Source organism: Chelonoidis abingdonii, chromosome 1 (genome assembly GCF_003597395.2).
Source record: "Chelonoidis abingdonii isolate Lonesome George chromosome 1, CheloAbing_2.0, whole genome shotgun sequence".
In the NCBI taxonomy this organism is placed as follows: domain Eukaryota; kingdom Metazoa; phylum Chordata; order Testudines; family Testudinidae; genus Chelonoidis; species Chelonoidis abingdonii.
In genome coordinates this window covers 44246752-44307004 of record NC_133769.1, presented here as the reverse complement: position 1 = coordinate 44307004, position 60253 = coordinate 44246752, and the positions used below count along the sequence as shown (strand labels likewise).

Sequence of the window (60253 nt, the reverse complement as noted above, 5' to 3'; positions counted from 1 at the left end):
TTTTTTTGCTGCGGATGCCCACCTTAAGGTCTTGCTATTAAGTGTTGGCCAGGGAGGCTTAAAGGCTTCTCCTACGGTAGTTTTTTTGTATATTGCCCATGTCCTGATATCTGTTTTGTGTCCATTTATCTTTTTCCGTTTAGTGACCTGTCCAGTTTTGGCCGATTTCTTCTGTACATAGCAGAGGGGCATTGCGTGCATATGATGGCGTATATTTACATTGGTGGAATGTTTGCCAGACGTGGAATGAACCAGTGATGTGTGGCTGATCTGGTTAGGTCCTGTGATCGGTGTCGTGGTGTAGATATGTGGGCAGCAAAGTTGGCATCGAGGTTATGTTGCATGGATTGCGTCTTCCTTTAGCTTGAGCAGCTGGAGTACTATTGGTGCGCTGTGTTGCGATAAGTTTAGGCTGTGAGAATAACGTTTCAGGTTGGCAGGTTGTCTGGGCGCTGCAGGACTGGCCTGCCCACCCAAGACCTGTGAAAGTATTACATAAGTGCTGTTGTTAACATTATGTTGGGTCATTGGCTGAAAAACTAGTTTTCAAAGCCTCACGGGAAACACAGAAGCCCCCTCAGTGTGCTTTTCTGAATTGCCTCTGGTGGCTGGCTTGCTCAAAATGTGGTGCTCCCGAGTTCTGCATCAGACCCCTCTAATCTTTGCCAATGAAACGTTTTGTCGCTTTGTTTCAGAGAATGATTACGGGAGCACAAAGTAGGCAGCAACAACAACAGGGAATATGCATTCACTGAGGTCGAAACCTAGTATAAGCAAACAACACCAGCCACCCTTTTAAAATATCCAATAAGCATGTTCCACACCATTCTGCTACTTTGTCAGTCTATGTTGAACCGCTCCTTACCATATGCAGCGGAAGTTGGGTTATATACATTTGCTGTGGCGCCTTGCTTCGGGCTCCAGGAAATATCATGGGCCCTGGTGCCCTGCCTACCAGCAATGATGGAGCTTAGGTCTCTCCCTGGGCCCTTGCCTGGGATCAGGCCCCGCGCCCCCCACGGCCCTCCCCCTCACCCCGCCGCATCCCTGCCTGAGAGCAGGTTTCCCAGCCCCCCGCACATGTGTCATCCCCCCCCGCCGCATCCCTGCCTGACAGATATTCAGTCGTGGGTCCCCTGCCCTTGCCTGCTTGCGCTTGCCAGAGATCGTGCTCCTCTGCAAGAACTGCTGTCCTGCTTGCCCCAGGGCGTCCTGTGGCCCTGCCCTCCACTAATGGCCAAAGGCACGGCCATCCCCTTCCTTGCCCTAGCCCTGAGCCTCTCCAAGGCCCCCAAACCCTCAAGTCGGCCAGCCAAGCCCTCATCCCCCCGCACCCTAATCCTCAGCCCCAGCCAGAGCCCCTAATCCTTGCTCCCCAGCTCTGAGCCCCCCACAGCATGAAAATCCCCTTCATCCTCATCCTCACCCCAACTCCTCATCCCTCTGCTCCTGATGCCTCTGCCCCGCCTTGTGACCCCCCGCAGCATGAACTCTCATCTCCTCAGCACCCACAGCCCTCCACCCACACCCCAACTCCTCTGCCTTAGCCTGAGCCCCTCCTGCATCATGAGCCCACTCATCCCGTTCAGCCCCAGCCAGAACCTCATCCCCTCGCACTCCTAATACCTCTGCCCAGCCCTGAGCCACCCCATCCGATCGCGTGAACCCTTTCATTCTTAGCCCCCACAGCCTTTCACCCTACACCCAACCGCTCTGCCCTGACATCCTCCTCATCATGAACCCCTCAGCACAGCAGAGAGCCTCATCCCCCCCGACATCCTAATCCTCAGCCCCAGCTAATCCTGAGCCCCCCACTCATCATTGAATCCCTCATCCTCAGCTCCCATAGCCCCACCCCTGCACTCCCTCATCCCCAAACTCCTCCCAGGGAGTGCACCCCCTCCTCCTTCCCACACACCCTTCCACCCCCAAAACTCCCCCCAGGAGCCTTCACCTCTCACCCCTTCCTATGCCCCCACCGCCCAGCCCAAGAGCCTGCACCAACTCATGTCCCAAAGCCTGCACCCCACACCCCACCCGTGCACCAGCACCCAACGCCATCCCAAAGCCTGCTATCCTACGCACCCTCCTGAACCCTAATCCCAGCACAGGATTGCACCCAGACTCCCACCCGCCAAAAGCCCCCTCCCAGAGCCTTGGGCAGGTGGGGCGGGAGTTTGAGGACGGAGTTGGGGCAAGGTTCTGGGCCCCAACCACCAAAATTTCTAGAAACTTTGCCACCATGTTGTCCAGAGCTGCTTTGTAGCAGCTTCATAGCCATGGGAAGCAAGGTTGTAGCTGGTCGTCTCCCAGGATCCATGATTGCATTTCAACATCACCAATTTTTTTTTTTTTTTTTGCAGTCTGGAAAGAAAGTACCTGTTTGCAGCTTTCTGAAAGAATTGAGTTCCTAAAGATGCGCACGTCATGCACCTTTCCTGACCATACCATGTTGATGTCCGTGAAATGGCCCCTATGATTCACCAGCACTTGCAACATGATGGAAAATACTCCTTTCAGTTTATGTATTCTTTGGCAAGGTGGTCTGGTGCCAAAATATCCGTCTATAGCCCCACTGCAGTTAGGGAACCCCATTGCAGCAAAGCCATCCACTATGTCCTGCATGTTCCCCAAAGTCAATACTCTTCTTAGCAGAAGTCTATTCATTGTCCTGGCAACTTGGATCACAACAGATCTCACGGTAAATTTACCCACTCTGAATAGATTCCCCACTGACCAGTAGCAGTCTGGCATTGCAATCGTCGGCATAGCTATCGCCACTCACTTCTAAACTGTCAGAGCAGCTCTCGTTTGACTATTGCTGTACTTCAGGACTGGGGAAAGCTCTTCACACAGTTCCATAAAAGTGGTCTTATGCATTCAGAAGTTCTGCAGCCACTGCTCATCATCTCATAGCTACAGAACTATGTGGTCCCACCAGTCACTGCTTGTTTCTCTTGCTCAAAAGTAGCGTTCCACCATGTCAAGTGATGCACATCTGTCGCCAGCATCTGCAAATTGCTCCGGTCCATAGCTTCCAGCAGGGCTGTTTGTGTGGCATCACATTGTTCTGCAGGTTGGCTCCTGCTTCAACTGAGTAATACTACAGGATAAGGTGTGAGGTATTTGTAATGCTCACAACAACAGTGTACAGCTGAGCGAGGTCCATGCTTGCCATGCTATGGCATCTGTGTGGGTAACCCAGGCTTAGGAAAAAAAGGTGCAAAAAAAGGCTTGGTTTCTTTGCTGTTGATTTCATGGAGGGAGGGAGGTAAGTGCATCATGGGAGACTAACACCATGTTCCCATAACCACCCAGGCAAATGTTTTGGTCCCATGAGGCATTGCAAGCCCAACCCAAAATTCCACTTGGCTACAAGCACTGTGGGATAGCTACCCACAGTGCAGTGCTTTGTGCATCGATGCAAGCCCTACTAGTGAGGTTGCACTCTGCTGACACAATAAGCATAGTGGAGACATGCAAGATTGACTTGCTTAAATCAGAGGTTCAGTGTTGACTTACATAAAATCGACTTAACTTTGTAGTGTAGAAATGCCCTAAATTACACTACTCCCAGCTACATGAATAACATAGCTGGAGTCGATGTAGCTTAGTTTGACTTACCCTGGTGTCTTCATTGTGCTGTGTCAATGGGAGACAATCTCCAGTCAACTTACTTTACCATTTTTGCGGAGCTGGAGTACTGGAGTCGACCAGAGAGCACTCTGCCATTGATTTAGTGGGTCTTCACTAGACCCACTAAATCGACACTCGCTGCATTGATTACAGCAGCATCGATCTCCCCAGTAGTGAAGACAAGCCCATGGTCTTATCAACCACTCTGAGACTTGGCAATCTTGACGTGAGGATTGGACTGCTTGGGCACTGCTTTTAGATTCCTCTTTCTGGTCATAAGCTCACAGCAGTATTGCGAAATATGCAGTCTTGCCTGGCTAAGCCAGACTTACTAAACGGGTGGAAAAAGGAGACAGGTAGGAAAGAAAAGAAATAAAGATGGGGAAGGAAAGAACACATGGTGGGAAGAGAGATGAAGTGCAGATGGTGTTTGGGATTTAGCCAGAGCTGGTGGTGTCTAGGTTCCTCTTTCTCTGGCCTGGTCATCTATCAGCATTAGGATAAAGAAGGCCCTAGGTCCCAGGAGATGGTGAAGGTGACAGCCATAATGATGAAACTTGCTCCTTCCCCTTCTCTCATCTTGCAGCCAGCATCACAGTAGCCAGCTTCCCCACTTCCCCAAATCCCTTTTTGAGGACCCCAAAAGTGCAATGATGGGTAGACTAGCCTGTTCTCTCATTATCTTGTCCACCAGTTAGGCCTGGTTTCCAACACACCAATTTTGGTTCACCGATCTCTGGTTCCATACTCTTCTTGTTTACCAAGCATGATCTTAACAGCTGAACTCACAATTAGGTCAAATTTGTAGGGCCAATTACTATAACAGAGCATAATAAACATAATAAACCAGCTAAATCCTAAGAGTGCTTAGAGGACCCAGCTGTGCTAGGTGCTGTACAGACACATAAATCCCAGCCCAGGACAGCTTACAATCTAAATAGACAAGATGGGCAAAGGGTAGGAGAAAAGAAGTATAATTTTACTCATAGGCAACTAAATCGCAGAGAGATTGACCTTCCCAAAGTCACACCAGATACTGAATGCAGATCTTCTGATTCCCAGTCCAGTACCGCAAACCATGAGAACAGTATTCTTCTGAGCTGCAGTTATAAAGAGGTATATTCTCCCAGTATTACATGCAATACTTTGTTATACTGCCTGCAAACTAAAAGCTAAAGAATTTTATAGCAAGAAAGGTTGTCTCAAAATTAGGACTTTATAATAAACTTAAGAATGTGGACAAATCACGTACAGGTTTTTCATAACACATTAGTCACACATTACACTATGATCCCCTGGGCTTCATAACAAGAGACATACATACGTCAGCCACTTTCTGGAAGTCTGATATTCCAATGTTAATATTTATTATTTGTATGACAGAAACATAGTCCCTCCAGTACTCATTGCTAAGGTATACTGTATCTGTGTATCTGTACAGATTGTTTTAAGCCTCCATCACCATAGTATATCAGGTACATGCCAGATCGACGGGCAGCAACCGATCCAGCAGGATCTAGTCTAGACGCGATAAATCGACCCCCAAGCCATCTCCTTTCAACTCCTGTACTCCGGCGTCATGAGAGGCGCAAGCAGAGTCAACAGAGGAGCAGCAGCAGTCGACTCACTGTGGTGAAGACACCATGGTAAGTTGATCTAAGTACATTGACTTCAGTTACGTTATTCATGTAGCTGAAGTTGTGTAACTTAGATCGATCTCTCGCCCCCCCGCCCCCACAGTGTAGACGAGGGCTTAGTCACGCAAGTATTTAAAAAGCCTTGCACAAACAACGTTTTTCACAACACTTTCCTACTTGATGTGAATTCAGATGGCTTCATTTTACATCACCTCTTTGAACCAAAATGGTTGTTTTTCAAACGAGCCCACCTGCAAACTGAAACCACTGCACTTTGCAGGTTGTCCACTACATCCATGAATCATAACCTCTGCATTCCACACAAACCAGTCCTGTAAACTGGATTGGCTGTATTTCATATGACCTGTCTCTGCTGTGAATAGGAAAAGATGTAGTAGTGGTAGTATTAATTATTGTTGCAGTATGTAAAGCCTGCTAGGTGATACATACTACAAAGGTCTCTGCCCCTGGGGGCGTACAATGTAAATGTAGACACAACATGATGAGTGATAGTCTCAGTGAGTCGGGAGGTGATGGGTGTCATAGATTCAGCAAGACGATCACACAGATAGTCAATCTGATCATGTGCACATCTTGGTGAGGCAATTACATTTCATAAATAGAAATTCTATAAAGAAAACTTTGTTGAAAAGGGATTAGCAGCGATCATTTGAAACTGATCCCATCAGAGTTTTTCTCCAATTTTGACAGGACATTTTCTGCCATATGTGACTGGCTGTTTGTTTCCCTCCCACCGCCTTGTGCCACTGCTCTCCATCTTTTCACCACAGCTGCACATCATACTTGCCCTTCATACCCTCAGCCACTTCCCTTCAATGTCCTCTTTCCATTTAGCTTACCCTTAACTAAATTCCATCTTTAACATTGTTTTTTAAAGAAAACTCATGGAACAATTAAAATATGACATTTGCAGGCCATTATGCTGTTCACTCTGCTGGCATGCTATATCCTCTTTCCCTATTTTGTCTGTTTAGATATTGAGCTCTGTAGGGTAAAGACTACCTACTACTCTGTTTCCCACTGTGCCAGGCACTGTCCACCTTGTTTTTTTATTGTCATCCCCTATGCTTTATGGTGATAAACATAATTAAGAACGTGTGACATATTCCCAAACCCTAAAAAGCAAGGAAATGCCAAATTATGGGACATTTCAACCATATCATAATGCCACACAATGTTTCTACTGTCAGCAACAGATGCATTGTCAAAAGGAATTTTATTCTGCATCTAACAAGCGAGGAAATGACACACAACCCCATAATGTCCCTCGGTATAATGCAGAACTTTAATTATAACTTCAGCGATGTTAACAAATAATTTCAGGTTGACATATGCGCTCAGATTCAGTGTGTGCTAGGTCTTGTATATATAGGGGAAGTATAAGGTTTTGTGCAATACTATGAGTCAAAATAATATGGTGAGTATTAGTGTGCATCCTTATCAGTTGCAATCAAAAGGAAGTACCTTGTGATATTGAAAATCCACTCTATAGGCATTAACATCTGGTTAACTACAGGCTAGCATGCCACTTCAAAAGGGTATCATGAAAACATGAGTCTCAACAAAGATTTTGAATGAGAGGATAGGATCTAGTGACCAGAATTTAACAACTGTCATCTACATAAGGGGTAGTATGGGAAAAGGCATTCAGTTGGCTATAGGAGATGTGGATGAAGGGGGCATGGAGGCTGGCATTATTGACAGAGGGGTGAGGTATTCCAACTGTAAACTGACCCCAACACCTAAAGATGATGCCCCCTGCATGGACCCGAGGCCATCATCTGTCACATCACACCTCCCTTCCTCGCACTGCACCAGCCTTGTCTATCTTACGTACTTCTCTGGCCCCTATCACTATAATATCTGAGTGCTTTATAATGTTAATGTATTGATTCTCCCACTATTTTGTGAGGCTATGTCTACACTACGGGATAATTTCGAATTAGCATAAACCGGTTTTATAAAACAGATATTGTAAAGTTGATTGCATGCGGCCACACTAGGCACGTTAATTCGGTGGTGTGCGTCCATGGTCCAAGGCTAGTGTCGATTTCTGGAGCGTTGCACTGTGGGTAGCTATTCCGTAGCTATTCCATAGTTCCCGCAGTCTCCCCCGCCCCTTGAAATTCTGGGTTGAGAGCCCAGTGCCTGATGGGGCAAAAATCATTGTCGCGGGTGGTTCTGGGTACAGCCTCACCCCTCCCTTCGTGAAAGCAGCAGACAACCATTTTGGCGCCTTTTTTCCCTGGGTGAACTGTGCAAACGCCATAGCACAGCAAGCATGGACCCTGCTCAGATCAATAACGCAATCGTGGACGTTGTAACACCTCGCGCGTTCTCGTGCAGTCTATGCTGAACCATGACCTGCAAAGGCAGGCGAGGAGGAGGGCAGCTACGGCAGCGCAGGCGACGAGAGTGATGAGGACATGGACACTGAATTCTCCTAAACCGGGCCCCTGCGCTTTGGAGCTCCTGCTGGTAATGGGGCAGGTTCTACCCATTGAAACGCGATTTGGGCTGCGGGAAACAAGCACAGACTGGTGGGACCCGCATAGTTTTGCAGGTGTGGGACGATTCGCAGTGGCTGCGAAACTTTGTGCATGCGTAAGAGCACTTTCTTTGGAACTTTGTGACTTGCTTTCCCTGCCCTGAAACGCCATAATACCAAGATGAGAGCAGCCCTCACAGTGGAGAAGCGAGTGGCAATAGCCCTCTGGAAGCTTGCAACGCAGACAGCTACCGGTCAGTCGGGAATCAATTTGGAGTGGGAAATCTACTGTGGGGGCTGCTGTGATGCAAGTAGCCAAAGCAATCATTAAGCTGCTGCTACGAAAGGTTGTGACTCTGGGAAACGTGCAGGTCATAGTGGATGGCTTTGCTGCAATGGGATTCCCTAACTGTGGGGGGGCGATAGATGGAACCCATATCCCTATCTTGGCCCGGAGCACCAGGGCACCCAGTACATAAACCGCAAGGGGTACTTTTCAATGGTGCTGCAAGCACTGGTGGATCACAAGGGACGTTTCACCAACATCCATGTGGGATGGCCAGAAGGGTTCATGACGCTCGCGTCTTCAGAAGCACTACTCTGTTTAAAAGGCTGCAGCAAGGGAATTACTTCCCAGACCAGAAAAATAACAGTTGGGGATGTTGAAATGCCTGTCGTTATCCTGGGTGACCCAGCCTACCCTTGATGCCATGGCTCATGAAGCCATACACAGGCAGCCTGGACAGTGTCAGGAGCTGTTCAACTACAGGCTGAGCAAGTGCAGGATGGTGGTAGAATGTGCATTTGGCCGTTTAAAGGCTCGCTGGCGCACATTACTGACTCGCTCAGACCTCAGCCAAACCAATGTCCCCTTTGTTATTGCTGCTTGCTGTGTGCTCCACAATCTCTGTGAGAGTAAGGGGGAGACCTTTATGGCGGGGTGGAGGCTGAGGCAAATCACCTGGCTGCTGATTACGCGCAGCCAGACACCAGGGCGATTAGAAGAGCACACCACGAAGCGGTGCGCATCAGAGAAGCCTTGAAAACGAGTTTCATCACGGGCCAGGGTATGGTGTGACTGCTGTGTTTGTTTCCCTTCATGAACCCCCCCCTTTATTGACTCCTTCCTGTAAACAACCCACCCTCCCCCTTTGATTACAGCTTGCTTAAGGAAATAAAGTCACTATTATTTAAAAATCATGTATTCTTTATTAAAAGTAATTATAAAAGAGGCAGAGAATTAACAAGGTATCCCGGGTGTGGTTTGGGAGGAGGATAGGAGGGAAGGAAAAGGCCATTAAACATTTCAATGTAATGACAGCCTTTTGGTTGGACTGTCCACGGGGGTGGAGTGGGCGGGTGCACAAAGCCTTCCCCCACGCGTTCTTACACGTCTGGGTGAGGAAGATATGGAACATGGTGAGTACTGAGGGTGGTTAACAGGGGCTGCAGTGGCATTCTGTGACCCCGCTGCTCTTCCTGAAGATCCACCAGACGTCAGAGGATATCAGTTTGATCACGCAGCAGCTCCAGCGTTGCATCCCGCCACCGCTGATCTTCCTGCCTACACCTCTCCTTCGAGCGTCTCTCCTATCCTCACGTTGGTCCCTCCTGTCCTCACGTTCACTGGCAACTTCCTGTACTTTGCTACCACGTCCTTCCACTCATTCAGATGAGCTCTTTCATTGCGGGTTACTTCCATGATTTCCGAGAACATTTCATCTCGCGTCTCTTCTTCCTCCGCCTTATCTGAGCTAGCCTTTGGGATGGAGTAGGGAGGCTTGAAAAATGTGCAGCTGCATGAGGGAGGGAAAACAGGGAGAGAAGTATTTAAAAAGATACATTTACAGAACAATGGTTATACTCTTTCACAGTGAACAACACTATTCACCTTACATAGCACATGTGATTTCACTACAAGGTCGCATTTTGCATCTTTTAATATTGAGTGCCTGCGGCTCTGGTGTTACAGATCTCACAGACGCAGGTCCGGGTATCATAATTCAGCTTGCATGCAGCCATGGTAGCATTGTCTTTTGGCTTCTCCAGCCTTCATATACACAGTGCCCTCTGATGCTTTTTTCCTGTTAACATGCAGCAGCAGAAGCCAACCCCCCCCCATCCAATTCTCTAGGATGATTGCTTTACCCCTCCCCCACCACATGGCTGGTATCATGGAAGATCACTGCTAATCACCCCCCTTTCACCCCCCCACCGCGTGGCTGGTAGCTGGGAAGATTCCTGCTGGCCAAACGCAAAAAAGCTCAGCGCTATCCTTCCTCCCCTCCCCCACTGCTTGCTACGTGCAAGGAAGGATTTCTTTTAAGCAACAGCGCAGTAGGAAAATGGCCATCTCTGTCCCCTTAATTAAATTCCCGTATTTCAACCAGGTTACCATGAACGATATCACTCTGCTGAGGATAACAGAGCGAGATAAAGAACGGATTTTCTTGAATGCCAGCAATCACCGGGACCATATGCAGCTATGCTTTGTCATGCAATGATAGCCGATTACTTGCTACATGCATGGTGTGGTAAAGTGTCCTACCATGGTGGACGGAACAAGGCTGCCTTGCCCAGAAACCTTCTGCAAAGGCTTTTGGAGTACCTCCAGGAGCGCTTCATGGAGATGTCCCTGGAGGATTTCCGCTCCATCCCAGACATGTTAACAACTTTTCCAGTAACTTTACTGGCTGCGAATGCATCCCAAGCCCTCATGGCAAATCAATCATTAAAAAAACGCTTGCTTTTAAACCATGTTTTATATTTATAAAGGTACACTCACCAGAGGTCGTTTCCATGGCTTCACTGTCTGGGCTAGTGGCTTGGGAGGGCTGGGAGGGTAATTCTGTCTGGGTCACAAAAAGCTCCTGGCTGTTGGGCTAACGGAGTGCTGTGTGCTCGCTGCAAGGTCGTCCTCCTCTCCTCTCCTCCTCCTCATCCCCTCGCTGAATCCTCAGCCATGGTTGAGATTATAACCCCACCTCGGAATCCTGGCAGCATCTACCCATCCAAGGTCAAAGAAAATCTGTAACCTTGGGAGTTTAACACCAGCCTTGAGTGGCCAGTATTACTTTTTAGAATCCTTGTGGGCCCCCACCTTCTGCATTCAAAGTGCCAGAGTGGGGAATCAGCCTTGAACTGTCAAGGTCGATTCCCCACTAACTTATGTTGCGGTAACACCCATATAGACACTTGAAGAGTCAGTCCCTACCCTGAAAAGGTGGCAGTTTAAGAAGACAAAAAACAGAGGAAGCATGGGAGGAAGGAATACAATATATAAGCAAGTGATTGGGGTGGTGGTAATCACACAACTTTAGTCCCACATTGGTTTTTTGTTTTACTTTATAATATGGGGACCAAGGTGCGATGAAGGGAAATGGCAGCGGGGGAGGAAATGCAATTCAAAAGTTCGCAGGGCTTTTCCTGTCTACCTGGCCAGTGCCTCTGAGTTTAGATTGCTGTCCAGAGCGGTCCCAGTGGTGCACTGTGGGATACTGCCCAGAGGCCAATAACGTTGATTTGCATCCACACTAACCCTAATCCAATATGCTGATATCGATTTTAGCATTACTCCTCTCGTTGGGGAGGAGTACAGAAATCGATTTAAAGAGCCCTTTAAATCGATATAAAGAGCATTGTAGTGTGGACGGGTACAGCGTTAAATCGATTTAACGCTGTTAAAATCGGTTTAACAGTGTAGTGTAGACCAGGCCTGAGGCAGGGCAGGTCTACAATCCCCATTGTACAGAGGGGAAACTGAGGCACAGAGGGGCTAAGTGACTTGCTTAAGGTCACACAGGAAATCAGTGGCAGAGTGGGACCCTGAATCTTGATTCTCCCAAGAACTAGGCTAGTGCCACAAGACCCCAAGCACTAAGCTTTGCACCTTCTGCACAACACTCTATACAGGGCCAGTGCCTTGTCGCTCAGTAAGCCTCCACGAAGACACAATTGTCAACCCTCATGATTCCCCCATCCCCTCAGTCCCCGCTGTGAGGACCCACCCTATCACCCGATCCCACCCTCTCAGTCAGGGCCCATCCTGTAAGGATCCACTCTTTTGCTCCTTATGTGACCCTCCCACCCTTCAGTAATAAACCCCTTGAAGTAGGGTTAACAACCTTTCAGGACTGTCCTGGATTCTCCCGGAATTAAAAATTAATGTTTAATGATTGCCATGTGATGACACCTCCATGAACACCTCACACCAAACGTGGCAAGCCAACCTTGAAGGGACCCAGCCTATCACCCCTCATGTGACCCCCCCCCCTTCTGCCCAGCCCCCCAGCAACACCCACTCCGAGACCCCTAGCCTAATCCTCACGGCTCAACGACTCTCCTCCCCCCAGGACCCAACCTATCAGTCCTCATGTGATCCCTGCCCCTCACGTGACGCCAGGCCCCGCCCCTCACTGACACCCCCGCGGGGACCCAGCCTATTGTCCCCAAGCTCATCCCCCCTTTCCCGCAGCCCACGTGCCGCTGAGACCCGCCCGGCCGCTCCGTCCCGAGCCCCTCCCAGTCTGCGGCGACTCAGCCAGCGGCAGCCTTGGGAGCAGGGCGGTGGCTGGGATCACGTGGGGCTCCCAGCTCAGCTGCTCCGACCCGGCGCTGTCCCCAGCGGAGCCGCCACCGCCGGGACCCGGAGCCAGTCGCTGCCCCGCGCCCGGCGCCTGCCGCCGCTGAGCCCGCAGTGCGCCAGAGCTGGGAAGCGCGTCGGGGGCGCTGGCCGGGATGCTGACGCTGGCCCGGCTGCTGGGAGTGGCTGCGCTCGCTGTTCTGGAAGGAGGAGATGGAGCTCACCCTGGTGGGGCTGCAGAACTCGGGCAAGACCACCCTGCTCACCGTGCTGCGGTACGGCGCCGGCCACGGCCTCCCCGCGGCGGGGTTGTCGGCCCCGGAGAAGGGAGCCATGGCCCGGGCCCTCCTGGTGCAGGGGAGGAGGCTGTGTCTCGTAATGAGGCAGGGGGCCCCTGTCTCTGGGGCGGCGGGAGCTGTCACTAATTGGGGGGGGGGGCTCTGTCTTGGGGCTATGCCTTTAATGAGATGGGGAGGTCTCTGGCAGGCGGGGGAGCTCTGTCTGATGGGTGGGGGGGCAGTGTCTCTGGGGTGGGGGTGGGTCTCTTTAAGGGGACAGGGGATCCTCTCTGCTGAGAGAGGGCCATGTCTGGGATCTGTCTCTCTTTAGGGAGATGGAGGCAGTCAGTCCTTGGTTTGGATGCAACGCTTGCCCCCCCCGCCCTGCCTGCTGGATGAACCTTGCCTGTGGTTGGTTTCCTTTCTGGGATTAAGCCATTAGGGTGGTGTGTAGTAATACAGTGGTTTGGGGTCTGGGGCACCCTGGGGGGCTGTGAGTGGGTTTCAGGTGGTCCGCCAAGCGTGGCTGGCATTAGACTCGCTAGGGCCCAGGACAGAAAGCTGAAGCCTTTTCACATGGGATTGTAGCCCCTACGCCAGGCTGAAGCTGAAGTCTGAGCAACTTAGCTTTGTGGTGCCTCCTGTTGTGGGGGGGCCTAAGGCATTTGCCCTCCCTTCTATCCCCTAGCCTGCAGGCTCTGGCATTTATATGCAGAAAAACAGTTGTGGCACAGCTGGGCCATGGAGTTTTTATAGCATGTTGGGGGAGGAGACCCCAGAAACAAAAAGGTTGAGAACCCTTGTAGTAGTACATGGGGGGGAGGAACGTGGTATGTATTTGAGGTTGGGAAGCAGATGGTTGCTAGAAACTTTGTTAGGATTTCTAGTGCCTTGTAGCTGAATGCCTGGCACCTCTCTTCCCTCCTGCTTACCTCCCCATCCCTTCACAAGAGAGGTTTATTGCCTGTGGTGAAGTCCTCATCCTGTCATAAGATCTCTGTAGCGAGTGGGGGATGGGAAGAACTCTGGGACAGTGACCATTTCGCAAGCGCTTTAATGTCACACCAACAGCAGATGTGAGTTTAAAGTAAGTTAAAGATGAGAAAATAGCTTTTTGAGGTTCATCCATCTCACTGCGAATCCCCCAGGCAAAGGATATTTGTACATTATACAAAGTCACTTTTTCTACAATAAAATAGTGTTTTGTTTATATAAATCCTCACATCAACACCTCCTATCTAGCCAAAATACACCTGATAAAATAATGTTCTAGTCTAGGGTTTCTCAAACAGAGGTCGCCACTTGTGTAGGGAAAGTCCCTAGTGGGCCGGGCTGGTTCATTTACCTGCCCCGTCCGCAGGTCTGGCCGATTGTGGCTCCCAGTGGCCGCAGATCGCTGCTCCGGGCCATGCTGACTGAGTATCAGAGCTGTTTGGAACACGGAATACCTTTTCTGTAGGAAATTTCAGAATGTAAAGTAGAATAGGAATGTAACAATTTTTCAAAATATCCATTGGAGCAAAATTCTGTACGTTCATTTTGGAAGAATCCAAATTACATTTTATTTTGATTGAGTCAAAACATTTTGGTTTGACAAGGTCGAAACATCTAGTTTTGACTTAATAACATTACAATCGACAAGACTTTTGTAATGTAATATAAAGATTGAAAAATTTTTAACTATTGTGTCATGGCAGCCAAGGAGCTAGGTAATAGGCAAGCTGGCCAGCATGTAGTGATCTGAGGAGCTGGCCAGTGTTCCCTCTAATTTTTCCCACGCATGTGCGGAATAAATTTTGATATGTTCACCAATACGAAGGCAGTGTGTGACACATCACCTCCATATTGGTGCACGTAACAAAATTCATATGGTGGGGATGGGGCCGAGGGTTTTGGATAATGGTAGGGGGCTCAGAGCTGGCGCAGAGGGTTGAGGTGCGGAGTGGGTGAGGACTCTGGAGTGGAGCTGAGGATGAGGAGTTCAGGGCTGGGGCAGAGGGCTAGGGTGCGGGGGTGAGGGCTCCAGCTGGGGGTGCAAGTTCTCGGGTGGAGCCAGGAATGAGGAGTTTGGGGTTCAGGCTGCCTCGAGGCTACAGCGGGGAGAGAAGACTCTCCCCAGTTCTCTTTCCCAGTAGCAGCACCTGGGCTGGGGCTGCAGGACAGGCACCTCTCCCCTGGCCGTGGTAGGTCCAGGCTGGGGCTAGGGGAAGGGTGCCTCTCCCCCGGGCTGTGGCAGGGCTGGGGCTGGGCTGGGTTGGGGCCAGCGGGGAGAGGCATTTCTCCCCGCCACAGCCCTGCGCGACGCTTAATAGGCTGCCGCGCAGCTTCGAGGGAAGTTAGGAGCTGACTAGCCGGGCTGCCATTCTGTCTGACTTCTTTCGAAAGTTTCAATGGAATTGACACATTCCCACGGAACATTTTGATTCCGTCAAATCAGCGTTTTCTGATGGAAAATTGTTCTGTCAGAAAACTTTTGACCAGCCCTACTTGTCAGTATGTACTGATCAGCTAAGCTTTCTGTCTGTCTTATCTGTTTATCTATTGTTACTCAAAGTTAATCTTTCCTTTGGGCTTCCCAGTGCATCCCATTGTCTTCATTTTGCCTGTCATTGTTACTGTGATAAATGAAGGGGGATAGCTGCTTTTGCGGACACCCAGCCAGCCAGTTAGCGTAGAATCTCTCTTGGTAGCTGTTCTCCACTTGCTTTATCTGTAAAGGGTTAAAAAGTCTGACTGCATGCATAGGTAAAGGGAAGTGACTAGGCACCTGACCAAGAGAGCCAATGGGAGGCTTAGAACTTTTTAAATTTGGGGAAAAACTTTTCCTTGGTTGGTCTGTCCATTGTTCTCCGTAGAGAAGAGACACATAGCAGCAATGCTATAAGAAGCTTTAAGCCCGGTATGGAAAATCATCAGATCATACCTAGAACTACTTATTTGAACCCCAGATATGTAAGTAAATCAGGGACTATCTAGGAAGATGCGATTAGGGTTATTTCTTTTATTTCTTTATGACTTATGGACTCCTCTGTGCTAACCCCCAAATGCTTTTGTTTTGGTTGTAACCTTTAAGCTGGACCTCAAGAAAACCATTCTTGATGCTTAATTATTATATTTGCTCTTTTAAATTCTAGCAATAGCCCATGTTACAGATGTATTTTCTTTCTTTTTGTTTTTAATAAAATGTACCTTTTTTTTAAGAACAGGATTTTTTTTTTTTTTTTGGTGTGTGTCCTAAGAGGTTAGTGCATATATTGTTTAATTAGCTGTTGGCAACAGCTGATTTCCTTTGTTTTCTTTCTCAGCTCTTCCCTGGAGGGGGAGTGAAAGGGTTGAGAGTACCCCCACAGAAAGAATTCCCAAGTGCGCCTTCCTGGGCTCTCAAAGGGGTTCTGCATTTGTGTGGTGGCAGCATCTACCCATCCAAGGTCAAAGAAAATCTGTAACCTTGGGAGTTTAACACCAGCCTTGAGTGGCCAGTATTACTTTTTAGAATCCTTGTGGGCCCCCACCTTCTGCATTCAAAGTGCCAGAGTGGGGAATCAGCCTTGAACTGTCAAGGTCGATTCCCCACTAACTTATGTTGCGGTAACACCCATATAGACACTTGAAGAGTCAGTCCCTACCCTGAAAAGGTGGCAGTTTAAGAAGACAAAAAACAGAGGAAGCATGGGAGGAAGGAATACAATATATAAGCAAGTGATTGGGGTGGTGGTAATCACACAACTTTAGTCCCACATTGGTTTTTTGTTTTACTTTATAATATGGGGACCAAGGTGCGATGAAGGGAAATGGCAGCGGGGGAGTGTGTGGGGAGTGAGATCAGAGGAGGAAGGAAGCAGGATAGAAGGGAAAAAAGATGGAATAATAAAGAGAAACGTGCAGGTATTGGAGAATGAGGCTAGCAGTGGGCCAATGGGAGGGTATGTTGTGGGGAAGACCATCAATCAGCAAAGGATGTCTGCAGTTCAGATTGTAAAAGGCAGTTTGCTGACATATCTGGCATTCGCGTGATCTGATGATATTGGCCTCAGTGGTACTGCTGTTAATCTAGTCTCCAGCCAAGGAGCATTCAGCTCCCAAGGGCTTGCTCTGCCTTTGGGAGTTCTTGCTTGGCAAACAATAAATCAACTTGCCACTTGCAACCATTGCAAAAATGGAAATAGTCTTACAATAAGAAGACAGCACCAGTGTAATAATAAGTGCGGGTGTTAGTGCTTAATGATTTACGTTGCAAGGAGTTGACTTCCCACTAACAGTGTGCTTATGGTGCTCTTTGCAAGTATACTGGGACTGGTACAAACTCTGAACCAGGGGATGGCAACCTCTGGTACGTGGCTTGCCAAGGTAAGCACCCTGGCGGGCCAGGCCAGTTTGTTTACCTGCCGCATCGGCAGGTTCGGCCGATCGCGGCTTCCACTCTCCGCAATTCGCTGTCCCAGGCTAATGGAGGCAGCAGGAAGCGGCGTGGGCAAGAGATGTGCTGGCCGCAGCTTCCCGCCGCCCCCATTGGCCTGAGAGAGCAAACTGTGACCAGTGGGAGCCATGATCGGCCGAACCTGCTAACGCTGCAGGTAAACAAACTGGCCCGGCCCGCCAGGGTGCTTGCCCGGGCAAGCCGCGTGCCAGAGGTTGCCGACCCCTGCTCTCAACCTGCTTTTGGTTAGAGGAGAATAAGTTAGCTAAGAAATAACACCTTTTGGTTTTGGGCTGCATTTACATTAGCAGACTTTGTGGCTATAAGTCATCACATTACAGCGCAACCAGTGGTAGCAATGTTGGACAGGACGCTCAACTTCTTCTTGTCATGTTATGTAATTCTGCTCCAAATGTGCTAGACAATGTGGTGGTACAAAAAAAAATAAAAAATCTGCACTGTGCACGCTACAGTTTCTGTCATTCCTATAATCAGTGGAGATGCACTAGTGAAAAATTACATCTAATTTCTGCCAGCAGAGATGCAGTCTAAGAAGAATGTTATGAATCACTTTTAACCATGGTTTCTGATTTGGGGAAGGACACAGATTGCAGCTATGGAAAAGCACATGTATTGTGTCCTTCAAGTTGGAGATAAGGTGTCATGATAGAGGAGGGTTGGTTGGGAACTAATTCTGAAATAAACAGTCCAGGATAAGTGGTTCACGGTGGATTATTCTTGAATACACCTCTACCCCGATATAACGTGGTCCTTGGGAGCCAAAAAATCTCACTGCCTTATAGGTGAGACCGCATTATATCGGTTCAGGCTGGTATACCATGCCAGACTGGACCGGCTTCCCCGGCGGTGATTTAAAGGGCCGAGTGCTCCAGCCACTGCAGGGAACCCCGATCCCTTTAAATCACCTCCGGAGCTCTGGCAGCGGGGCTCGGTCGGGAATTTGAAGGGCCCGGGGCTCCCCGCAGCAGCTGGAGCCTTTGGCCCTTTAAATCACAGTCCAAGCCTGGCTGCCAGAGCCCCGGCGGGGATTTAAAGGGCCTAGTGCGCCAGCTGCTGTGGAGAGCCCTGGTCCCTTTAAATTACTGCCGGGGCTTTGGCAGCTGGGCTCGGGCAGGGATTTAAAGGGTCCAGGGCTCTACACGAATTTGGATATAACTCAGTAAAGCAGCGGGGCTCTGGTGGTGTTTTAAAGAGCCCGGGCCTCCCCACTGCTTTACTGCATTATATCCGAATTCATGTTATATCGGGTTGCATTCTGTCAGGATAGAGGTGTATAGTGGACCTGAGGGGAGAGGATTGGAAGTGGGGTGGGGGAGAAGGTTGAACGGGAAAAGAGAAACCATCATGACAAGGGACTGAGTGTATTAAACCTGAACTGTGGTGGACCATAAAACATAGTGGTAGGATATTGTATTGCAGTAGCTTCAGAGATCCTTGTCAGGGTTCCACTGTGCTAAGCCATGTACAAACACATTGTGAGACGGTCCCTGCCCTGAAGAGCTTGGGCAAGATTTTGCCCTGTTTTTTACAATGGAATTTGTCTGGATTTACACTGGTAGAAGTTATTTTGGATTTCAGCTTGTATAACAGAGCAGAATCTGGGCCATTGTTAATGGTAAGAGTGACTTAATGAAAATAGTCCATATAATTATGGTAACTCAATATTTGGAGGCATTTAATTCAGTATCCCAAAGGATTTATAAATCCATATTTGTAAGCATGTGTAACACAGGCATTCAGACTAGATGATTACAATGGTCACTTCTGGCTTTGGAAGCTATGAAAAATTCATTTCAAACCCCTCAAGCATTAAATCTGTTGTTTCCTTCAGATTGTCATTTGTTTGTTTTTATTGAAATGATAGAATAAGGATGTCTGACTTCACCCCCCTGAATATTGCAAAAACAAGATATGTATCTTGTGGGACCTTCCCAGGAAATAGTCTGTTTTATTGGACTTATTCTTGTCACTTCAAGGCTCCTTATAGCGCTTGAAACAAATAATCTTATCACAACAGATTCCTTGATAAGAAACTATATGTTAATTGGGCAATGAATAGTAATCTATCCCCCCAAACCCCTTGTCTTTCAGCTAGAAGTCCAAGATTGTATATGGAGAAGAGAACTATAAAAAGCTTGTAACTGTTTCCTTTCTTCCATAATAGAAACATCTCAGAAAGATAAGACCAAATATTTAAACAGGAGACATGAACTGTTTGAGGACCCCAGTATATACATTGTAGCTCCAATACAGGGCAGTTATGCCTTTTATTTTATTACTTATGTCTTCCTTTTTAACATGTCTGATGTATACTTTACTAATAAAAATGGAAGACTTACTTTCTTAGTATTTACCAAAATCATGACTTTTAATGGATTCCTGGCATGATTATCTCCTCCCCCAAGATTCAGTATTTAAAGAATAATCACATTTCTTCTGGTTTCTTGCTTTGAAAGTCAGTTCAGCATAAAATAAATATTCAGCATAAAATATTGAACAGATTAGACCAATGTGTTTAAAAGAAGATTGAAACTAACTAGACTTTGTCTGATTTTATTCAATTCCAAATTTCTGCTTCTGTTGCTGCTAGGCATGTGGTTTTATATAGGAGCACAGGTACAATTGTGTTTAGTGATGATTTTTGAACATGGAGGCATTTATAGAAAGTGACTGTCAAGGGTTCCTTCCCTACTCTGAACTCTGGGATACAGATGTGGGGACTCGCATGAAAGACCCCCTAAGCTTATTTTTACCAGCTTAGGTTAAAAACTTTGCCAAGGCACAAATTCCACTTTGACTTGAACAGTATGCTGCCACCACCAAGGAAAGGACCACTTGAAGTCCTATTCCTCCCAGAATATTCCTCCAACCACTGCACCTGCCGTCGCTGGGGCTGAGAATAATAGCCTCACCAATTGGTACAGGTGAACACGACCAAAACCCTTGGATCTTAAGAACAATGAAAAATCAATTGGGTTCTTAAAAGAAGAGTTTTAATTAAAAGAAAAGGTAAAAGAATCACCTCTGTAAAATCAGGATGGTAAGTATTTTACAGAATAACAAAAGACTCAAAAACACAGAGGATTTCCCCTCTAGGCAAAACTTTAAAGTTACAAAAGCAGGGATAATTAGCACAGGGAAAATTCATAAGCTAAAACAAAAGGTAATCTTTGTTATTACTTACTATTTTGCAAGACTAGATGCTTAGTTCAGATATGGCTTAGGGAGATGTATTTTTCTCTGCCCTGTTTCCTTGTTGTCTCCTGGAGACACAGACAAAAAACCTTCCCCACAGATCTGAAAGTATCTTCTCCCCTTATTGATCCTTTTGGTCAAGTGCCACCCAGGTTATCAGAGCTTCTTAACTCTTTACAGGTAAAAGAGGAATTAAATACTACCTGTAGCTGTATGTTTATGACAGTGACTGAAACAAAGAATGAGCGAGAGAGATACAGAAACAAAAGATGGGGGCAGAGAATGGGAGAAAATGTATCCATAAGACTGCCTATAGAGAAGTTTAGTATCCTGGGAACAATATACCCTGAACAAACCAAGGAACTAACTAATAGAAATTGTTTTAATCTGAAAGATAGAGAACATTAAAAAAAATCATCAAGTGAGAGTAACAGATCTCTATTGAAAGTTATGTGACTTTTTAAGCCCTAGACCAGGGTTTCTCGAATAGGGGTCGCCGCTTCTGTAGGGAAAGCCCATGGCGGGCCGGGCCGGTGTGTTTACCTGCCCCGTCCGCAGGTCCGGCTGATTGCAGCTCCCACTGGCCACGAATCGCTCCTCCAGGCCAACAGGAGATGGTAGAAGTGGCGGCTAGTACGTCCCTCGCCCCGCGCCGCTTCCAGCAGCTTCCATTGGCCCAGAGCAGCGATCCGCAGCCAGTGGGAGCCGCGGTTGGCCAGACCTGCAGACGGGACAGGTAAACACACCGGCCCGGCCCGCCATGGGCTTTCCCTACAGAAGCGGTGACTCCTGTTTGAGAAACCCTGCCCTAAAGTAAAACTGATTTTACTCTAGTTGGTAGATAAAGGATAGAGTGATGGAATCTTATCCTCTTAACCCCAGTTAATGAAGGGGAAAGATGCAGCAGGTCTGGTGTGACCAGTGATATCATTAGGAATCAGTCAGTTGTCCTGTTGCATAGAAAATAGCTCCAATGTAATGTTGTTCGTGGTACAAAATGCCTACTGTATTTATTAAAGATATATTTTTGGAGGTGATGGATGGAGAGTGCATAGTGAGATCTCTGCTTAAGTTCTCATTTTTCACCTCCTCCTCTTTCATGGTACTATGGTAAAGTGCGCTTTAACAAAAACTAAGTTCCTTTATTGTAGCAATGTTCATTTCAGCTGTGAGGCACTGGACAGGACTTCCCTTAATCTTTTGTATGAGAGTATTTTCCTAAAATTTTCCAAATTATCACTCATTTAGCTCCACTTATTGCAGTAAGAACTTGAGGATAGGTGGTGCTTCCAACACCAAGCTACTCAAAATACCAGTTATTCCCTGCAGCACCACCCCTTTCACCATTGTTACCTTTGGTGGAGCTGAACCCATGGTAACAATGGTGAGGAACTTTAGGAGAAACATCTTAGTGTTGTCAAGGCCTCATAGTAATCCAACAATGCTGCCCCCAGATTAGCTACAGAAACCAGATGAAGCGTGTTGAGAGTTTCTTTGACTGCTCAGGATAATCAGTCTAGGAACAAGAGGCCAGAACTGAGTCAAGTTTTCTCACAGTGGCAGGACAGTGTGTTAATCAAAGCATTTGTTCATGTTATTTTAAATAATTTATATAGTTCTCAATTTGTGTTGTGAAAATGAAAGATTTAGATTACAAATGCTGAATGTATTAGTTCTTAATTAGCTATATTAATTATAACCTTTTTTTTTTTTTCCAGTCAGGGCAGTTCACAGAAGATATGATTCCTACAGTAGGCTTCAATATGAGAAAAATAACAAAAGGAAATGTTACCATAAAGGTAAGTGTTCTTGTCTGAATTATACAAAAGAAGCAATAACTATTAAAACCAATTTTTTTAGCATGGAATATGAGTGTGGTGAAAATGGCTGTACTTAACATAATTGATGACAGCTGTCATTTTTCTCATGAAATAATAGGATGGACTATTCTTTTAAATAATCTTTATCGAGACTTCTTTTAAATATGCACTATGCTCAGTTATTTCAAGAAACCAACAGAAGTATGTTCACTTTTATAAAAACAGACCTACATAGTGAACAACACATTATTAAAGTAATCCAGCAAATGTGAAACTTAATCGATCTAAAAAAGAAAGTTAAAATTATTTTCTACACCTGCCACTGCATCTCTTTGCCAATTCTTGTGACTTTTCAATAACTCTTGTTTGTTTGAACTAATCATCTTCTCTGTGCTCTCCTGCTATATGAAAAACAGGACAAATTTACTTGACAATGCAAGGAAGTAGTGAATCTGACTATATGAAGTGCTGTCCAATGCACAAATTAAACTGACGATGATTTTTTTTCACCTCTAATCTTTTTCAAATATAGTAATCTTACAGTTAAAACATCAGTACAGGGGAAAAGCAGACAGGTGAACTGTCAGGCTGGAAGGAGGTTACTAGTGGAGTTCCTTAGGGATTGGTTTTGGGACCAGTCTTATTTAATCTTTTTATTACTGACCTTGGCACAAAAAGTGGAAATGTGCTAATAAAGTTTGCGGGTGACACAAAGCTGGGAGGTGTTGCTAACACAGAGAAGGACCGGGATGTCATACAGGTAGATCTGGATGACTAGTAAACTGGAGTAATAGTAATAAGATGAAATTTAACAGTGAAAAGTGCAAGGTCATGCATTTAGGGATTAATAACAAGAATTTTAGTTATAAATTGGGGACACATCAGTTGGAAGTAACAGAGGAGGAGAAGGACCTTGGAGTATTGGTTGATCACAGGATGACTATAAGCCGCCAATGTGATATGGGGGTTAAAAAAGCTAATGCGGTTTTAGGATGCATCAGGAGGGGTATTTCCAGTAAAAATAAGGAAGGAGGTGTTAGTACCGTTATACAAGGCACTGGCGAGACCTCCTCTGGAATATTGTGTGCAGTTCTGGTCTCCTGTGTTTAACAAGGATGAATTCAAACTGGAACAGGTACAGAGAAGGGCTACTAGGATGATCCAAGGAATGGAAAACCTTATGAAAGGAGACTGAAGGAGCTTGGCTTGTTTAGCCTAACCAAAAGAAGGCTGAGGGGAGATATGATTGCTCTTTATAAATATATCAGAGGGATAAATATCAGGGAGGGAGAGAATTTATTTAAGCTTAGTACCAATGTGGACACAAGAACAAATGAATATAAACTGGACACTAGGAAGTTTAGACTAGAAATTAGATGAAAGGCTCTAACCATTAGAGGAGTGAAGTTCTGGAACAGCCTTCCAAGGGGAGTAGTGGGGGCAAAAGACATATCTGGCTTCAAGACTAAGCTTGATAAGTTTATGGAGGGGATGTTATGATGGGATAGCTTAATTTTGTCAATTAATTGATCTTCGATTATGAGGAGGTAAATGTGCCCAATGGTCTGTGATGGGCTGTTAGATGGGGTGGGATCTGAATTACTACAGAAAATTCTTTCCTGGGTGCTGGCTGGTGAGTCTTGCCCACATGCTCAGGGCTTAGCTGATAGCCATATTTGGGGTCGGAAGGAATTTTTGTCCAGGGCAGATTGGCAGAGACCCTGGAGGTTTTTCGCCTTCCTCTGCAGCGTGGGGCATGGGTCACTTGCTGGAGGATTCTCTGCGCCTTGAAGTCTTTAAACCATGATTTGAAGACTTCAGTAACTCAGACATAGGTTAGGGGTTTGTTTCAGGAGTGAGTGGTTGACATTCTGTGGCCTGCATTGTGCAGGAGGTCAGACTAGATGATCATAGTCCCTTCTGACCTTAAGTCTATGAGTAAGTGTCTAAGTTGACAATGTTATTTTTTAGATGTTTCAGGTCAAAACATGTCATCTTTTTTCCAGTAAATACATTCTTATTTTATTTGTGTTATTATTACATTCATTTAATTTGTCACTGGAAAGTCCCTGCCAGGCCAAAACCTTCCCTCCATTCTTCTTCAAATGGAAGAAGTTCAAAAATTATAGGATAGGCTGAGGGAATTTTTTTTTGCTCCAACTGATCTAAATTAGAGCAGTATTTCATATATTCAAATTACTATGCTGTCTCATATAAAAAGAGTTATCTGTTACCTCTCCTTTTTTCTTGGATCTGTCTTTTCTGTTCCCATTGCTTCTTTCTCCTCCATTTCTTGGAAATTGTCTCTCTTCCCTCTGGAATTGTGGGCTTCCTGCACCTGGTTGAAGGCCTTGCCTACTCAGGAAAGTTTGTGAGGGTTATTTTTGTTTGTTTGTTTTTTATAGTCTAAGAGATTAATTTAAACTGTAAAACTGCCCAAACCTGTCTGGACATTCTTATTCTGGTATGAGTACCCTTTTTTCCAATTTTAGTTTCTCTCTCCTGGTGGGTTTAATCTAAACCAAAAAAGTCACTCTTCTACAGGAATAGGAGTGTCCACACGAGTGGGCTATACTGGTATAGCTTTATCAGTATAACTGTCAAAACTTTCCCATATAGACAAGCTTTGTGTTTGTATAGCACCTAATACAATGGGTTCCTGGTCTGCAACTAGGACTCTTAAGTATTAAATCTATACAAATAGGAAATAAGACCTTAAACCATTCATTTCAATGTTTTAATCTTTTTTGCATTCAATTTTTAATGTTATTAGCTTGTAGAATAATCATAGGGTGAGCTGTTGGGTATCAATATATTTAGGTTACCTAAACAATTGCATTATAAAAGAGTCTTGCCAACTTTTTTTTGAGAAGATCTAACATCTCAGTTGTTTGCAGAAGGCCTTTGAAATTAGGCCGAATGAAAGCCCTCAAACTATAGAAATGTGCTTTTTCTTTTTTCTCCCCTAAATGGTCCATGAAATTCTGGCTGAGATACAAACTTAAATATCACAATCTTCCTGCTGTGGTTTGCACTTGTGGGGAAAATTTTGACAGCATGCCAAATATACCTCTACCCCAATATAACGCTGTCCTCGGGAGCCAAAAAATCTTACTGCGTTATAGGAGAAACTGCATTATATCGAACTTGCTTTGATCTGTTGGAGTGCGCAGTCCCGCCCCCCTGGAGCACTGTGTTACCGCGCTATATCAGAATTCGTGTTATATCGGGTCACGTTATGTTAGGGTAGAGGTGTAAATAAACATGAACATTCTAAGGCAGGGCCCACACCAAAGCACAGCAGCACTCAAAGTTAGGAAATGTGAGCTTTGCAGTTTCCTGCGAAACCTTAAATCTGCCATCTTGTGCATAAACTTTATACTACAGCTTTTAAGTACATGACCGCAAACTTTTTTCTGAAGGATCCATGTCTTTGTTAGTGCAGAGGATGGATAAACAAGGGGCAAGGGGAATCTGGTATTTCCTAAATATCAAGTGTTTTAAGTTTGCAACCTAAATAACATTCTTTCAACATAGGGGTGGGTTTTTTTTAGTATATAATACCATGTATTTTACATGAACACAATTGCAGAATATAATCCAAATTACCAAATCTCTTTGAAACAAAAAAGTTCCTTCTGAAGATATGACAAATCTTAATTGATTTACTCCCCTTCCTTGTTTAATGTCTTGAGCAACAACCACATTCTGCCATAATCACAAGGGAGCGTGTGCTATTTCAAAATGTTTCAGAAATACAAAATACTGTATTTTGAAATAAAATGCCTTTTTTTTTTTTCCACATTCTAGAAAGAAGGGTAAATGTTGGGTGAGCTATAAAACAAACTTCCCCAAGCTGTAAAGCAGGGGATGATCCTACTCTATATTGGGGAATGGTGTGGGAATGCTCCCATAGATATTGGGAGCAGCCCATGAAGAATATTTCTGGTGTCCAGTTCTCCTAAATTTCATGGCTTCCCCAGAGTTGGGCTAGAGACTGCTGGATGAGCCGTTTACCTTTATAAACAGGCACATGTCATGGTGTTCTCTTGTATGCTATTTTCTCAGGTGCCAACTTTTTCAGCAACGTTGTACTGGACTTCATTCTGCTTCTATCAATAGCATGACTCAGTAGGCCTTCCTATAAGTGTCCTGCCAACTGCTCTGAGGCAAACATGTGAGAACTGGTGGCAATTTGTGCAGATGGGATTGATTGCTAGGTAAACTTAATAGGTTTGGTGTGGGGCTGTCTGAGCAGCTAGTCAAGACTAGCATTACCTAGAGCAGCAAGCAGTGCGTAGAAAAGATAGAGGAGCTTAAGCTCCTATATGACAAGGCCTGTGACAATAGTAATAAGACTGGAAAATATGTCTGGTCTACGGTGAATTTGACCAAATCCTCAGAACTCGTCCTTCCAACCAGTCCAAAGTGCTATATGGTAGTACCAAGGTTCCTTTCGTGGCAGTGGTAAGGAACAAAGAGGATCAGAAAGGAAACACTAACTCCAACTGAGGGGTGCATAAAACACTACCAGAAACTATTTGGGGGGACCCAGGATCCAGACATAGCAGAGGACATGGGAACCGAACTGAACTGGGAAGAGGAAATAGTGGCTGAGGGACCCTCATCCGTATACAACAGGTATGCTGCTTTTTATTCTAAATATGTACCATGGAGGCTGAGTTTGTGTCCCGTCTCCTCCCCCCCCAACTTGTGTATTTTTGTATACCATTAGTATAAATTAAAGACTAGCCATGACTTCACATCAGTGTCAGTACCTCTTGTGCAGCACTTCCAGTCATTACTCCCCTCAGCTTAAACCGTTCCTCCTTACCTTGCCCACCCCTTCCTCATGTCTACAACACAAGCAGCACTGCCAAGCCCCTGTTTGTCCCACCTGGTTCTACTGCCCCACAATCAGCATCACCTTTGGTAAAACCCAGCCTTTGGCTACATAAGCTTGCCATCCCCAGTTAGCTTGGAAGTGCCCAGATGAGCATGCCCAGTGGTTGCTGTGCCATGTCATGTGTCTAGGCTCAAAATGGAGGACAAGAACAGGGGGAAAATATTTCACTTTTGAATAGAAACTGTATTATAAAAAATGTGCAGATAGGAGGGTTTTTTTTAAATTCTTCATATCAGTCACTATAGCTAAAATATTTGCATTGCATGTGGCAGGCCATTGCACCTTATTAGCAATCACAGTTCACTTTTTCTATTTAAATACGTGAAGTATTCTCAGGCATTGTCAGAAACATAGGCTAATTAGGGGGAGCTGGTCAGGATTTTAGGTTGACCAGCTGATGTCCACCCAGGTCCTCAAAGTTTCTAGACCCTTGTTTGCTCATTGAAAGTAATGTGGCTGTGTTATATTAATACATTTTATTTTTGATTAATTGTTTTAATAAAATCACAAATACATCCCCAAGGCTAAGATACTGTTAATAATACTCAATAATACTAAGACTAAAACAATACAACTTTCAAATAAAAAACAAATAACGGTTTACTCAACAAGTTAGCTTCAATACTGGATTGAAATTAAATAATCAAATTAATTAGTTGTAAGATTAATACAACAAACAATCTAAATTCTAAGAAGGAATCCAAGGAGGTGGCAATGCATTTGGCTATATACCCCAGTTATAAGAAGTTTACCAAAATTGCTTGTATCTATAACTTGAAGATGGCTAAAGCACTGTCTTAGAGCTTCTTCCTTAGATTTCAGTTGCTATTTAGTGACTAACCCTTTCCTGCCCTACCCCTAAACAGAGATAATACAACACAGGCCTAAAAGAACACTGGCAAGTAGAAGTTTGAAAAAACTCCTTTAGCAGTTTACAGCTGATAGCTTCAAGTTTCTTAGGACATTCAAAAGCAGAATGCAGAACACATGTCAATGAATATCTTTGAGACTGTTTTAGGGCTGTTTAAACCTAGTGAACTTTCTTTGTGGTGCCTTCCCCAGGTAGATTTTTACAGGTGCTCATGCACATAGACATAAACACAACCATATTTTCAACCCTAAAAACTAGAGAATAAAAAGACTAGGATGTCTCCCAACTAATAAAAACAAAGACAAAAATAGAAAAAGTAAAAATAAGATACTGAAGAGTGTTTCATTACTCATTGTCAGCAGTTTACAATAAGTCTGACCCAAAGTTTTATAAAAATAAGTGGAAAGATCCTAGCAACGACCAGTCATTCAACACTCATCCGTCAACAACATTAAAAACAAATTTGAACATATTATGACCAGATATTGTTCTTGCAAACTATACAATTTAGTAATCTTGATATTTATTACCTAGGTCATAAATCAAATAGCTTATCTTTTGAAAGTTTCATGTTGATAAGCTACTGAAAACACCTCAAGAAATAAAAGCAACTAAAATTTATAAAAGGTCTCGATTACCATGTATACCTCTTCCCTGATATAACGTGACCTGATATAAGACAAATTTGGATATAACGGGGTAAAGCTGCGCTTCAGGGGGCCTAGCTGTGTGCTCCGGTGGATCAAAGCAAGTTTGATATAACACGGTTTCACCTATAACGCTGTAAGATTTTTTGGCTCCTGAGGACAACGTTATATCAGGGTAGAGGTGTATGGTATTTCTCTCACAGGATATTATGCTAGAAAAGTGTCAGACTATGAGGTTTGGGGGAATAAGTGAACTAACTATCCTATTTTCATATATTAATAAAAAAAATTTAGAAATCTAGTGGAGATACTAATTTCGGCCTCCCAAATAAAGCTGAGCGAATAACAGATTTTTTGGTTTGGTGGCCAAACTTAGAGGGGTGGGGAATGGATAGATTCCTTTTAAACTGAAACTGTTTTTGGGTTTTTTTTTCCCTGAAATGAAAATGCAGCAAATTTTTGTTCAGGTTAAAATGAAATGTTTTAAATGTCCAAATCAACACTTCTAAATAAAATGTTAATTCAAAATTACATTTTGAAATGGTTCTTTAGATTTTTTTTTTTTTTTTTTAAACAAACTTTTGTCACTTCTGAAATTTTTATTTTATTAACTGAGTCAGCCTCTCACTGGGTTTGTATACTCTAGGAGCAGTTTCATGAGCCATGGCAAAAATGGGTATGCATTGTCACCCAAAATCAATGTGGGTTGAGGAACCATTAATGTCAATTTTGTTCAATGGGAATAGAGTTTCCTTTGGCCCAGGAGGTTCCTTCTGAGAAATCCAGTTTTTGAAAATTCTGGCATCATGCCCTTTTTCTGGCCACCATACGTATCAATGATAATGCACTTAGATCCACATTGCCACTGAGTAATACCCCTTTCTGTTAATGTACTCCTGGCCTTTCTTTCAGGAGCTTTGTATGTTCAGCCGTTTTGAGGCTCAGGCCCTAAATATGTTTCCATTTGATCATTAGAGAAGAGTATCATGATTAAATTTAAAAATATACTGCATAAAATGTGTGTCTGGGAAAATTACTCTTGTTTCTCTCAGAGGTAACGCAATCTTGCTTATCTTGTTACCTAACTGGAAAAATGCCATACAAGTAGGGCTTCATCCACCTACAAAAACTGACAGCAGAGTTCTTCAAAGGGCCAGGAATTATTTCAAAGAACGTAGTGTTCTCTGATGTATTGCCTGGTGGAAATATAGTCATGTGAAATATTTTTTTCAGTGTATACAGAGCTAGTCATAAAAAGAATCTACACTACAAAAGGTGAGGTGATAGGCCATTAAGAGGTACATCTAGCACATCATTTGCATCGAGCATGGGAGTGTATCTTCCTCAGCAGCTAATTTAGCTAGTACCAAAAGAAGGCATCTTTTGTTAGATACCTATATAGCTATCCATAGAGACGATTTGAAGGAAATTTCCACTGCTCCCATTTCCTTGTGAGTGAAATTGAGTATTTCCTGATGTGGTATTTCCTCACTATACTAGATGAACAGTTACTGATAATTACTGCCTTTATATTGTGACTTTGGGAATTGACATTAAATATTATCGGTATGCCTAGGACCTCTGGAGAAGCCCCTTATTACTCCCTACTTGTCAGTGTACAGTATAATGTTGTCAGAAATTGCTGGTATATGTTGCCCTGTGAGCAGCACCCTAGAAATCTCTGTAATCTCTGCCTTGTCCAAGGATTTAGTCTCTTCCAGTGAGTTTGGTTCCCATCTCTATTTCTACAAGTTTTAAAGTTTTTTCTTCTGAAAACAGTTTTTTTTTTGTTTTGTTTTTTTATAATCCTGTCTGGTTGCAAAGATAACCTTCTGAGTAGAAATAAATGTGGTGTTTGCATGAAGGCAGATGTTGAAAGAACAGCGTAAGACAAAACTATTTTTTTCCCTCCTGCAACTTTCCATTACCTGTTAAATCTTTCCACATTAAACACTTATCGAAACCAACCATTGAGTCCCTAATCCACCTACAGCTTTCCAAACTCTTAAGCACGCCTCCAACTGCATCCCTGCTCCCTTGCTAAAACTTTCCTGTGCACAAAAGGGAAAGATTTGCCCCTTAAACCTGTTACACAGTCTGATAGCTGCAATGTTAAGGAAGAGTTTTATGCCCAGATAAAGTATGGAAATTGGACAAGAGGGATTCCTGTTTTTGAAGAATATGATTTAACAGATCAGTGTAAGGCCACAAAGGAGTGGTGAATCTAAAGCATATTGATTACCCTAACTTGCTAATTAAACGTTAACTAGTGTTTGTACAGGACAGCCCTCTGAGAATATGAAACACTTCTTATATGCTAAGAATTATTACTTCACGGAAACAAACAGGAATGAATAAATAATTGTATTTATAAAATTCTGTGGGAATGTGATCTGCTGCTGTGATTTAGTCTGAATAACATCTGCTTAATGTGATTTAAATATCCTCTTCAGCAGTGCATCCACCTAGCAAAGAATCTTCTTCCTTATTCTGCTCCTGGGGGGGATTCTGTGCCCTGCACCTGTGCATAATGAATGAGCCACGCATATTTTTAAATTTTGCTCAGAAAAAAGCATCTGCTGAAAAGTTGCTGCAGTTCCACATTTTGTTCATGAGAGGACGCTGTGGCAATAGAACGCAGCAGGTGTTCCCAGCCAGCTAGGGAAGAGAGAGCCTGCAGAACCTTCTTCTAGACAGAGGTCAGACGGGCTTATAAGAGCTAGTGGGGAGGACAGACTGTGGCAGGGGCTGAATGGGAGTGGAGGCACAGGACCGCATGGGGAGGGGGTGTAGGGCCACATGGGGATGGAAGAATGGGTGTCTGAGTGGAGGTGGAGGGACACGTGGACAGGACACATGGGAATGGGGGGAGTGGGTGTCTGAATGGGGGTGAAGAGACACATGTCCCTGACTGAATGGGAGAGGCTAGGGGTCGGCCAGGGTCTGCATGGGGGAAGCTCCCTAACAGTCCCTCCCTACCCCCCCAAAAAAACCTGTTCCATACTTTTCCCACCCATACCCAACAACCCTCCAAGTTAATACCTAGGCTCCTTCCTAACAATTATTTCCCTCTTCTTCAGCTCTTCTGTTACCCCAACTCTCCCCAACCTTTGCACTGCTTCTGGGGGATGTGGGAAATATGGTTCTCTATTGTAGTTTAAATGAATCATTACTCAGAGTTCTGTATTAATATGCCTACTAAGGAATATATTTTTCAAAAATCATTTTCTAAATCTTTTTTGATATCTGCATTGTTACAAACATACTTGCTGACAGGTATTTTGAAACAAATGACCAAAAATCATTGAAATTGGTGTGATTATATTGTGTTGTTTTGACAAAATATGCAGAATTTGAAAATATCATGCACAGGATTTTTAATTTTTTGTTGCAGAATTTTTAGTTCAGAATTCCCCCAGGAGTATTATTCGTTTTGGGCATTTCCAGGGCATTTCCCAGTTCTTCAGATGTGCTAGTCAACTTGGGGTAAAATTGCCTATAAAATGTGGCCATTCTAATCATGAGGGACCAAAGAAGACTGCAGTAACAATTTAAAGTCTAATCTACATTTAATATCACCTAGACAAGTGGTTCTCAACCAGGGGTCTGGGACACTTAGGGGGCCTCAAGCAGGTTAATGGGGGGGCATCTGAGCAGGACCAGCATTAGACTCACGGGGCCCAGGGCAGAAAACCGAAGCCCCACGACCTGGGGCTGAAACCTGAGCAATGTAGCTTTGTGGGGGACCCCTATGGCATGGGCCCCAGGCAATTGCCCTGCTTGCTACCCCCTAACACCGCTCCTGGCTTTTATATGCAGAAAAAACAGTTACTGTGGCACAGGTGGGCCATGGAGTTTTAAAGTTTTGAGAATCCTTGATCTAGACATCTTGATTTTTATAGTGAGTTGTATCTTGTGCTATTCAGTTATAGCTTCCCTCCCCGCCCCCCGTATATATGTTTTCCCTATATCAGTGGTCCCCAAACTGTGGGATACATACCTCTAGGGGGGCACGGAGGAACATTCGGGGAGTGGGCCTTGCAGGAGCACCACCCAGCCCCGCGTTGTCACCAGCCGCAGCCCAGGCCCCAGCCCCAGCCTTTGCTCCTGGGCCCTAGCCTCCAACCTCGGGTCTGCTTCCAACCATGGCCTCAGCTCCTGACCACAACTCCAGTCCCACTCCCAAGTGCAGCTGTCGTGGTGGGGAGGGAGAAAGACGTGGACAGAGTCCATTATAGGTAAGGAGAGCCGTGACAGAAAAAAATTGGGGACCACTGCCCTATACGCAGAATAGTGTGATGCAAAAATGAGTTATATACTCAGCATACAGGGCATGCACAAGAATACATTGCTATGACCAAGTCGAATGCGTGTCTTAAACGAGTCACCATCTAAGCATGTATCTTTAACCCATGTCTTTCCTCTCCTTTCCTCTTCCTGGTGTATGTTATATCCTCATTTGTCTGTCACTTCTGTCATTTGGATTGTGAGCTGTTTGGGGCAGAGGCCTGTGTTTTCTACTGAGTACCTACCACAGTTGTGGGCTCTGTAAAATGATGAATAAGCATAAGAAGGATGGTACTAATATGAACAGTAGTTACCTAATCATTTTTATTTGGATGGGTAAAGAGGTACAGATGGCAGTTCATACACTACCCATTTTTCTAGTTAATCAGGTTTGTCTGTTTTCTCTCCCTGTTAAAGATAACTTCAGTGTCTCCAGTTATAGAGTGAATGGTTTCCAAATCCTATCAAATACATTCATACTATTTTTGCATCCTGTATGCCATTCTCCAATGGATTGCCAACAGGTTGATTGAGAGAACTGATTCATAATCAGCTGGAGATAACTTGTCTGTCCAGTGTTTCAGGATGATTCTGCTGATTAGACTAATGTTCATATATCTGAAGAAATATCACATAGATCAGGTATACTATATCACTGGACAGAGTGGAACTGGTATCTTTTATATCTCAGATTCTCGTTTTTACTCCAAGCTACACCATTCCGTAGACCTTTCTGTTTCCAAGAGTAATGAATCATTGTAGTTTTCTGAAGTCTTTTCTTAACACTCTGTCTCCCCCTTCCTCCTTTTTCTTCTGATCTATTGGGAAAATAACTTGTTTTTTCTCCCCACTCAAACAGATGTGCACCATATGATAACTGATTTTTCAAGGTCCTCGTCACCTAGTGTGATACTGGCATTGGTGTAAGGGTTGCAATATTGCACTATGTATTCATCCCTTTTTATGCTTTATACATAAATGATTGATTTTTATTAAGTCTTTCTGAAACATCCCCTGAAAGGTCAGGGAGAGTCATAATTGATACCTAGGTGGCATACAAATGGTCGTTTTGCTATCTTTAAAGTGTACGTTCTTAGATGGGGATCAAAAACAGTCTACGTTCGTGTGATATATTAATGTGTTGCCGGAGGGAGTAGTAAGATCTCAATCTAGGAATTCATAGAATCATAGAATCATAGAATCAAAAGGTTGGAAGGGACCTCACGAGGTCATCTAGTCCAACCCCCTGCTAAAGGCAGGACCATTTTCCCTAAATAATCCCAGCCAGGGTGCGGTCTAGCCGGACTTTAAATAGCTCTAAAGATGGAATTTTTCTGATCACCTCACCTAGTTTGGTACCCATTCCAATACTTCACCACTCTCCTAGTTCAGGAAAGGGTTTTTTGTCTGTATCCGGTGAGTCCCTCGACTTCCGCAGCTTGCAACTGTCAACTCATTTTTGCTCCTTTCTGTTGCCTCCGTCAGCCACTGAGAACAGCCTAGGGCTCCCTCCTCCTTGGAGCATCTTCAAGTAGTGAAGGTTGCTGGTATATCAAAATCCCCCCCTTCAGTTTCTCTTCTGCAGGCTATAAATTTTAAGCCACAGTTCTTCAGGTCTTCTTCATATAGTCATGTGCTCTAGTCCGTCTTTCAATTTTATTGTTGTCCCTCCGTCTTTGGACTGCTCTTCCGTTAATTTGTTCCACGCTCCTTTTTTGTAGTGTGGCGCCCAAAACTGGTGACATCAATATTCCAGTGCCCGGCCTCTCGTGTCCGAAATAGAGGGGATAATCACATCCTCTGCGATCTCTGGGCGGACACTGCCTTATCTCAATTACAGTGTCCAGTTTTAGTGCTTTAGCCTTTTGGCTACTTAGAGCATCTACTGTGGGCTCATGTTCAACTTTGCCATCTCCGTAACCCCAAGATCCTTTTTCTTCAAGCACTGCTACTAAGCCAAACAGTCCCCAGCCTGTAGCAGTGCATGGGGTTTCTGTCTAAGTGCATGGCCTTTTGCACTTGGTCCTTGTTGAACTATGATTGGTTTCTTGTGTTGGCCCACTTCTCCAAATTTGTTCTTAGTTCCCTTGAATTTCCGTTTATCCCTGCCCTCCAGCGTGTCCACCACCTTCCGGCCCCGAACTTGGGTTTCATTCTGCAAATTTACTATAATGTGCAGCGCTTATCCCATCATCAAGATCATTAATGTAAGACTATTTTGAATTCTGACGGGCCGCTAAGACAGCCCTCTGGGCACTTACACTTGTTCGGGTTTGGCCAACATTTAGAGATGTTGTGCCATTTGATACCTACCCGCTGAGTGCCCATTGATTCAACCAATTTTCGTATCCACTTCACATCCTTCCTCCAACCCGCAGACCTTCCGTGTAGTGCTATGCGAGATATGGCTTGTGGACCGTGTCCAAAGAGGCCTTTTCTGATGAAGTCATGTGATTTATTACTAACGATTTTCCAACAGCTGGTTGGCCCCATTTCCAAAGTCCAGTTCACTCATCGTAGAAAGCAATCAGGTTTGGTCAGGCGGGATTTCCCTGTGGTGAATCCATTTGCTGACTGCCTTCTGATCACCTTGTTTTCCTCTAAGTGTTTCGGATGATTCCTTCAGCACCTGCTCCACTGATTTTCGGGGATTGAGGTGAGGACTGACTTGGTCTGTAGTTCCGCTGTTATCTTTTTGTTTCCCATCTCTACAGATCAGGCCTTATTTGCTTTCCTTCCAAGTCCTCTGGGCCCTCTCCTGTTCACCGATGATTCTTCAACGATAATGGTCACGGCTCGTGTCGAGATCACGATTCAGTTCTTCTAGGATACCTGCCTCATTGAGTAAGGGACCTACACCATCCCTAGTCCTCTTCTTGTTGCTTACATACTTGTAAAACCCCTTCCTATTATCCTTCACATCCCTTGCTAGATTCAACTCAAATTGCCCTTTGGCCTTTCTGATTCTATCCCTGCAGGCCCGAGCAATTATTTAATTGGGAATATTTTATCCAAAATATGAGCCTAAAGTGTTGAAAATGATACAGAGATCAATACATGAATATGATTTATGGACTATGGAATAAAAAATGAGGTTCATGCCAGTTGGAAAAGTCTTAGTTCCTTGGATCAATTTAAGTCTAACTCTTCCATGTTAGTCTGCAGTGCCTTAGCAGCCTCCAACGTAGGTGGATTTGGGAAAGAGAATAAACTTGAAAAAAATTGAGAAAATTTAAAAGGCGTAAACCTTTTCTGCTCTATATGTTTATAAATCCAAACTCAGCTGTAACATGTATTCCTCCTAGTTCTGGTTCAGATCTTATTTTGATAACTAAATATGTTTAAGAAATAATCACCTCTCTCTGCGCCTGGCTTGAGAACAAATACATTCCTTTGGTTTTATTTTTCAGTAGTCATCAGTATTTTAATAGATGGATGTCTTGTAACATAACATCTACTTCACCATAGGTACAACTTCCGTATATGTGACCATGCATTTTAGATCTGTACAGTGATACTTTATCTTAGATGCAATTTTAGCTAATGATTATGAACATTTGGGTCTATTCTCATGGGTGATATTCGCCACTATATAAACAAAACCAGAATAAATAGGTTTTGGGCAAGAAATTAAAATCTCAGTTCTACAAATGCATGAATAATTCATTGTTTTTTGAGTAGTTATCCCTGTGGGTTCTGCACTTCAGGTGCAGGCCTGTGTGTCTGATCAGACAATTTTTTTTGTAGCAGTGTCCATATGGTCCACACCTGCACCTTGCATATCCACGTGCTCTTATCTGAGGGCATATAGGGGAGAGCAGGCCCATCACCTCTCCAGCTCCTTCTCAGCCGCCTGTGGCCTGAGATGAAACTCTGTGGTGTCCGTTAGTTAGCCTTTCAAGTTTAGCTAATATGCTTTGTCTTTTATTCATTATTTCTTCTTGTGTTTATTTTATTTCCCCATCACACCTGGTGTGCATTTTGCCCCCTCCCCCTTATTTCTTCCTGCAATCAGACGTTCCCCCCCACACACATCTTATCTGCCCCACCCTCAATCTCTCTCCCTTTGTCTGAGGCCTTCTTCTCTCTCTTTTTTTATAACAGGATGTGCCCCAAACCCCAGGTTTCAAACTTTAGCAGACCTGTAATAGGTCTTTTCTCCACAACTATGGACCTCTGACTCCCCTCTCCTGACAGATACCAAAAGGAATCTTCTGCTGGTGCTTTTGTACATTCTGATGCCAGCATGTGTACTGGTACCAACAAGATTGGTCTCCCTCCCCTAACTAGAAACAGAGGAGGTTACTTCTTTGGACTCAGAAGTACTACTAGATTCTCGTTGAGACCACCTCACCTGGGATGTATCTTGAGGAAGAGCTCCCAGAAACTAATCAACAAATCACTCCACAACCTCCTTGGCAGGAACACCCTTATGTTCTACCTTTTGCCTTTGCCTCGCCTCTATGGGCCTTTTAGAATCCTTGCCTGATATGGAGATCAGTACTACAGGGCCCACACATACAAGAGCATCCATCAGGAGGGACAGTCACTGGTATCCCAAGACCATGCCCTATTATCCCTTACCCAAGGGTGCTCCTTTGAGGAGCAAGTACTGACAGTTGAGGAAGAGGTGACACCATCTGAAAGAACATCTCAAAGAATTCCAGTAGCCTCTGCTTCCATTGAAGTCAGTGGGGCAACTCACATTCTTATGGTTAAGCGTGTGCATAAGAGTTTGCAGGATTGGGCCCCAAATGATTATTTTCAACCTATTAAACTCTTTAAGTTGAATGCATGTATATTTCATCTTTTCTTTTCATAAGGTGAACTAATTAGTCATGTGTCTCATCACTGAGTGGTTCTCCAACTTTGCAATTGACTACTGTTTTCTTTCTTGTTCTGATTGTCTTGACCTCATATCTTTAAAAGCATATTCAATGATCAAATGTGAAAGCTATTGAGATAATAGAGTTAGCCAGATTAGTCTATCATTACACTCAGTCATTCTCTTCCCCACCCAACTTTTTACTGTCTGTCCTTCATGTCATTGGAGGACTAATGCATTCTTTCTTCTGATCTTCTTACCCCCCTACATAACTTAACATTGTTAATGTGATTGATTGACTTCATCTTTATAGGCATTACAATTTAACTTAAGACTTCTGTTTTAATTTCTAAATCTCTGTTCATACTAACGGTATATTCAGAATAACATAGGAAGCCTTTTTTTCTTTTTTCTCCAGGTATGGGACATTGGGGGACAGCCAAGGTTTCGAAGCATGTGGGAGCGCTATTGCAGAGGAGTCAATGCAGTTGTGTAGGCATCTTTATGTAACTTTACAATCAATGATTTCAGTATCTTTTGTAATATTGCCAATTTCCACTTTCAGTGCCCTCCAGCAACAGATATTTCTCAATCATTTACCTCTTGTGTACGACTGCCTGCTTTCCATCATGGTTATATGTTTAATTTAACTTGGTAGGCAGTGCTTTAAACCTTAAAACAAAAAAAGCTTTAAAACAAGGAGTAGCTTTTTTTAACATTTAGTCTCTGGCCCCAAAAATAGAAGAATTAACCATACTTGTAGATACGATTATGTTACAGTGAATAGAATCTGTGAATTATGTCATTTGTTGCAGTTTGATGTTGTGAGAATGCCTTAAAATGCACCATTCCATCCCTGTAAAACCATTTAATTTTTTTATTTGTAAGAATTAGAAGGATATGTTAAGAAAGAAAGAAAGAAAAAGAAACTAAACTCACTAACATTTGTTTGACTGTAAAAAAGTGAGTGATGGTGAATGCAATCTTCCAGCAACAGTAACTAAGAATGTAACATCATGTGGCCTTCATTGAATTTCACAAGTAAGAGTCATGTATCTTGTAAAAGAAGGGGTTACAGCAATTAATTTGAAATTAGACTAGGAGAACAACAGCAAACAAAAAAACATTAGCAAAGTAGCAAAATTAAGCGCTAAGCAGCAACCAGAGCCGTACGCTAAAACATTCTGTGTAAGTGGAGGAAAGTTGTTTTGTACGTCATGCAAAGTAACTGTTGATTTTACGAGAGAGGCTGGCTGTTATAAGTATATTGGAAGTGCAACTCATAAACGCAAATGAGAGGCATTAAAAATGGATGAAGATAGAAATTTTAAAAAAGCAGAAGGCTGTTTAATACCAAGACCAAAAAGCAGCTTTACAGGAAAAATGTAGTGTTTAAATTAACAGAAGCCTTCTCTGCAGCAAATATACCCCTGAATACCCTTGACAGTCCAAAACTGTGAGAAGATTTTTAGAGAGCAGGGTAGGTGTTATACCAAGTGCAGATCAACTTAGAAAGTTTTACCTCTCCAAAATGTTTGACTGACATATTGAAGAATTTAAAGGAAAAGTTGCAGTCCTGTGAAAGAATTAGCATTGTGGCAGATGAAACTACCAATGCTGAAGACAGGTATGTGCTTAACATTCTTGCCATCCCATTCCCACAAGCAGTGATAATGCACACACTTCACAAGCCGGTGAACACAAGCTGGGTGTTTTTTTGTTACAGTTTGAAGGTTTGGAAGCAGTTGATTTAAAAACAGTCAACAAAGCAATACGGGAAATGGTTGAAAAATACACAATACTGAGTTTGTGACTGATAATGCCACCTACATGGGAAAAGTTTGGGATTGAGGTTTGAAACCTTTGTTTTTAAAGGCTATATGTCTTACATGCATGTCACCTTTGCTTAACGTTATGGGCAATCTGAGGAGGAAGATACTTTTGAAAGTAAATGAATTAGTTATGGCTTTGAAACATGCTTTCACTGCCTGCCCTGCCAGAAAAGCCCGGTTTAGCATGTTTCTATTGGAAATAGCGAAAGTCCTTCCATCTTACCAATCCCCATAATAACCACATGGAACAGCTGGTTCAATGCATCTCTTTATCACATTGATCACACTGAGAATTATGTTTCATATTTTTTACAGAAGAGAATGGTTGTAGCAGTAGTTCAAGTTTTCAAGAGATTATCTTTGCCAATCCACAGCATTTATTGAAGAACTCCAGGCTCTAAAAGAGTTTGCACCCCAAATCATGAACATGCTTACAGCTTATGAAGAGCTCACAGTTCATGCCATGAAGTCAAAAATTGTGTGACCCTGCATTGTGGGCAGAGAGCTGCTCTGAATCTTGCCAACAGCAAAAACAGCACTCTTGGAAAGCTCAAAAAAATAGTCAGAGATGGACACTGACTCAACGTCCCACTTTTGCCAATCTGCTGCCACTTTCTTTGTGCATGCTATGTGTTTGAGCCAAATCAAGCAAAACATCTTAATATTAATGAAAGCACAGTATTTGAAATTATACCACTGTTTGAAGACAAAATTGCAGCATTTAGAGTATTGGGCTTACTGTGGAGCAGTTTGAGAATTGAGGAAAGAGGATGTTTTCCAGTTCTAAAGAAGGCATGATGGCCAGATTCCCAGCTCAGTCAGTAGTTGCCCTGTGATACTTAGCAGTACCAGTCAACAATGTTGATGCTAAGTGCTCCTTATCTTATTAAAAATGTGCTTGGCGTCAATAGACACCACATAAAAAATAACTTCTTATCCCAAAATTGCAACAGTTTGTACAGGGGACTTTACTAAAAAGAATCAGTTATTTTTGTCAAATAGCTTTTCATTATTTTTGTTTGAAAAACGATTGCACAATAAGCATATATAATTTCCAAATAGTTTACTTTGACAAGGAAATGAAAACTATTGGATTAACGTTGTTTGTTTTGTGTAAATGTTACAGTGCAATACTTTGTTAAATTGTTATGCAGTTTTTGTTGCCGGGACTATATTCTGATTTTATACATTTTTACCATAACCGTTCTATGAATTTTGCCTAATTTTACTGTGACATAATCGTATCCATAATCATACTAAATTTCAACAAGAAAAAATTACTTGGTCACTAACAGTATCTTTTGTGTAATAGTGGGATCATTTTCTTAACCCAGTTATTCTTGGTCATATGCAGTAAATTAAACTGATGGCCAGATTTTGGAGGTTGGGAGGAAATTTCTCTCAAAGGGTCTATTGGAAATAACATTGGAGCATTAGAAGGAAATACACTTGTAGCATTTAAGAACCTGATCCAAATCCCACTGATGTTAGTGAAAAGGCCAGGCCCAAAAATCAGACCCTAGGTGAAGAAGATCTATTAAATTATCCAGTCAGTCCCTTAGCTTATGCAAGATTATTCCTGGAGATTTTGACTCTCACATACATATTTGCCTGGTGCACATGCTTCACACTTGTTTGCCCAATATTGTTTAATAGGTGGTATTTCCTTACGCTTGGAGTGTAATACTGCCCATCTCCTGCCAACTGAGAAGGTTACTCCAAAAAATCTTTTTTTAAAACTATGTTTAGCTCTGACAAGTCATTCAGTAAAAAGACCTGGCACATGTATATAGTATATTTTGCATATCCAGCATCCTTTGTATGCAATCAATTACATTTTCCAGAAATTTCTGTCTTCCCACAACCTGTATTTAATTCTTTCTTTATTACCAATGAAATAGGGAAAATGGATATTTTTAAAATCATCTGCTCAGTGGGGGAGGAGTGGGTATGTTTGACAGATTTCAGATATTTTTAATAATGTTTTCTGTCTGTATTGGATAAAAGTATACAAGTGACAATCTTCCCATTTTAGTTACATGGTGGATGCAGCAGATTTAGAAAAAGTAGAAGCTTCCAAAAATGAACTACACAGCTTAATAGACAAGCCACAGTTGCATGGAATTCCAGTAAGTGTTTGTGAGTTTTTGTATTTATGTAATTGTTCTGCTATGGTGTCACTGATATTCAGACATGAATAAATGGATTTATTTACTTACATAATTGTTCACATGTGAATTTAGACTTTATAGCCTGAGGCTGCTGTTTTCAAAGAAACCTGAAGGCATCCAACTCCCATGGAACTCCCATTCTCTGAAGCCTTTGAAAATCCCAGCCCAAATGTGATTCAAGTTGGCTACACAACACTAGAACTGGTTGGACATTTTTTCATGGAAGTGGTTTTTTGATGAAAAATGCAATTTTTGTCAAAATTGAAACATTGCATAAAATACATCTATTTCAATAAATTGTTTAGAAAAAACAGAAATGAAGCTTTTTAGTAATGTTGATATGTAGTGTTTTGATATTTTCAGAACGAACTATTTTGATGTTTGTTTCAAAATACTTTTTGAAACAAAATAGATTTTTTATATTACATTTAATTTTTTTTAAAAAAGGTCAAAATCTGAATGAAATTTTTTGATTCACCTGAACCATTTTTTGTTTTCCAGTACATTTAGAAATGTTTTGGATTTATTCCTTTTCTGAATGGAAAAATATTCAAAATCACAGAATTTCCCACAAGACATAAAATCCAGTTCTCACCCAGTTTTGCTTTTGTGAGAATTTGTGACTGTTTTTCACAGAGCCGTGGTTATCATCACATGGTATCGCTGCTACAGTTTGTGTTTGTACATCTTCCAGTGTAAAGGTCAATACAAATGTGGAGGTGGATTGAGCCTATCGAATTAATTGCACACAGGGCATTATCAGTTGGTAATACTTTTCAGTCAGTACCAGTGTGGGTCAGATTTGAACTGGTGACCCAGAGGTATTAGTAGCAATATTTTAAGATGTATGAGACTTGTCTTTGTAGAGATTGGTTAGCAGAACTCAAGCATGAAATAGTCCTCTGCTTCTACAAGTCAAAGATGACCTTGGCTGCAAAGTAAAAATGTAAATAGAAAAAGGGATGCGAAAATTAATCTGTCCTCAAGCAGGATCTTGACTTTTGGCAAAGAATAATGTGAGCTTGAAGCACCATTAAGTAATTGAGGAGGTGGAACTGAATGTTTTGTTAAAGATAATTTGCAATTTTAGAATATGTTATCCTCAGCCTTATATCGTTTTTATGTCTGGATACAGATATCAGCAAAAGAGATGCTGTTTTGGGAAGGAAAATAGATTGTTCTCTGACCCAGGGCAAAGAGCATTAGGAATATAGGGCTATTGCCTGGCCCCTGCATATTTTCTTTGGGCAGCTACTTTCAGTTCTGTCCAGTCATTGACCTAGGAAAATGCTAGCTAAAAGAGAGCTGGGTGAGAAGGAGTAGACAGGTGACTGACATCCAGATCATTGCAGTAAACTGAGATTTGCAGAATGAATTCAGGCAAAATTTCTGATCCCACCCACTATTGCAGCAGAAAGATTTGAGACCCCCTCTGTAACCTCACTGCATGTTATTGGAACAGTCAAATAGGGAAGAGAAAGTAGAACTGCAGCCAGGATTCATAAGGACAGGGACAAAAGAGTAGGGAGCTCCTATTTCAGTTTTTTGATCAGATTTCCCCATTCTGTTGCCCCTTGTCTACTGAGCATGAGGTAGGTTGAAATGGATCTGAGATTTTTAGCCATTCATAATGAAGTTCTTTTCCTTTTGTGTGCTGTTATATCACAGTCTGTGGGTCCACCTAAATTTTCAGGTTGTAGTAGTATGTTGTTTTTACTTATTAGTTTGTTGTAAGTAACTAGTATTGAACTATTCTTTATTTACTGTAGTTATTCCTTGGCATAATAGTAAGTGTTGTTAACCCAAAGATGACAATGAGTGAATTTTAATGTGATGTTTAATTTTAATCTGGATTTTTACTTGTTGTTGTGACATACATTAAAACACTAATATGACCATGATTTTAAAACCCCTCAATTTCTTATTTTGTCTTCCATAAAATATACAGGATGTTTATCCAGTGTTAAGTTATACGTGGTGCACTTTGTATTCTTTATGTAGTTCTCTGAGCACAAGAATCTATTTTTTTTCTTTCTTCTCATACCTAGGTCTAAATGGAGGCTCCTATGACTGCTTCTGCATGGAAGGGATTGAGGTGGGGGGAGAGAATGTGGCACTGGCTGCTTTTTATGTGCCTAACCTTAAGCACCTTAAAGGGGTGTAATTTTCAGCATGTGAGTGCTCAACTCTTTATGAAAAACAGGCCATTTTAAGGGGTGTTCCAGTCTGGCACCCAAAAATCACTAGTCACTTTTGAGAATGTAGCCCATCCTGTCTTATATATTTAGGTGTTAAAGGTAGTGGAATTAAATTGTGATAGTAAATAAAATAAAACTAAGTTTACATTAAATTATTTACATTAATTTTGAATGTGAATTATTTGATAGGTGTTAGTTCTTGGAAATAAAAGAGACCTTCCTGGTGCACTGGATGAAAAACAGCTTATTGAGAAATTGTAAGTAGCTGGCCTATCTAAATAGTTGCGGCATTCTGAAAAGCTTTTGTGTAAAGGCAAAATCACTGGAAGTGTGCTGCAGTGACCAGCAGTTACCAGATTCTATTTTACATTCTCAGATGTTCTACTTTTAGCTGCACTGGCATCTAAAATAGCAATGATTGATGACTGAGGAAACCAATATTGAATCTTTCCTTCTGATAGCTTAAGTTATATAAAGTTGTTTCAGATATCTTTTTTTCTCATCACTTAAGATGCAACTAATGTAAAGAATAATGTTTCTTCTTACACTAACCAGGGTGCATTGTAATGGCAGTTTTATGCTTGACTGTCATTAGAAGAGAGTCATTTGAAACTATTGTCTGTAAATTTAAGCAACTCAGTATTTTTGGCATGCAACCAAAGCACAAAGATTTTGATTACAGAAACTTGCTTAAATTAATACAGTGGGTAAAGGAAATCTACTTTTATACAAAGAAGTCCAATACAAAGGGACCTAAGGAATGGTGTCCCTAGCCTCTGTTTGTCAGAGGATGGAGATGGATGGCAGGAGAGAGATCACTTGATCATTGCCTGTTAGGTTCACTCCTTCTGGGGCACTTGGCATTGGCCACTGTCAGTAGACAGATACTGAGCTAGATGGACCTTTGGCCTGACCCGGTATGGCTATTCTTATGTTAAACAGATTCATGGCCACAAAAAATGTGTCATGGACCATGAAATCAGATCTCCCCTGTAAAATCTAGCTATTGGAAGGAAGGGGGAGGGGGCAGGGCTCGGGACACATAGCATGCACCAGGCTCCAGCTGCTAATCCCGACGGGGCTGGGGAGGGACAGGACTTCCTCTTCCCCTGCAGGGGCCGCTTCCAGGGAGAGGTCAGACCCACTCTGAGTACCTCCCCCTGCTGCAGGAAACTCCACAGCAAGATGGGTCTGATCTCCCCCTGAGAGCAGCCATACAAGGGAAGAGGAAATCCCATCCCTCCCCAGCCCCACCAGGACTAGCAGCTAGGAGCCCCTGCCTGGGATGCTCCCAGCAACATGGGGGAGATCAGATCCACCTCCGGATACCTACCTTCTGAGCCCAGCTGGCAGCAGACAAGTGAGGGTGGCAATCCTGCAAGACCCTTTTGGGTCAGGATCCCCATGGTTACAACACTATGAAATTTCAGATGTAAACATCTGAAATTGTGATACTGACAAATTTTAAAATCCAATGAGCATAAAATTTACCAAAATGGAGCCTGAATTTGGTAGGGCCCTGCCAATACAGCAGTAATTTTGCTTAAATAAGTTACTGTGAATCAAACCACATTTTTCATTTGTGGGATGCAATCCTTCTGAAAAAGAATTCAGAGAGGAAGGATGGTCCAGTGGTTAGGGCACTAAAATAGGACTCAGGAGCCCAAAGTTCAATTCATTGCTCTATCAAAGACTTCCTGTGTGAACTTGGGCAAGTCACTTAACCTCTCTATGCCTTAGTTCCACATCTGTAAAATGGGGATAATGGCAGGTCCTCACTTCACAGGGGTGTTATGAGGATAAATAAATTATAGACTGTGAGATACTCAGACACTAAATAGTGGGGGCCATATAAGTACCTAAAAGAGACTAAAAATATTTATTTAAAATACAGATGTGTTTTTTTTCCCCACAGGCAGCATCCACATTTTATACAGGAATCTTAGATATCTTAGTTCAGGGATTGGCAATCTTTGGCCTGCAGCCTGCCAGGGTAAGCACCCTGGCAGACCAGGCTGGTTTGTTTACTTGCCGTGTCCGCAAGTTTGGCCGATCGCGGATCCCACTGGCCACCATTTGCTGTCCCAGGCCAATGGGGGCTGCAGTAAGCGGCACGGGCCGAGGGATGTCCCTGGAGGGCCGCGTGCCAAAGGTTACCAATCCCTGCCTTAGTTTTTAACCTAGTAAACTTCATATGGTGTTGTGAACCTCCCAAAGATTATTCTTGGGCTCCTCTGAATACTATAGTTGCAAAATGTAGTAAACTCATAAAATCTTTGCTTTCTGATGCAAAAGGGTGAAAGTTAAGCTTTTAAGACAAGGCACTGTTTCTTAGTTACTACTAAGAAATATTGTCTCAGACATACGGATGCCTACTCTTTTCTATCTTTCTCTATTAAACCTGGCTTAATCAGAAAGCATTTGAAGCCCTTAAAACATTTATCACTTTAAAAAATGCATTTGTTATAAGCAATAGTGGAGTTTTAAAGTTGCATGTCAGAGTTAGAGTTTGGCCCTTTGAATAAAAATTTGCAAACATGTAATTTAGTGGATTGTGTGAAAAATGCTTAGGTCTGGTTTTGTGGCATAATAAAACTACTTAATGGAATTTACTTTCTATAGAAACCTTTCAGCTATTCAAGACCGAGAAATCTGCTGCTATTCTATTTCCTGTAAAGAAAAGGATAACATAGGTAAGCATGTTATTTTGACAATGCTTTCTGTATACTACTTACATTATGATTGAAATTTTAGTGGGAGGTGAGCATACAGCTCCCTTAGGCAGCTTTGAAAATCTGTCTACCTTTTATAGTTGGAGACATTTTGACCCAAGCTTGCACTTAAAGCAACCCTTCAAAACAGTCTGGAAATTTTAGGAAGCAAATAGACTAGTCAGTTAGAAAGACATTTAGTTCTGCAGAAAATCATTAAATTAGTTTAACTGAACCCTTTAAGATGCATTTTAAACATGAACTAACTATATCATACAACTTGTGATACTTTCAGAATATTATTTCCTGGATAGAAAGATACGAGTATGTTATCTATTTTAATAAACTTCTGATGGTTACTGGTCTTGTAGGCAGCTGTCGAGTAGATGTTACCCCTAGGGGCTGTTGCAGACTTAAAGCTTTAAGTCCTCTGTACTGGAATGTCCTTGAGTTCAAATACATCCCAGCTAAGCCCTCAGTAGTTCACTATATTTCCCAGCCTACTTCTCCAGATTAGTTATTTCAGTATCGGATGTTTTTCCATTCTTTAGCAAAATAGTGCCAGATCCTCAGCTGGTGTAAATCAGTGGAGCCCCATTGACTCCAATGGAATTATATCAATTTACACCAGTTAAGGATCTGCTTGACTCTTCTATCCTATACAAAGCTGGAGAAGAGCAGGGCAAGGAAAAGTAATCCCTTATCCTTGGCAGAGCAATAGCAATCATTACCATGCACTAACCCAGTACCCCCTCTTCCCCCCCCCCCCACCCCGCATCCCTTGAAGCCTGATAAACAAGTAAGGGAAACCGTCGGAACTCCCATCTTGAGCATATCTCTTGAGCATGTCACAGCTGGGGGTGGGTCACGTGTAAAGTGCCCAAGAGTGTAAGCTACCTGTGAAGGTCTTGACCTTGAAACATACCCCAACACCACCCCAAAGGCTTGATGACAATGGGGGCATGACAGTGAAATCAGCCATGCACATCTCTTCTCAAATTGAGGCAGACTGCAGCAATTTTCTTCTCTCCCCACTCCTGCCACTTTTGAAATAGATATAAAGTCAAATGTGAGACTTCTGTTTTTTTTATTGTAATGATCCGCTAGCATTCTCATGTCCCTTCATACATTATTTGTTTGTTTTATCTGTCCCTGCAGACATAACATTACAGTGGCTTATTCAGCACTCCAAATAAAGGCATTGTTGAAGAAAACTTTTGCTGAAGATAAATTTTCCTTCCAAATCACACGGGCCCCCATCTACTATAGACTACTGAAAAGATAAAGAATGAAACTAAATACTACCAGGACTCACTTTCACTAGATTTGTTAACAAATAGAAAATTTCAGTCCATTATGGCCTTTAGAAAACAAACATACATACATCCAGAATGTCTGTCTGTCTGTCTGTCCTAAAAGCCTTAATATAAAACTGGAAAAAAACCAGTACTTTTCTGAGCTGGAATGTTTTGAGTTTATGCATGTGAATTGTCAACTGTTTAGTAATTTTTTTAAATATGAAGCTGAATAAACTGCACAATAGAAACTGGTGTGTCTTATTGTAAGGCGTATTGCAGAGATGATGTATAAACATATGCATACAGTATTTATGGTTATGTTGCTATTAATTTCTATTTTCAATTGCCGACACTGAGTTGAATATTCAAGAATAAGTAAATCTTGTGTTCTTTTTTTTTTTTAAAAAAAAAAAAATCAGTCAAAATGTTGTTTAAATGGCCAAATGTGGAAAAGAGTGGTTTAAGAATTTGAACATTTATAATCTGGTACCATAGTCTCATCACAAGTATACATGACTCATATTCATTTGTCTGTTTTATTTAAAAAAACAAAACAAAACACCACTTTCTCCACATTATGGCAAATCCCACTCCACATCCTAGTAGCAGACATTGAGTGTGAGACTACAGTGAAAGTGTTATTGTCCCAGCTCATGGGTGGAACAGAATGCCAGGGCTTCATGCAGGGAGGTAGATATCTTACATCCCTACAAGAGCTGCCCCTCAGCACCAGCGTGTAGAGGAGTAGGCTAGAGCTCATGAATCTATGACTGCACAGATTGACTAGCCATTCTGCCCTCAACACCCTGGGATCTATTGGCCATTTCCTTCCTGAGGCTGAAGTAGCACTCCAAGTGGTTCCAGTGCTGCTGTGTGACCTATAAGTGGAATATTCTTTCCCTCCCTGGCCCTTGCAGAACTCCCCAGCACACAGCCTCATTACTTGGGCTTTGACCTGGGATTAGGATTTGCTCCATTGCCAACAGGGTAAAGAAGCAGTTAATTCTTTTTATATTACTGTATGTTCTTTACTATTCTTCAATCCCATACATTAGTGACGTCCCCCTGCCCTGAAATGCATTCTTATGGAACCTGTTCCCTATATACACACACATCAATATGATTCCATTAATGGAAGTTCAAGGCGCAAATAGTGAGTAGACCTTCAGAGGTAATCAAGAAAGCTGACCAAGAGCTAAATCTTTCCTTTAGATGTTTGCAGGTGCAGCAGGGAGAAAAGCTATTGGGTTTACTGGTCTAAAGATGGCATGTGGACAGATGGCTAGAGCTGTCAACATAAAGTTGTTATGTTTAAGTAGTGCTTAAACATATATATATAAACGATACAAATGGTAATAATTTTAATGCAGCTTCAGTTTGAAGATGCTTTTTGGATGTAGCTTTAGTGAGTCACTCCCAGTGCCATGTTAAACAAAGCTGATGGAATCTTATTTTAGTGTCATGCGAGTGCCACTGCAATCAAGATTGGCACTTCTGTCAAATCCCCTATTTTCAGGGGCATATAGCTTGTTTGTAAATGTTTGCAGCATGCTGGTATTTGCATGCAAAGTCACAGCCTGGAAACCATTTTGTCTATCAGTTAAAAGAAAATAATGTGGCCACCCTACAACTTTGAACAGGAAGAACAAAAAATAAATGCAAGTCTCTTGGTCTGGGGTATTCTTGTTTTCTTATAAACAACCTTGATTCCAAACTTGGACAAGTAACCATAGTTTAGTAGTCTAATTGCCTGTGGTATTTTGAAAACAATTAGTAATGGCCAAACTAATAAATCTTGGACAGTGATTACCAACCATGCTCAGTTTTTGTCTTTTTAAGGGTTAGGGCTGCTGCCAGCCCTGGAGGCAGAACCTTAGCACATCCCAGAGCAAGGTTGTGCATACCACAAAGTGAGCCGCATCCACGCCAAAGGTCTCCATCACTACTGGGACTATGCTGCTTGTCACTAGGACGGGGTTTCTCAAACGGGTTGCCGCTTCTGTTGGGAAAGCCCTTGGCGGGTCGGGTCGGTGTGTTTACCTGCCCTGTCCGCAGGTCCGGCTGATCGCAGCTCCCACTGGCCCAGCCCACCAAGGGCTTTCCCTACAAAAGTGGCTACCGCTGTTTGAGAAACCCTGTGCTAGGGGATAGCTCCCTGAGAGCTCACTATGCTACCACTTCTTCATGGGGAGTTCCAGGGGTGTCTATCAATCCCTATTGTTCCACTCATAGCTTTGGGACATTTGAACCACTTCAGTGCAGGAGGCTTGGGTGTGGTTGCCCCTCTGGATTCCTTGCTTGCTTGACACCTGATGGCGGCAGCAGCAGCTGCTGCCCAATTTAGGTAACGGGTAAGGAGAGGCAGTGTGTTTACCTGCCCTGTCCGCAAGTCCGCCCGATCACGGCTTTGGGCCAATGGGTGTTGCTGGAAGCGGCGGCAAGTACGTCCCTTGGCCTGCACCGCTTCCACCTTCTTTCCACCTTCCCCCTACTTGTGGTTGGTTCTCATTTCTTTACTCAGAGAAACTAAGTATCATGCTTATTATGTGGAGCACACATCCCCCTTCACAAGCTGGAGTCAAGGCCCTTTAGAGGGAACAGGCTCATATTTGGAGCAAGCTGAATGAATCTCAGAGAGCAGGCGGTATGAATGAGGGATTTGATTATTAAGAATGTCTCATTATACAGCATTTACTGAATTCCTTCCCTTCCCCCACCCCCAATTGCGTGAGCCAGTTTCTGAGCCTCAGCCAGCACAATACAGACACTGGCCTTGCTGTCCTCGTTCAAGATATCCTTTCCTTTTTTCTTCCTTAAGCCTACTTTGAAAAGTTACCTTTTAACTGTAGATGGGCTTTTGTTGTCACACAATAGCAAGACTAGGGAGATAGAGTGCATCTGACTGTAGAGATTGGCATCATCCTGTTTCTGAGGCTATACACAAACATAGGATCACAGAAACTAGATAATAAGACATAAGGGTGCAGAATAAAATTTAAAAGGAGTTTCAAACAGCTTCCTGAGAGTACCCTCCGTGCAGGGGTCCACCCCAACTAGCACCAAGCTTGTGTTAGTGCTGTACAAGCCTGCAGCCCCAGCCCTTGGTGTGAGAGCCATATTAGTATTTCAGGGACAGGCTGCAATGCAGAGCTCTATGGCTACTCACTGCTTCCTTGAGCTCACAATGAGAAGCTTACTGACTTAAAGTAACCTCTGAGCTGCTCTAACTTATACCAGAGGCTGGGCAGGGCCCTGAACAGCCTAGCATGCAGGGCACACAAAAATGACTTAGACACATTTGCCCCACCTCCATCTCTGCTCCAAGTTTTGAAACTGAGTGAGTGAGAGCTAGGGCCCAAGCTGATCTGCTAGTTGTCAACATCTGTTTTTCATTTAGTACCTAGTTTTTGCTTATTGAAAGGGATCCTCTATATTTCTTTTCCATATTGTTTATATATATTGTATAAAACAGCTCTGTAAACTTAGAACATAAAATTGTAGTTAAATGGCATGGGGAGGGCGGGAATCAAAGGAAACTCAAGTTACCAGGCACACAAAACAACCCTGAACAATTGTGGCAGAGAGCAGTGATGCATAAATAATTTGTTTCTGAAAAGTCATTTTGTGAAATGCTGGTACTTCAGTCACCTAGGCAGAATAATAAACTGAATAGCTTTGTTATATACTCTAGTACAGTGTGTCCTACTGGTCTTCACAGCAAGTCTGTAGGACAAGTACTGGTTCATGGGTAAGTAGCCAAATAAATTAACTAACTCCTAAAACAATGGAGTAAGTCTTTCCAGTGATGCTCAGGGGTAGCTATCCAATAAACAGCAGCAAATAAGGGCTTATTTTAGCTGCAATGTGGAAATACTGTTCCCCTGGTTCATAGAGTTTCAAACTTTTTCACCTCTTCTCTCCTTTGCGATCACATATATGCCTGTGATAATTACAGCAATTTCTTATATTGTACAATTAGGAGACTTTTCAGCACACAGGTATGTCTTTTAATGCAATGAGAAATGCATTGATGAGATGCATAAATGCATTCATGAGAGAGAGAGCCAAGTCTGTGTGACCAACCATATTTCTGTGGACACCAGAGGCTCTCAGACCACTGTTTGAGAACTTCTGCTCTAGACGATTCCATGTTCCAAATGAAGCTTTTGCCATGATGTGCTGGAGTGAGCTGGTGAGAGTCCACCAGAGAAACTGAAATTCCACCAGTGAACTGATGAGAGTGAAGTGATTTCCCTGTCTCTGATGGGAGTTCACCCTTTCTCTCAGTACTGCTTAATCAGCCCTTGCAGAGACAGTTGATCCCTGGGGCTCGTACAAACACATTTGGAACACTTTTGTTGGCCACTGGAATGGACCAGATTGTACCAAATGTTAGTAACTTCCAAATATGGCCCCAGAAGAATGTAACTCATTTCCCTTTCAGTTGTACACGCTGAGTGCTATGCGATGCTAGCAATACACTCAGTATACTTTTCAGGACCAAAATATAAACATTTACAGTGAAGTGCACTTATAAGTGTGTTGGCCAAGCTGTGTTGTCTCACTCCTTGGTTATTGTTATATGCAGATGATGTGGAAAGTGTTTTTGTTTAAGTTGAAAACATGTTAATAAACTTCATCAATTCCTCATCCATTCTATGTGCAGACATATGCAATTCTGGTATGCAGGGTTCAGTCACTGGTTAAAGGATGGGAATTGTGGGAACCTCCTTTTGCCAATATTGGCAGCACATCACTGGCTTTGTGCTGACTGAATATCAGAGCTGTGTTGGGCCAAGGGACTGCCTATGCACGGTAGTCCAAGCACAAATGATATTCCATCCATTGGGTCAGGTCACTCCCTCCCAGGTTAAAAGTCAGGAGCCTCAATGCCTAATTGACCATCTTTCTCCTTGAACAGGTAAGAGGAGAGGTTTGTCCCCCTCTGAAAAAAGGGCTAGTGCCAATCCCAAGGAAGTAGGACCAGGGATGCAGTGGTCCTGTTCCTCTGCCCCCTGCCTTTCCTCCTCCCCTAGCTTCCTGAGAGTGCCACTCCAATGGAGTCATTCTAAAAGGGACTCATTCTGACAGCAGCAGCCCTCTGGGCCTGTACTTTCATTCTGGGTAACATCTCTAGGGTTGGACTTGGATGGGGAGTGACATACATCCCCTTGATGCACCTACTCTCCTTCCACTCCCCACCCCACATGGACCCTCGGCACACAGAAATTGTGGGGGGACATGGTGCTGTGATTGTGATGGAATTCCTCTTTGGTGTATGGAGGACTTCCTTGTGGAAGGATAAAAGGGAAGTAATTTGCCCCTTTGATGCTCAATTGCCTCCTCAGACATGGAGCGACTAGGGAAATGAATGGGTATATGTCAAATGTATACCTGTGAATGTATTGTACCTCTTGGGTGTGGTGCTCTATCCCATCTCATGGCACGAAGACCACTTAGAGAGAGATTAATGATACTTATAACACTGACAGACTCTGGTCATCGACAGGTGGGATAAAACCTGGAATCTTTGAAGTGGGGTGTTTGAGCCTCTACTGCATGAGCTAAACGCCACATAGCCTTTAGCTAAGGCTGTAGCAGACTCATTAATCTCTCTCTAAGTGGTCTTGGTCCCACTAGATGGGACAGAACACCACATCCAGGAGGTGTGTGGGTTACACTAAGACTTAACTCTTAAGGACAAACTGATAAACCAAACACCTCTTAGCATGAATAAGATATGAGAGACGGGTTTGTTAATTTGTTCTTAAGGTCACGAATAAACAGAGATACAGATTAATGGTCAGGTGGCACAGTGTGCAATTTCAGCCATCTGGGACAAGGAAGCGGGGTTTTGATAATTTATCGTTTACATTTATTTTCAATACTGTGGGCCCAAGTTAGAGGCTTGGGTCCACATACAAAGGTGCATCCTTAATTGCATGTGTGGTTACTGTGACTGAGGATACAAATACAGTAATAACAAATGTGAATAGATAGTTGGGTACCTGACTAGCTATTTAAATAGGATGGGCATTAAATAGCTATTTAAGCTATTTAAAAGTAGGCCTGAGGCCACCTTTTTGGAAATACAGTCCCATGTGCAGAAGAACCCAGCATGTCTTCTCTGTAAAAATGCAGATTTAAAATGTTACATAAACTATTTGCTACTACAAGTATTTATTTTAATTTATAATCAATCCATGAAAATAAGTACTATCCAGATTCTCTGGGTGCATTTACCATACTGTGCACAAGGCCACAAAATCCAATCGTCAGATCAACTAAATTGCCCCTACACTACTGACATTTTATTGCCTTCACCATACTCCATCTCAACACAAAATCTCTCTTCTTTAACCTTCAAATGCCACCACAAAAACCACTCCTCTGTCCCCTCCCAAATGCTTGTGAACAAAGGTGGTGGCATGCAGCTAACAAATCCAGACTCTGCCATTCGTAGATGGGAATGAGTTCCAAAGCCAAGGAGCATTCAGACAATACCATGCTGGTGGTTCTTTACGTGATCTCAGATCCAGCAGTATGTCAGGGAAAAGAGAGGAATAGCCTACACCTACTCTTCAGCTGTGAAGTGTTTCCTAAGCTGTGCCATACAACAAGCTATTACAACCAAGAGATAGACTGGGAGTGATGTCAGAGCAGAAAAGTGGGTATATAGCATGTTTTACACAGCATTTACAGATAAGCCCCAAGATCCTGGAGTTCCGCCTAAGGAATGGGGAAATGGCTTGGCATTGGTGGGGATGGGCAAAACAGGAAATGGATTTGCCCATCCCCACCAAACTACCGTTAAGGATTGGTAACAGTGCATTACACTGTACACAGACACCCCAGTGCAGGGTTGCCTTGGTGATGAAGAATGAATAAATGGGAGACCTGCTTCCTTTCTTGGTTTGGGAGATAAATGTCCTGTCTCCCTTGTTCTGTGTCTGAGTTAATGACAACTCAAGATGGTCAAATAACAGGCTCAGTTGGAATTATTTAATCAAGATTATCAGAGATTAATACAGCACTATGCAAAATACAGAAAGAATAGATATGTTATCCCCTTTATGTGACGATATGATAAAGAGCTGGCTCTGTCTCTTCTTCACTGTAACTGGAGGGACACAGCAGATTCATTCTCCAACTAAGTTCCAATACCAGTGTCATTATATAGGGTTTTCAAAGAAAACGTTTTTGCCAAAAGAAACATATGTTATTGGACCTTAGCTAAAGTCAGCTGAAGAAGTTTAGGGCTGCACTCTGCTCTCCAAGTTTTTTCTCCTTATTTCACTTTGCCATATTTTTGCCTCACTACTGGACTAAGTATTTCTAACCAAATTATTTACTGCACCTGCTGCCCAGTTAACCATGTTTTCTTTATTTCTGTTGCTCAGTCCAAACCTTAAATAAGATAACACTGGTGTTTCCAGGCTGACTACAAGTTTTAGCACAAACAATGCTTTCTCGTGAGTTCATTCTTTTTGATCAAATGCTTTGGGCCTATCACTCATGCTAAGATCCAAACTCAATTTAAAACCCAGGTCTAATGTGGTCCTATATTCCTACAGGACATGTCACACATACTTGCTTCTGAAAACTATGTGACTTTTAGAGTCATCCAGTCAGGGATCAGAAGCAACACACAGTGCAGTGCAGTGCTTCTCTGTCCTGCTGCCCTGAGAGGGCTGGGATCAGGTCATTTCATTCTCACCAGTTCCCCCCAAGACCATTGGTACTGAGGGAACCATAGTATTGCCAACCCAAGCATTCAAACATCATGAGTTATCTCCCACTCCCACCAAAGATCCGGAGATTGGCTTAAAAATCAGGGGAACTTTAAAAGTAGTACCTTTGGCGTTCTTTTCATTTGAGCCTTTGGGAGCCACATTTTTAAGTCTCTCTCTTCAACCAAGAGAGCTAGAAGCTTACATTAAAAAAAAAAAAAGAAAAGAAAAGAAAACTCAGATTATCACATAATCCTTTGACTATGGAAGCTGCAGCTTAACACGCCCCCCCCCTCCCCCCCGATATCACAAGACTTGAAATAATACTACAAGATTTGGCAACAATTGAACAGTGTCTGATGCTTCCTGAGCATAATGGGCCATCAGCAACTGGCACCCCACTCCAAAGACCCATAGGGAAGTGAAAGGGGGAAACCAGACATCTCTGAAGAAAGCAATAGTAAGTAGGGGCCCCAGGGTTTGTTTGGGCACAAAGAGTGATGGTGGGGGGAAAGAGGGACCCTAACTGAGGAAAATGCAAGAGGCTATCCAATCAGATGAAGGGACAATGTTCAGCAGGGTTTGTGAGATCCTCTACTGTGAAAACTTTCATCCCACTGCTCAAGTGGGCATTGAAGTTCAGTTTGAGTAGGTTCAATATGAATGTTTTGTCCAGTCTAGGATAAGAACCTACAAGCCATGCCACAGCTCTGTACACACATTGCTTTGATAAAAGCTGAGCAGTCCTGAAAGTGTATAGTGATCCACAGCCAAGAGGCCTTAAGCATCTTACTATCCAAGCCTGCTGTATGATTTTCCCTAAGAATGGAAATAATATCCATTAGGGAAGCACTAATGCCTAATGGATAGGGCATTAGAGTGGGACTCCGGATACCTGGGTTCAATTTGCTGCTGCTGAAAGACCCGGGGCACATAACTGTACTTCTCTGTGCCTCAGTTTCTCCATATGTAAAATAGGGGTCCATGATATTGACCTTCTTTGTAAAGTGCTTTGAGATCTACAGATAAAAACTGCTATACATGGGCTATGTATTATTAATTATTATTTGCATGGATCCAGATGATTTTTTTAAAAGGGCTTGATCCTGTAGACCTTACTCATAAGTAGTCCCATTAAAGTTTCCAAGATATAGCTCTAAAATAGAAAACCAAAACATGAGTTTGTATTGCACATGCTTTTTTCGCCATGGAGTGTAACCATGTTATGATCTGTTATTGAAAGGATATTTATATAGGTTTCATCAACTAATATCAAACCATTTTTATAAATGTTTGGTTTCCATCAGGCAATTTCATATACTTGATATTATCCACTTGACTTGTCAACAAACAATGCTCCTTTTGATGTATGTAAACATTGCAACTGATAGACAAAAGAGCTCTGCTTGACTCAATTGAATACATTGGGTATTGGTGTCAATTGGAGAGGTTTGGACCCTGCAATGTTTATTAAACTAGGGAACTGGATATTGCTGAGTCAGAACCTTATACACAGTTTTGGGCTACGAAAGGGGAGGTGTCCTCATTTGCTCTTGCTTTTGGGTCATTTACAGCCAGCCAAAAAGCGTCAAAGGAAATTCTCTTGCTGTACTGAAATGAAATTTGTTTTGTAAGCAAATAGGCTGCCAGTTTTCTTGTCTTTCTGTTACTTTTATTTCTAATTCATAACAGAAATTGGATTTTTTTAAAGAAATGATTTGTTGTGAGGAAACCAATGGTTCTCCTGTTGAACATACTGTACCAGCTCTGGTGAGTGATGTGTTATGTGCCTTATGATCCTCAGAGGGAGAAAGATAAACTAAGATATTTAGATTATACTTTGCTGCCAAAATTTAGTAGTTATGTAAAACAAACTTCAGCCTGCTCTTGAGTGCAAAATCAAAGCTGAGGACAGATGCTATATCTGTATATTTACAGGAGAGAAAGACTGAGTGTAATAGAGATGAACTGGTTGGTCAGAATTATTCACTTGTTTTATATGCCACCAGTTGATTTACCTTCATCTTTCTCCCCTTATGATTAATAGTGGGATTTGCCATTGCCTTTGTGCTTATGAAAGACCCTGATTCAAATTTAATATATTGCAACAAGATAAATGTATTTAAAACAACATAAATCTTAGATAAGCACTGGGGTTCCTTACATTTGTAGGACTTGCTGGACTTTATATTACGCTGTTTGGTAATTTATTGGAGGTTAAACTGAGTCCATAGTCATTTGATGGATGTAGCACAGACCAGCTTCTGCCATTAAACTTCCTCAGAATGCTCCCACTCAGATGTAAGTGTCAGAAACCACCACTCCTTAAGTTCTTCTGTGATTATAATTTGAGAGACACTAAGGACCAGGTGAATTCCCTGTGTTAAGCTAGTGGCAGTCCTGTTCCCAGCTTAATAATGATATGATCAATATAATGAAGGTAAAAGGCCTTATTATCTACTCACAATTCTTTTGGGGGCTGTAGATTAGTTTCCATAACTAAAGTTAGAACTTAGGCCCAGATCCTCAAAGGCATTTAGGCTTCTAACTCCTACTTAAATTAAGTGTAACTTTAACTGAATTCTTTGCGAATTCTTTGTCCTTAGTAGGCACATTTAACATCACGTCATTCCGCTCCCAAATAAAATTGAAAGGATTATTTCTCCGTCATTGAATTTAACAAATCTTAGTGGAATCCTTTTGGGTGCTTTCTGTAAAGTAACAGCCTTTTGTCGAACAATGGGAGGCGATAGTCCTGAAGTTTGGAATTGAAGAGAGTGATTCAATTGCTCTAAGAACAATTTACTTTGTTTGTAGTGTGACTGCGCTAACATTTGGTTTAGGTTTTTATCAGTGTCCAGATAGACTTCACAGAATGGATATCAGACAGATAGATGATGCAGATGTTTCAGCCATAAGAGAATGCAAGAGGCCAGAGGTTTTTGATGGATCAATACATCACAGAGGTTCAAACCAGAAGAAATCCCTGTCTGGAATGGTCTTTTATTGAAACAATCTATAGCACACTTCAGCTAAACACAAAAAAAGGGTCCTGGGTATCTTCCCTCTCGCTAGATACTAGTGACAATTATGCCCAGCTAAAAAACCCACTAAAATTAACAAGCCTTTGTCTGATGTTGGTTAGGCAAGAACTGGGAAAAGGCTTCATTTTTCTGCTAAACTGCTAATTGTCTCATCTCAGACTCCCACTCACCCCCTTCCCCCCATTTGTCTGTTTTGACCACCTGTAGTGTCCTGTCTGGCACCAAGACTGCAAGCTCACTAGGGCAGAGACTGTCTTTGTTATTTGGCTGTCCAGGACCTGGCACAGTGAGGTCAGTCCCTGGCTGGAATACATAGATGCTACTATAATGCAAATAACAAATAAAAATAATACAGATAATTTCTACTCAGCCAGCTATTTGAAAGTCCTCCAGTCACAGGAGCCTTCCCCTAGTATCTCCCTTTAAAATTTCTCTACTGAGGAGAGGCCCTTTAATTAGAGAAACAGAGGACAGGGAGCTATGCTAGTGGCCTTCTATTCCACTCCCACCCCCACCCCCACCCCCACCCCTGGACTTAACCTCCATGAATTATCTAGTTCTCTTTTAAAACCCTTTGTAGTCCTAGCCTTCACAACCTCTTCAGGCAAGGAGTTCCACAGTTGACTGTTGCTGTGTGAAGAAGAATGTCCTTTTATTTGTTTTAACCTGCGCCCATTAATTTCATTGTGGCTCCTAGTTTGTATTATGGAATAATAAATAACTTTTCCTTATTCATTTCCCACACCACTCATGATTTATATACCTCTGTCATATCCCCCTTAGTCTCCTCTTTCCAAGATGAAAGTTCTAGCCTCTTTAGTCTCTCCTCATATGGAACCCGTTCAACCCCTCATAATTTAGTTGCCTTCTCTGAACCTTTTCTAATGCCAGTATATCTTTTTTGAGATGAGGAGACCACATCGTACGCAGTATTCAAGATTGACATTACCATGATTATATAAGCAAAATATAGATATTCTCCATCTATTCTCTATCCCTTTTAATGATTGCTAACATCCTGTTTGCTTTTTGACTGCCGCTGCACACTGTGAGACATCTTCAGAGAACTATCCATATGACGCTTCCTGATAGTTGTAACTAAATTAGCCCCCATCATGATTGTAGTATAGTTGGGTTATTTTTCCCCAATGTGCATTACTTCAGTGTTCTCAAAACTTGGGTTCTGCTGTTCACGGAATCCCCTAGGGCGTGGGCTGGTTGTCTACCTGCTGCGTCCGCAGTTTGGCCAATCGTGGTTCCATTGGCCACGGTCGCTGCTCCAGGCCAAGAGGGCTGTGGGAAGGATCAGCTGAGGACATGCTGGCCACCGTTCCACAGCCCCCTTTGCCTGAGACAGCGAACTGCCGCATGGGAGCCACGATCAGCTGAACCTGGACGCAGCAGGTAAACAAACCACCTGATCTGCCTGGCTTTCCCTGAACAAGTGGTGCCCAAATTTGAGAACCACTGCATTTATTTTACGTTATCACAATTAAATTAATTTGCCATTTTGTCGCCCAACGCTTAGTTTTTGGAAATCTTTTTGAAGTTCTTCACAGTCTGCTTTGGTCTTAACTATCTTGAGCAGTTAGATCGTCTGCAAACTTTGCCACCTCACTGTTATCCTTTCTCCAGGCA

The 60253-nt window shown here is 43.0% G+C and overlaps 1 protein-coding gene across 1 annotated transcript; it reads left to right on the top strand.

Moving 5' to 3' along the window:
- The first annotated feature begins 21997 nt into the window (after positions 1–21997).
- On the top strand, positions 21998–47830 carry LOC116818144 (ADP-ribosylation factor-like protein 8A). Its single transcript, XM_032768839.2, has 6 exons — positions 21998–22074; positions 38050–38123; positions 41499–41592; positions 44022–44089; positions 46455–46525; positions 47702–47830. Exons 1-6 carry the CDS (start codon positions 22015–22017, stop codon positions 47737–47739), a joined length of 405 nt encoding a protein of 134 aa, XP_032624730.2. The 5' UTR covers positions 21998–22014; the 3' UTR covers positions 47740–47830.
- The last annotated feature ends 12423 nt before the right edge of the window (positions 47831–60253 follow it).

What these genes read in the sequence shown, in the direction of transcription:
- LOC116818144 (XM_032768839.2), top strand. Translation starts at nt 22,015, where the DNA reads ATGATTCCTACAGTAGGCTTCAATATGAGAAAAATAACAAAAGGAAAT. An exon ending in AGAGGAGTCAATGCAGTTGT is followed by an intron (nt 38,124 to 41,498) that starts GTAGGCATCTTT and finishes TTCCCATTTTAG; the next exon opens with TTACATGGTGGATGCAGCAG. An exon ending in AAACAGCTTATTGAGAAATT is followed by an intron (nt 44,090 to 46,454) that starts GTAAGTAGCTGG and finishes TACTTTCTATAG; the next exon opens with AAACCTTTCAGCTATTCAAG.